The sequence below is a fragment of the Sminthopsis crassicaudata genome, chromosome 1 (genome assembly GCF_048593235.1).
Source record: "Sminthopsis crassicaudata isolate SCR6 chromosome 1, ASM4859323v1, whole genome shotgun sequence".
NCBI classification, from domain to species: domain Eukaryota; kingdom Metazoa; phylum Chordata; class Mammalia; order Dasyuromorphia; family Dasyuridae; genus Sminthopsis; species Sminthopsis crassicaudata.
Genome location: NC_133617.1, coordinates 12,921,074 through 12,982,488, shown reverse-complemented (window position 1 = coordinate 12,982,488; position 61,415 = coordinate 12,921,074). Strand labels below are relative to the sequence as shown.

The following is a 61,415-nucleotide window of genomic DNA, read 5'->3' as shown; positions in this document are numbered from 1 at the left end:
ACTTGTGTGGTTCTGTTATGTCTTGATTATCTTAAGATAAGAATGGAAAAACAGTAACCAGGTGTGGAGGGAAGAGGGAAAGGAAGGCTAGAGAAAATGACCTTACATAATCAGATTGCACAAGTTAACATCTCTATAAAGGAGGAAGGAATGGGAGTAGGAAGTAGCTGACATTTGAACCTTAATCTCATCTGAACTGGTCAAAGAAGAAAAGAATATAAACACAGAGTTGGGTACAGAAATACATTTCACTCAATGTGAAAATAGAAGTGAAAGAGGAGAATGGAAAAAGGAGGAATAAAAGGGAGGGTAGATTAAGGGAATAATTAGTCTCAAGCAAAACAAACTTAAAGCAGCTCTTTTTGTGATGGCAAAGAATTGGAAACTGAGAGAAGTGACCATCACTTGGAGAATGGCTAAACAAGTTATGGCACATGAATATGATAGAATATCATTGTGCTATAAGAAATCTTAAATATGGTAGGCATTTATATTACATTTGTGAAAATGGATGGTCATTTATTTGGTTTCCACAGTTATGAAAATTAAATTGGAGAAATGAAACTTAAATAATAATACTGAAACCCACGAGGACATAAAAGAATAATCAAGGGTAGAGATCATCTTCCTTCAAAAGAATATTAACTCCTTGGGGGTGGGGACTAACTTTTGTAATCAGAGGTGGTGCCCTGAGATTTGAAAATAATCTCTTCTTTGCTCTTAGCCCTCCTCTGTTACCTTCCCCCCTCTAGAATGTAAGCTCTTTTGGGGCAGGGACTGGCTATGTAATATCATGTAATTTCTGTAACATCCGATTAATGGGGAAGGGGGAGGGATTTGTGCTTCAAGATGGAAAAAAAAATGCTGCCTTTGAATTTCAAAGGTATGTCTCCTCACCTAGGCACCCATTTTTGCCTGAACACAAAATAAATCTTTCCTACATGCATCAGTGAGTCAGTGGAGTTCTTGGTAAGATATTTTGTCTCTTACAAATGGGGGCTCATCTGGGATGGCCCCAGTAGAAGCACAGGGAGATGTATCCCATCGAGAGTTGATTTCACTGACCTTATGACTCGGTTCCAGGTCCCCCACTCATAGACTGTCCAAGATCCCGGGATTGTGTTGGTAAGAAAGGCCTCTGATGAATCTAGGAAGTCAGGAGGGGAAATAGGTTTGCAGCAGCCGGGCAAATATGTGCACAGACCAAGGGTAAGACCGAAGACTATCTAGTATTGCCTTTGGTGGGCAGGTCATCTTACAGGACCTGAAGTAGCAGGTAGATTGGTAAAATGGGGAATTTAATGGTGTCAAGGAGTGGGAACCCCTGGGACATACCTCTCATATAGTCCTAGAAGAGATGGGACATCAGGAAATCTAGTTTTAAGTAAATATTAGTGATCTGGGACCACTGGAGTGTGGAGAACTCCACCCTGGAGTGCAAGAAGGGTCTGCACAAGAAATATTTACAAAGAACTCTAGTAAAGAAGTAGGATTCCAAAAGAAAAGAGGTTCTTCCCCAGGAAGTAGGGAAAGAACAACTCTGTACTAGACAGAAAGAAAAGAAATTTTAAAACAGTTTGTATTTGTGTGTGTGTGTGTGTGAATATGTTTAATCTTCTATATTTCTCTCAGTCAACTGAATTACAAAAGAAAAGATTTAAAAGCGTTTGTTCAGTATCTCCATTTTAAGTTTCTGTTTGCACGTTAAGCATCTTGATTCAATCTAATCTGAATTTTTCTTAAAAGTTAAGCTTTCTACCTTCTTTCCCAAGAGGGGACTGAATGACCTGAGCCACTGTGTGGGGACTTATGTCCAGTCCAGTTTTTCCAAAGAACAATAGGCTCTCCCAAAATCCCGTGCTCTGAAATCAGCCCCAGTTCCTCTCTAGATGAGTCCCTATGTCCCCCACTTTAACCCCCAAAGTCCCAAAACTCTTCTTAGGAGGGGATTCTGGATTCTGTAAAAGGGTGTGGTCTCCTTAGATTTTTCTTTGGGTGCAGGTGGCATTTTCTGTCCAAAGATTATTGGTATTGCTTTGGATCACTGAACTACTGAGAAGAACCAAGTCTTTCATAGTTGACCATTGCACATTCTTACTGTTACTGTGTACAGTGTATTCCTGGTTCTGCTTTTTACCTTGGGGGATATTGTGGAAACATCAGTTTCAAACCTGCTTTGCTTGGGAACTGAGTGGACACCTGTGCACTGATCTAATTGGCTATTCCTTTGTTCCTGGCATTCCATAAAGAAAGAAAGACTGCAACAGGAAGGATTCAGTCAAGGATAGTAACTGATGAATTCAAGGCTAGAAATCTAGTTCTGGATTTGGGTCATTCCTACTCTGGTGGGTAAATATTATTGGTTAAATTATACTAGACAAGAAGTGAAGGGAAGAGCAGAGTAGTTAGAGATGCCAGTAACAGAATGACATGGAAAAATAGAGTGATTCTGGATGGATTATTGGCAGGAAAAGAAGGAACATGTGTTACAATTGGAGGCAGTTTTACTCCTAGACAACCCTGTTAAAAGAATTAGAAAAGAATTCTATGTAAGGAGATTTGTGCAGAGTTTAATAGACTTTGATAAAGTGGGATATAAAAAGCATTAGCCAAATTTTAGGGGTTAAAAAAGTATGTAGAAAACTGGGACACTGATACATTGTTGGTGGAACTGTGAACAGATCCAGCCATTCTAGAGAACAATTTGGAACTATGCTCAAAAAGTTATCAAACTGTGCACACCCTTTGATCCAGCAGTGTCTCTACAGTCCTATATCCCAAAGAGATCTTAAAGAAGGGAAAGGGGCCCACATGTGCAAAAATGTTTGTGGCAGCCCTTTTTATAGTGGCCAAAAACTGGAAACTGAGTAGATGCCCATCAACTGGAGAATGGATGAATAAGTTATGGGATATAAATGTGATGGAATATTATGGTTTTGTAAGAAACCATCAGCAGGATGATTTCAGAGAGCCCTGGAGAACTTACAGGAAGTGATGTTAAAAATGAGCAGAACCAGGAGATCATTGTACACAGCAACAACAAGACTATATGATGATCTGATGGACATGGCTCTCTTAAGCAATGAGATAAATTAGACCAGTTCCAATTGTTCAGTGATGAAGAGAGCCATCTACAACCAGAGAGAGGACTGTGGGAACTGAGTGTGGGTCACAACATAGCATTCTCATTTGTTATGAGCCAAAACTCAAAATTTGAAACAAAGGATTCTTACAAGGGGCTAAGTCAGTGGAATTGATAAGAGACAATAGTTGTCTAATTTAGCATGGTTCAGTATGATTGATTTAATCCTACAAAGAATTTGAAACAAGCCACTAAGTGGAAAAGAGGAGACAGTGGTTAAATCTAATTTAGCATTGATTTAATCCTACAACAAATAATGGTTTCCTAGTGATGTAATGATTGGTTTGGACTCAGTGTACAGCATATAAGCAAGAAGCTCTCAAGGGCAGAAAAGACACTAAAGGCAAAAAGGCACTAGAAGCTCTCGGAGGCTGAGACAAATTCATTTCATCATCCACCTTTGTTGTGGCTGGAGGCTGAAGCACAAACCTTTGGATTTGGAGAGATTCAGAGGTCAGAGAAGGAGGCAGGAGCTCAAGCTCATGGAACCAAGGAGAGAGACAGGCCTCTAAGAAAGCTAACCCCAGGAAAGGAGACAAGACTTTGAATGAGACAATAAAGGATTTGGACTTTAACCCCTGGCTCCACTTGTGGTGATTACTGAACTGAAACGAAGGCTGCTCCCAGAGACCCCAAGAAAACCTCAACAGAGAACATTACCTTTTAGAGAGAACAATACACTCACTCAGTTGTTTGTTTGCAATGTGTTTTCTTTCTCAGTTTTTCCTTTTCTTCTTTCTTGATCTGATGTTTTCTTGTGCAAAAAGATAACTGTATAAATATGTATACACATGTTGGATCTAACATGTATTTCAACATATTTAACATGTATCAGACTACCTGCCAGTTTGGGGAGGTGTGGGAAGGAGGGGAAATTTTTCAACAAAAGGTTATGCAAAGGTCAATGTTGACAAAATTACCCATACATATGCTTTGTAAATAAAAAGCTTCAATACAATTTTTTTTTTAAAAAGTGGAAATTTTTTTTTAAAATGTGGAAACCAAATTATTAAAAAAAAAGATAAAAAGGGGAGAAATTGTGAGAAATTGATGGGCATTTATTTGATTTCCACACTTAGGAAAATTAAATTGGAATAATAAAACTTAAATTAGAAAACTGAAGCCCATAAGGACATCAAAGAATAATCAAAAGTGGATATTCCACCTTTCTAGAATATAAACACCTATAAAGCAGGGACTGGCTATGTAATGAGGGGAGGAGATACATGTGATGTAATTTTTATAACATTCAATTAATGGGAAATCAGGGAAGGGACTTGTACTTCAGGACAGGAAATAAAATGCTCCCTTTGGAGTTTCAAAGGCTTGCAAGTATGTAAAATAAATTTTTCCTGCATTCATCAATGAGAATTCTTTGTTTTTGTTTCTTACAGCATCTTAAGGATTGCAGACCATTATAACAGGTATTATCTTATGTGATTTTCATAACAACCTGCAAAGTAGGTATTATTTTTTATCATCACCCTTCTACAGAGGAGGAAACTTAGATAGACAGAAGTGAGATGACTTGGTCAGGATCACATAGTAAGTGACTTAGGTCACATTTGACCTCATCTTCCTGATTCTAGGTTCATGGCATCATTTATTTCATAAGGAGCATGGTTTCAGAGAATCCTAGGAAAACTTGTATGGATTTTTAAAAATGAAGTGAGAACAGAGAGACCAATCTAAGCAATAACAATATTATAAAGATCAACAATTTTGAAAGACTTAGGAACTCCGATCAGTACAATGACCAGAGGCCTGTGATGAAACATGTTACACACCACCTGATAGGTAGGTGAAAGATTGTATCAGACTTTTTGTTTTGGATATGGCCAGTGCAGAAATTTTATTTGTTTAACTAAACATGTTTGTAATGAGGATTTTGTTTTTCTTTCTCAATTGTGTGGGGGAAGGAGGGAGAAAAAACACATTTTGTTGATCAAAAATAACAAAAATTCATTTTAGAAAATAATTAAAAGCTGAGCCTTTATTTGAAGGAGAAAATTGGGGAGAAATCTTTTTTTTTAAATTATTTTTTTATTCATTTTTCCAAATTATCCCCTCCCTCCCTCCACTCCCTCCCCCCGATGGCAGGTAATCCCATACATTTTACATGTGTTACAATATAACCTAGATACAATATATGTGTATAAATACCATTTTCTTGTTGCACATTAATTATTAGCTTCCGAAGGTATAAGTAACCTGGGTAGATAGTCAGTAGTGCTAACAATTTACATTCGCTTCCCAATGTTCCTTCTCTGGGTATAGTTATTTCTGTCCATCATTGATCAACTGGAAGTGAGTTGGATCTTCTCTATGTTGAAGATTTCCACTTCCATCAGAATACATCCTCATACAGTATTGTTGTTGAAGTGTATAGTGATCTTCTGGTTCTGCTCATTTCACTCAGCAACAGTTGATTTAAGTCTCGGGGAAAAATCATTAAAAGAATATTATGGTTTCTTAAAGTTCATTTTTCCTCCCATTCCTGTTCAACTCTGGGTCTGGTTCTTTGTCAACAAGCAGACAGATGTCCATAACCTGCTAGGCCCTTGCTCCTGCAGTGAAGTGAAATCAAATGAAATAAAAGGGGTATAGGGTGTGAAGGATCATAGATCATCTATCAAGACTGATTTGGCAGCTGGTGCCCAAATATGAGCTCCAAAGCACAAGGACCACTGAGCAAATATGCTTGACATTCTTGCCATAAGGCAAACAGAAAAGGGAAAGAAAATAAGGTTAAATAAGTCTCTTTGGAAAGACAAAGAAAAGAATCGATAGAATGAGTATGTCCAAGAAACATCATTTCACAAGCCAAGTGATCATCTTACGTTACAGAGCTTATGTTAATCATTATTTTAATAAATAACATGGAAAAAACATGGGTGTGTGCAAGAGAGAGAGAGACAGAGAATGAAGAGAGAATCATTTGATCATGGTTTCAGAGCCAGGAAGGCGTGGGTTCAAATTTCATCTCTCACACATGTTGACTTTATCATCCTAGATAAATCATTTATCCTCTGATCTCTAGGCAATTCCTGTAGACTGAGTAAAGCCAGAGTTCTCTATTTCAATGAAGTCACAGGTGTGGTGTCTGTCCATAGGCATAATCATAAAAATGATTGCTTCAGTGCATCAGTGCAGCTTATGGAGGGTGGTGAAGGAGTGGGGAAGCTCTATGAAAAACTCCAAGTGAAATCAACATATAAATTTATACTTGGCGACTTCACTGAAAATGAAAAATATGTTGGAATACATGTACCTGGAATAAGGAATGAGAGCAGCCAAAAACTTGTAAAACTACAGAGAAGTCTCACACCTGTAAATTATTACTTTCTTTGATGAAAGAATAAAAGATGCTGAACAGAGGGATCCTGCCCAAAAAATCAGGAAACTGGTTACATTGTAAGTTATAAGACTTAATTCATTACCCATATGACCGCCATTCCCAAATCAGCTGAGTACAATCAGACCATCAACTAGTTGGAACAAAGATCCTTCATATTGTTTGAGTCATAGAAGCCCTTGGCAGTCTAGGAAAGCCTATGGATTCCTTTTTTTTTTTTTTTTTTTTTTATTAATTAATTTATTTTATTACACATTGCTTTATAAATCATATTGGGAGAGAAAAATCCGAACAAAAGGGAAAAAACATGGGAGAGAAAAAATCCTCCAGAAAAAAATAAGTAAACATAGCATGTAATGATTTACACTCAGCCTCCTTAGTTCTTTTTTTGGATGCAGATGGCATTTTCTGTCCGTCTATTGGGACTGCTTTGGATCACTGAACCACTGAGAAGATCCAAATCTTTCATAGTTGATCATCACACATTCTTGCTGTTCTCCTTGTTTCGCTCAGCATCGTTTCGTGTAAATCTTTCCAGATTTTTTTCTAAAATCAGCTTGTTCATCATTTCTTATAGAACAATAATATTCCATTACTTTCATATACCACAATTTGTTCAGCCATATCCCAATTGATGCATACCTACTCATTTTCCAATTCTTTGTTACCACAAAAAGAGTTGCTACAAACATTTTTGCATATGTGGATCCTTTCCCCTCCTTTATGATTTTCTTGGGACATAGACACAGTAATGGTACTAATAGATTCACAGTTTGATACCCCTTCGGGCATAGTTCCAGATTGCTCTCGGGAATGGTTGGGTCATTCCACCAACAATGCATCAGTGTCCCAGTTTTCCCACACTCCCACCAACATTTATCATTATCTTTTCCTGGCATCTTAGCCAATCTAAGAGGTGTGAAATGGTATCTCAGTATTGTTTAATTTACATTTCTCTAATCAACAGGGATTTAGAGCATTTTTTTCATATGAGTATAGATGGCTTTAATCTCATCATCTGAAAATTGTCTCTTCATAACTTTTGACCATTTATCAATTGGGGAATGATTTGTTTTCTTTTAAATTTGACACAGTTCTTTATATATTTTAGAAATGAGGCCTTTATCAGAAACACTGGCTGTAAAGATTTTTTTATACTTCCTTTTCTCTTGACCTTTTGTTTTTCCATATGAACTTTGTTGTTATTTTTTCTAGGTTATTAAAATAGTTTTTGGGAGTCTGATTGGTATAGTGCTAAATAAATAAATTAGTTTAGATAGTATTGTCATCTTTATTATATTTGCTCACCCAATCCAATTGCATTTAATATTTTTCCAATTGGTGAGATCTGACTTTATTTGTGTGGAAAGTGTTTTATAGTTTTGCTCATATAGTTTCTGATTTTCCCTTGGCAGATAGATTCCTAAATATTTTATACTATCAGCAGTTACTTTAAATGGAATTTCTCTTTGTAGCTCTAACAGTTAGATTTTGTTAGCGATATATAAGAATGCTGATGATTTATGTGGGTTTATTTTGTATCCTGCAACTTTGCTAAAGGTGTAGATTATTTCTAATAGCTTTTTAGTAGGATCTCTGGGGTTCTCTAAATATGTCATCATATCATCTGCAAAGAGTGATAGTTTGGTTTCCTTATTACCTATTCTAATTCCTTTAATTTCTTTCTCATATACTTCCTTTTATTCTGGTTTTTGTTGGTTTTGTTTGTCCAAAATCTTTTTAGTTTAATGTAATCACAGTTGTCCCTTTTATATTTCATAATGTTCTCTAGTTCTTCAATCATAAATTCCTCCCTTCTTCAAAGATTTGATAGGTAAATTATCCTTTGCTCTCCTAATTTTTTTATGGCATCATCCTTCATGCCAAAATCATGTACCCATTTTGAGCTTATTTTGATATGGGGTGTGATATGTAGACTTATGCTGAGTTTCTGACATATTATTTTCTAATTTTGTCAAATTTTGTCAAATAGCTCGCTATAACTCGTTCTTATATCAGAAGCTGGAGTTTGGAGGTTTATGAAATATTATAGGCTTTGATTATGTCATGTGCATCTAATCCATTCTATTAATCCACCACTCTATTTCTTTGTCAATACCAAATGGTTTTGATGACTGCTGCTTTATATTTTAGGTTTGGTACTGCTAAGCCACCATCCTTTGTATTTTTTTTTTCATTAATTTCCTTGATATTCTTGACCTTTGTTCTTCCAGATGAATTATGTTGTTTTTTTCTAGCTATATAAAGTAATTTTTTGGCAATTTGATTCATATGGCACTAAACAGGTAGACCAATTTAGGCAGAATTGTCATTTTTGCTATATTAACTCAGCCTATCCATGAGCAACTGATATTTTCCCGATTGTTTAGATCTGACTTTATTTGTGTGAGAAGTGTTTTGTAATTATGCTAATATAGCTCTTGGGTTTGTCTTGGCAGGTAGACAATCAAATATTTTATTTTGTCTATAGTTATTTTAAATAAAATTTTTCTTTATATCTCTTGCTGATTGTCAGTAATGCATAGAAATGCTAACAATTTGTGTGGGATTATTTTATATCCTGCAACTTTACTAATTTAATTGTTTCAAATAGTTTTTGGGATGATTTTTCTAGGATTCTCTAAGTATAATATCAGGTCATCTTCAAAGAGTGATAGCTGTATTTCCTCATTGCCATTCTAATTAATTTCCAACTAATGAATACCCTTTCTCTATTTTATTCATACAATTATTTAAAGATATAAAACTTCCCCTAAGAATTGCATTGGCTGCATCTCATAGGTTTTGGTATGCTATCTCATTATTATCATTCTCTTGGATGAAATTATGGATCATTTCTATAATTTGTTCTTTGACCCATTCATTCTTTAGAAGTAGATTATTTAATTGCAATTTTTTGTCTATCTTTCCCTGATCCTTTACTGAATATAATTTTAGTGCATTGTGGTCTGAAAAAGATATGCCTTTTTGCATTTGATTGTGAAGGTTTATGCCCTAATACATGGTAAATTTTTGTGTAGATGTCACATACTGTTGAGGAAAAGGTATATTTCTTTCTGTCCCTACTCTATCATATCTAGGTTTTCTAGGATCCTATTTTCTAGTTTCTTTCTTATTTATTTTGTTGTTAGATGTATCTGATTCTGAGAAGGAAAGGCTGAGGTCCCCCACTAGTATGGTTTTACTGTCTATTTCTTCCTATAATTGGCTTAATTTCTCTAAGAATTTGGATGCTCTAGCACTTTGTGTATATACATTTAGTATTGATATTACTTCATAGTCTATGATTTTCTTTAACAATATGTAGTTTGCTTCTTTATCTCCTTTAATTAGATCTATTTTTACTTTTGCTTTATCTGAAACCAGAATTATTACCATTGTGTTTTTCCCCTTCAGCTGAAGCATAATAAATTAAATAATAAAGGCTCCTGTCTTTTACCTTACTCTGTATATCTCTCTCTGCTTCAAATGTGTTTCTTATAAACAAATATTGTAGGATTCTGCGTTTTAATCCACTCTGCTATTCATTTTCTTTTATGGGAGAGTTTGGAAAAATATTATCTTTAATTCTTGAGAACTGATAGTGGGGCAGAGTGGGGAATCACATGGATAGAGGGTATGGTTGTGAATGAACTGATGTGATGATATCAAAGATCTGTACGGGAAGAAGTGGAAAGGGGAGGTATAATGGGACAAATTAGATCACATGAAGAGGCAAAGAGATCTATTACAATCAAGGAAAGAAGGGAAGGGGATGAGCTTTGTCTGAAGCTTGATCTCAACTGTTTGGCTCTAAGGGGGAATACCATAATCTTTCAGTTGGATACAGATTTAACTAAACCTGTAAAGAAGTAGGAGGAGAAAAAGAAAAGAAAAGGGAGGGGCTGGATAGAATGGAGGGCAGAAACACTAGGGAAAAAAGGTAAGAGAAGCAGGAGGGATGATAGGAGATAAGGAAGGGTATGGAATGAGTCAAAAACAAAACAAAACAAGACAAAACATTACTAAGGATAAGTTGGAAAGAGACAACAAAAGTATACACAGAACAGAAAATAGAATGGAGGGAAATACAGAGCTGGTAATCATAACTGTGAATATGAATGGATGAATTCTCCCATAAAACAGAAATGAATAGCAGAGTAGTTTGAAAAGCAGAATCCTACAGTATGTTGTTTACAAGAAACACATTTGGCATAGAGATACACATATAGAGTAAAAGATAAAAGGTAGAACAGAATTTATTATGCTTCAGCTAAAATTTAAAAAGCAGAGTTAGCATTTCTGATCTCAGATACAGAAAAGTAAAAATAGATCTAATTAAAAGAGATAAGGAAGGAAAGTACATTCTGTTAAAGGTACCATAGACAATGAAGTGATATCAATACTAAATATATATGCAGCAAGTGGTAGAGCATCCAAATTCTTAGAGAAGAAGTTAAGACAGTAACAAGAAGAAATAGACAGCAAAACTATATTAGTGAGGGACCTCAAACTTCCCCTCTCAGAATCAGATAAATCTAACCACAAAATAAACAAGAAAGAAAATAGGGAGGTTTATAAGATCCTAGAAAATCTAGATATGATAGATCTCTGGAGAAAATTGAATAGAAACAGAAAGGAATACACCTTTTATTTAACAGCACAACCTAATTGAAATGGATGAATATTTGCAAAAATATAAATTGCCCAGATTAACAGGAAATAAATTACTTAATCTCATTTTAGAAAAAGAAATTGAACAAGCCATTAATGAACTGCCTAAGATTCACAAACGAATTCTACCAAACATTTAAAGAACAATTAATTCCAATACTATGTAAACTATTTGGAAAAACAGGTAAGGCTATTTTGCCCCACTATATGGTAACCAATCCAACAATCTAACCAAAAAGCATGAATATTTACAAAAATATAGATTGCCCAGATTAAAAGAAGAAATAAATTATCCAAATAGTCCTATGGCTCTCTTGTTACAATTTGTTGCAAAGTCCACTGGGTTTTGGGACTGCCATGTTGGTTCATATTGGGCTTGTAATCCAACAATACCCTAACAGTTTTGTTTTTGTTTTGTTTTTGTTTTTGTTTTTTTAAACAATCTCTCCATGGAAGAGAAATAGCAGGAATTCAACTCTCCTGCCCCATGAACAGCGCCTGGCCGTCCTTGTACACCAGGGTCTGGGCACTAGAGGGTAGTATTGAGCTGGAAAGGACCCAAGGCCAGGGAATGCAAAATTGTCAGGGCTCCAGAGAGACCTTAAAACTTTATAATGAAGTAGAAAGGAAGAGGGAGAAGGGACTTGCCTCTGGTCATGATAGTAGCAAGAAACAGAACTTGAATTAGACCTCAGTTCTTAAGGCAGGAAGTATAGTCCAATGGAAAAGGTCCAAAGATTTGGGTTCAAAGCTCTGTGATGTAGGGCAAGATATTTTACCTTACAGTCCCTCATTCTTAAAGATGATAGGGTCTGACCAGATGACTACTATGGTTCTTTCTGATTGTAAATCTAGGAACTCAGGAATAACTGTTTCAATCTTCTCTCCCATGAATGCATGAACCCCTAGATCTTCAGCAAGGCAGGACTGGGGGACCAACCCTTGTGGGGAAAAAGGTGAACTACCTCTCTCACCCCCTATCATCACCTCTACAACTGCTGACAAATTCTGGCTGACAGCAAGCAAGCCAAGAGCCTCAGGAATCACAGCCACCCGCAGACCACTGATTGGTGTCTGACCCTCACAACCATCCTCCAGAAAAAGACTCCTTGTGGAGATGTGGAAACTGCTGGAAACTGCTGGAAGCTACTTGGAAACTGTCTTCCCAGAAACCCTAGCTACTGTGTTTTTTAGAAGAAACTCCCCCTTGCTCAAATCTCTGGTCCTATCAGCATCAGAAATGGATATGGTTTTATTGATGGCAATCATACTAAAGGAGACACATTTCCATGTTTTTACTGAAGAACTGCAGAGGTCACTTTCCTTCTGATTCTTTGCTTAAACCACCTATGTGTGTTGTGTCTTAGAATGTGAGAGATTTTTCTTAATGTCTCCTTTCAGTCTTGCCATGCTGCATTCTGGGAGGGTAATTTGCATGGAAGTGGCCAAGGATCACTAACTATATTTAGTATATATAATAACTATAGAGTAATTTGTCTTATTTTTTTTGGTGATGATATTTAATGAAATATATATTATTTTGGCTTGATGTGCCCTCTGGTCTATCTGGTGAGAGGAACATCTCTAGGGGCTCATGAAGGAACTCAGGAATAACTGTTTCAATCTTCCCTCCCACGAATCCAGGTTGAATGGATGTTGACTCAAAGTGTGTTTTAAACCTGAAGTAGCTTTTGGAGGAGCCCAAAGGGAGACCCCCACTCTCAAGACAGGCTCAGAAGATCCCATTAGCTCTACTGCGCTCCAGCCCCCTCAGTCAGAGACCCATTAACAAAAACACAACCAACCAACCCAATTGTTGAGTAGGGGAATGACATGATCAAATCTGGATTTTGGGGAAATCATTTTACAACTGAATGGAGGATGGAAGGACTTCAGGTAGTAACTTCAGGGAGGTCAGTTAGGAGAAGGAGGATGTAGGGCAGAGTCAGATGCTCATAGTTAAAGGGCTTGTCCATTTATCTAGCTAGATATTCACCCTTCATCTTTCCTGTATCTATTCATCTATTTGTCTATCCATGTAAATGTCTGTCTATCCATCCAATCCATTTATCCCTCTATCTATTCATCTGTCCAACTCATCTCTATCTGTCCATTTACCCATCCATCTAAATATCTTTATCCATTTAATTAGCTATCTGGATATCCACTCATTTATCATTTGTCCCTCTATGCTTCTGTTTATCGTTTATTCCTCTATCCATTCATCTATCCATCTATCATATCTCTGTCTGCCCATCCATTAATTTAAATATCCATTCATCCATCTAATTAGCTATCTAGATAGCCATCCATCCATTTATCTGTCCATCCATGTATCCATCCATCCTTTAACTAGCTATTCTGAATATTCATCCATCAGCTTTCCTCGATATATCATTCATCCATCTATTCATCTATCCATTAGCTATCTATATAGGTATCCACCCATCCTTCCCCTATCCAACCATTCCTCTATATATCTATCCATCCATCTACCTATTTAAACATCTATCCATCATCTAAGAACCTATACATCAATCCAATATCTGTCTGTTTATCCATCCATCCAGTTTATCTATCCATTCATCTATCCATCTATCAATATATCATTTTAAATATCCATTCATCCACCTAGTTAGCTATCTGCATATTCACCCATCAGCCTTCCTCCATCTATTTATTCATCCATATATCTATTTATCTATCTCTCTATACATCCAACCATCTATTCATTTAAATATATAGAAAACTATCTGTCTGTTTGTCCAACTATTCATCCATCCTTCTAGCTAGCTAGCTACATATCCATTCATGCATCCTTCCTCCATCCATTGACCCATCTATTTGAATATCTATCCATCTATCTAAATAGCTAAATTAATCTATAAAAATATGTCTATCTATCCATTTATTCCTCTATCCATACATGTATCAACTATCTGTCCATCCATCTAAATATCCATCTATCTACCTAGCTAATTATCTAGATAGCTACCCACCATCCCTCCATCCATTGTCACCTCTGTCTATCCATTTCTCCATCTCTCTATCCATCCACCAAATTTGTTTTTGTTTTTGTTTTTATTAAAGTGTCCTCCTCTGAATATGAACACCAGTCTTTCCTGTTTCCATATGTTTCAATGGTGGGGTTCTTCTTTATTGGTTTATTTTTTTAAATGAGAGGTATCTTGGGGATGGGGGGATGGTGTTTCAAGCTTCCCTTCAGTTCTCCACTTTGACCAGGAACCCCAAACCAAGAGTTCCACCCTCATATAAGTGCCCATAGCCAGAAGCAGCCCTGCCCCACTGCCTCTGCACTCATCAGTTGCTGGTTCCTTTTCCACCCAGGGCTCATTTCAATAGCAACTAATTTCAGTAGTAACTAAGGTAGATATTGATGATGTAGAAATAAATATACATTATATGTAAAAATAGATTTTGCCCAATAGATAAGTGATGATGATGTAATATGATTTTGTAGTTCCCCTGACCTTGGGGGTCTTTTGTTCTGATGGGTCTGTGGTCCTGGGTCTTCTGGCTTTGGAATCTGCCTCAGGAAACTACCCAATCTGTTATCCCTCAGTTTCCCTGCCCAGAATTGTTCTGCCTCTGTCTTCCTGGTGGCAACCTCCTCTTCCTGACCATTGGGGCTAAGATAATTAGGGCTGGGAGCCCTGACCACTCTAGCATTCCAAAGTCATAAAACTCCAGATGGCTTATCTCAAATGTTTGGGCATCTTTCTGGCTCCTAGTTTCTTCACTCCCAACTTATCAGAATATATGATCCTTCCTTCCTTCCTTACCCCCAACCTGTCAGAATTGAATTTATAGTCCTTTCCTGGAACTCCCATCCACCCAATGCTCTGCCCCCTCACCTTGCCTTTGTTTCCCTGATCACTGGAGCCCTATAAGAGAGTCTGGAATCCCTTGCTCATCACGGGATGCTTTGAGACAAGAGTCCCATTCAGCCACATGGCCATGGCTTTCAAACCCTCCACTAATAAAATATTTTAAAAACCTCTCTAATCTCTATCATGCCTCAGTTTCTCCCTCATTACAATCTGATTCTGACCACTCCTTAGCCAGATAGCTTCTGACCTCAGGAAACTCCCACAGATCAAACTTCTGAGACAATAGTGAATAGGACCACTCCTTAATTCATCTTGAAGTTACCATGGTAGACTTCCTAGCCCTTGAGCCATAGAATTAGCCAATGTATTGTAGAAGCTGGATAAAATGGCCCTCCTTGGTTCTGTTTCTTTACTGAATTCCCTTACAATTCAGTCCGCTTAGTAATTGCTTTCTTTTTTTTTCTTTTTTTCCTTTTTATTTTATTTTATTAATTTTATAATTATACATTTTTGACAGTATATATGCATGAGTAATTTTTTTTATAACATTATCCCTTGTATTCATTTTTCCAGATTTTCCCCTCCCTCCCTCTATTCCATCCCCTAGATGACAGGCAGACTTTGGGAGGAGTCCTTTGCTCTTCCCTCCAGTCTTCACAAGGAAGAGGGAGAAGGTTCTGAGGCTGTTGAGGATCCTGTGGAGGTATGAAGACCAAAACTGCTGCCATCTTGGCAGAACAGTGAGTTTCCTGATGATGTAGTTTCCTGGGGGCTCCATAGAAACAATATTCACTGCCTGCCATCTAGGGGAGGGGGTGGAGGAAAGGAGGGGAAAATTTGAAACAGAAGGGAGTGCAAGGGATAATGCTGTAAAAAATTACCCATGCATATGTACTGTCAAAAATGTTATAAAATTAATTTCAAAAAAAGAAACAATATTCACAATTACTGCAACAACATAAATAGAGAAAACAACCACCTCAAAACAAACAAAAAATTACAAGGAAAAATGTTACTTCAACAAAGAGATAGGAGGACGCATTCTGTCTCCTTTGCAGAAGTGGAGGTCCTTAGACAGCCAAGTAGGGAGGTGCAAATGAGCTAAAAGATACAAAGCATTTTGCAAAAATGATTGTTATGATTCCTTGAATCTACTTTCCTTCTGCTGTGCTCAAACATTGTTTGTAGAACAACATGGGTGTGGTGATACACACACATACATATATATATATATATATATATATATATATATATATTTTTTTTTTTTTTGCTGAGGTAATTGAAGTTAAGTGATGTGCCCAGGATCACACATCTAGGAAGTGTCTGAGGCCAGATTTGAACTCAGGTCTCCCTGACTTCAGGGCTGGTGCTCTATCCACTGTACCACCTAGCTGCCCTGATATAGATATATTTAACAACCAGGCTCTCAATAAAAAATGAACAATATGATAAAATTTATTTTGCATTTTTTCACATTAACATTGTTCTTAAGCCTAGGCAATCAACAAAACTATAAATTAGACCCTTATTGGTTAGCAATTGCTGATTTTTGTGGTATAAAATGTCATGACCTCAAACTTTTTCCATTTGAGACATCTTTTTGCCTAACACATTTTTACTTGACCCTGGTTATATAAAACAGGTATACAAATCAAACATTAAATCATAATTTTGCAATCTCCATATTCAGTTACAAGACTCCATGTGGGATGGCAAACAAGTTTTAGAAGTTGGGGGATGTAAATAAAAATTTACTTTAAAAAAATTTAATTTCCCCCACTTAACAGTATTTTTTTTCAATTACATATAAAAATAGTTTTCAAAATTAACTTTTGTAAGATTTTGAGCCCCAGATTTTTCTCCTTCATTCCCTTCTCCCCTCTCCACGTCAACAAGCATTAGGTTATACATGTACAATCATATTAAACATTTCCACATTAGTCATGTTGTGAAAAAAGAATCAGAAGGAAAGACTCTCCAGCAGATCTCCAACATCCCACAGTGTCTCGGTCAAAGGTGGACCTAAGGCACATTCACTTGGTAGAGAAAGCAGGCCAGAGGACAAAAGGCGTCCTAAGTGGGGTCAGTGAGACAAAGCTGGAAGAGCAATAATGGTGGCCCAGCTTGGACTTCCCCTACAGTTTCTGGATCTTCTCTTCAATGGCTTTGTCAGGGAGTAAGACTTCCACTGTGTAGCTGACCTTCTTGGAATGGATCAAGCTGTAGGTGTTGTCAAACCTCAGGACATCTGCAAGGGAAAGAGACATGTTACACCTTCTGAACCTCTCCATTAGGAATTAGTCCTAAACTCCTGACTCTAGCATTCAAGGACCAGCCCAATCTGCCTTCAATCTACCTGCCAAGCTTTATTTCAAGTCCTCCCCTTGAAAGTTTTCATAGAGAAGGTGTTGATCAAGGAACCCCTGAAACATTTCTGAAACAAGAGAATTTCCTCAGACCCATTAGAGGAAGTTACAGGATGAAAGAGGCAGGAGAGGGAGATAGTGAAGGGCTAAGATTCTGCTTCTTTCAGGTGCTGAAGTCTTGCATTCATAGCTTCCAAACTGTATCAAACTTTGAATGGCTCATGCCCCGAAGTATGGTGGTTGTCCTTAGCTCTCAAAGAGAATCAAAATGATTTTAGAATCAAGTTCCCATGTGTTGACTGGGGTTGATCAGACCAATGTGAGCTCAGAATGCTTGGCCACAGGTCAGACACAAAGAGTCCATATGAACATTTTTGTGGGGGGAATTCTCTAATTTTGGGCTGTAGAGCCACTCTCTTCTTGCCATTAGGAAAAAGAGTCCAGGAAAAACCTTGAAGCTCTGGACATCTTCCCATACCATTGTGACACAATGAAGGATAGAAAAGAAAAACGCCATCCAAGTGCTCTCCACTCTGACTCCATTCTTTCCAAAACCACCCTGGGAATAGAATTATCTGTGTGGCAAGTCGCCGGTCCAATGGAGTTTGCTCTCTGCTGCAGGGTAGTTCAGAAAAGAAGCTCAGCATCTGCTGTCTCATCTGCCACGTGAAGTGATTCATGATGCATTTTTATAGTGCACTAATGGCTATTTATGGGTCACAGACCAATGGTGCATCTCAACTACTCAGTGCTAATGATGCTATTGATTAGTGATAGGGACATGATCCTAGAAAGATGGGCCGAACACTTCCATAGTCATCAATCAAGGCTTCAGCTGTTGAGCTTTTACCTCAAGTAACTGAAGTTCCCAGGGAGGAACAGGCTTTGGATACCATTAGGCTACTTTCCTGTGGTAAAGCCCGGGGGCTAATTTGATTACAGCGGTATAGTTCTCTAGTCTCAGACTTTGGAGGGTGGAAAGCTGGGAGTGGCCCATTTGCACCTTGCAAAGGGTTTTCTCCTTGCAGCCTTGAATGAGTCCAATGCAGAGAAGCATTTCTCCTGCTCAGCCATTCTAGAAAGGGTGAAGAAAGTCAAGCTGATTGTGCTATAGGGTGGCCAGTCACTGAAAGATCCGCCATACTGATGGGGCCTTAGAAGGTCCGAACTAGCTCTAAGAAAATTACTTCTCTCAGGTGAAAGGAAAGACGGCTGTGGAGGAAGGTGAGTCCCATAGGTTCCATGGCCGTCTCTATCCCTAATCTAAATATCCAGCCCTATCCTTGTTCCTGACCTCCAGTATCACATCATCAACTTCCCGTCCGGGGTCTCCAGTTGGATATCTCATAGACATCTGAAACTCAGCACATCCCAAACTGAATCCATCATCCTTCCTCATAAGCAAGACCTTCCCTCTCTCAGCCCTTGGCATTCCCTGGTTGTTCTTCATGTCTGGAAAGCTCTTTCTCCTCACATCCCTGTCTTGGCTGCCCTGACTTCCAAGTCTCAGCTAAATTTGCATCTTCTCCAAGAAGCCTTTGCCCATCCTCTTGATCTGATTTCCCTCTTTCTATTGATTATCTCTATTGATTCTGTCTGGAGCTTGTTTGCATATATTAAATTGTGAGCTCCTTAAGGACAAGGGCTATCTTGGACCTTTCTTTGTCTTCAGTGTTTATCCCAGGGCCAGGAACACTGGTAGGTGCTTAATAGATGTTGTTTGATTGATGGACTAGTTTAGTATCTTGCCAAAAAGGCAGCTCTAGTAGTCCAGGATGCCATGATGGCTTCCATGTTCCTTTCTAGATATTCATTAACCATACCTTTCTTTCTTTCTTTCTTTCTTTCTTTCTTTCTTTCTTTCTTTCTTTCTTTCTTTCTTTCTTTCTTTCTTTCTTTCTTTCTTTCTTTCTCTTTCTTTCTTTCTCTCTTTCTTTCTTTCTTTCTTTCTTTCTTTCTTTCTTTCTTTCTTTCTTTTCTTTCTTTCTTTCTTTCTTTCTTTCTTTCTTTCTTTCTTTCTTTCTTTCTTTCTTTCTTTCTTTTCTTTCTTTCTTTCTTTCTTTCTTTCTTTCTTTCTTTCTTTCTTTCTTTCTTTCTTTCTTTCTTTCTTTCTTTCTTCATTCATTCGTTTGCTTGTTTGTATTTATTTGTTTGTTTATTTATTTACCTTTTTTCCTGAGGCAATTGGGGTTAAGTGACTTACCCAGAGTCACACAGCTAGGAAGTGTTAAGTCTCTGAATCAAATTTGAACTCAGGTCCTCCTGACTTTAGGGCTGCTGCTCTATCCACTGTGCCACCCAGCTGCCCCACCAATCATATCTTTAATGATCCTCTCAGGGATTTCTCCAAGAGCTGAAGGCAAGCTCACTGCTCAGGGTTTGCAAACTGTCCACTTCCCTTTTAACAGATCAAGAAAAAATTTCCCTCCTCCTTCTTCAAGATATCTTTCCCATTTCCATGATCTTTCAAATAAGTCACTCACAGACTCCTTGTTCAGCACAGGTGAGGGTCCCATCCTCAGGGACCAGGGGAGAGCTGAACTTCTGGCTGGGCACCACCTCGACCATCTCCTTTGCTCTCTGTCGCTCCCCCATCTTAGTCTTCAGGTAAATCCCGACACCAATGTCTGGCCCATCCAACAGGAACTGCCATCTGCAGTGGGAGAAACATTGTTTTTTCTTGACAAGTGATCTGCCCTTGCAGGATTCCACCCCCAGCCTCCTGCCCACATGTACCCACAGCTCTCTTGGAAGGGGAAGGAGAATCCTGGCAGAACCCTACCTCAAGACGCAGCCAGGAAAGAGGATCTCAATCTCCACCTGGTGGGAGGAGCCCCGATTGATAGACACTGTATGCTCATATTGCATTTTCATCTGGTTCTGCAGGTAATATTTCTTGGGGACCACACCCCCATATCGAATCTGCCAGAAGAGGATGTGATGACCTTTGGCCTGATGGATCTGCCCTCAAGATCTATTCCACTCAGGCCCCCGGGAGTTCCTTACCTTGGTCAGATATTTGGGGTTCCCATCAGGGTCTGTTAGGGTTCCCCCATACTCTGCAGGCAACTGGTCAGGGTCTATGAGCTTCTGCAAATCCTCCTTCCAGTTTGCTTGTGGGAAAGAAAGAAGATTGTCGGATGAGAGGGGGAATAAATTCCCCAAAGAGATGAGTAACAGGACACTGGCCCTTATGAGTGTGCATGCAAAAACCTGTTCTCTCTATGGACAACTGAGCTTCATTCAAGAGTTCATATCTCCGAGTGTTGGGGAAATGGAGGTTCTTGCTATAACTTCTTTGTAAAAATTAATTGAATTTAATTGGGGGGGCAACTAGATGGCGCAGTAAAGCACGTGGTCAGATATCAGGAGGACCTGAGTTCAAATGTGACCTCAGACACTTAACACTATCTGTGTGACCCTGGGCAAGTCACTTAACCCCAATTACTTCACCATTAAAAAAAAAAAAAAAAAAAAAAAAAAAAAAGCTGTCTCAGATGGGACAGCAATGTATGAACCCTAGTCTCTTTTGGCCAGATTCTGCAAGTGTCCAAAAAAAAAAAAAAAAAAAAGGAAGATCACATCAGGTTGGATTTTCATCAACAGCTCCCCCTTGTGTCGGCATCCAAATTCTTTGAGCTTGAGGTAAGTCTCTTCAGACCTGGACTTGGGCTCTCTTATTGCAGATGGCAGACTTTTAATGTCCACAGTCATACCCTTGATCTTGCCATGACCCACAAATGAATCACATCCATTTTCAAGAACCAGAAAATTCTCTTATTGTATTACTCACAAATAAGCTACTTGCATTTTTAAGAACTAGGAAATCTCTTATCTGACCAAATCTTTAGGAATTCTAACCCTAATTTCATTTCCTTCTACTTCTTCCTCTGCCTTGCAATCCCAAACTCTATCTTTCAACCTACTCTGACTTCCAAGCCCCACTTCCACCCCCACTATTGCTCAGTTCTTTCCCAAGCCATCAACTCTACGTTGCCGATTTTCCTTTCCCATACTAATTCTTTGGTGATAATTCAGCACAACTCAGTCCTCTTCTCTCAAGTCCCTTGTCCCTTTATATTATCACCGATCTTGTCCTGCCAAACTTCTGCCTTAAAATCATTCTCACCATTTTCTGCTACACAAAGTTGAAGAAAAAGGTTATAAAACTGTGTGGACTCGTTCCACCATAAATTTATGTTGCATAACCTCAACTGAGCTCTCACTGCTGAAAGGCAATCTTTTTATAACTCCTTAATTAGCTTACTGTTTATTCATGAAAGTGACTCTTCTAAACATTGCCATCCCTCTTTAAATGTCCTGTGACATTCTGGCCATCATTCCTTTCAATTAGGAATTTTGCCTCCCATTTTACTAAAAAAAATTTAAGGCCATTTACCGAAAGTTCCCTCTTCTCTACTTTTAATGTCACATCACTCAAGTACCTTCCCCCACTCTCTTCTCCTTCACCCCTGTCTCACTGGGAGAAGTGATCCTTCTCCTTGCAAGGCAAGCCCCTCTATATGTACAACTGATCCCATTCCATCCCATCTTTTCCAGCAAATTGACCTTTCTGTCACCCTACTTCCTCACTGATCTTCAGGCTCCTTTTCCTCTGGCTGCTTCCTTATTGCCCACAAACATGTCGTGTCTCCTCCATGAATCCCTGCTAGTTCTCATCCCACATCTTTCCTCCCTTTTTTGGCTAAACTCCTTGAGAAGGTCATCTACAATAAGTGTCTCCACTTCCTTCCCTCTTACTCTCTTCTTAACTTTCTTCAGCCTGGCTTTTGACCTCATCACTCAATTTAAACTGTTCTCCTCTTAATCTCCATCCTCCCTGACCTCTTTTCAGTCTCTTACTACAACATCCATAATTCTCTTAATATTCTCTTCATTCTAGTTTTTTGGGATATTTCTCTTTCCTGAATCTCTTCCAACTTATGTGTCCATTCCTTCTCAGTCTCCTTTTCTGGATCTTCATCCAAGTCATGTCCCCTAACTTTGGGTATCATCCTCTTCTCTTTCCCCTCTATATTATTTCACTTGGTGATCTCATCACCTCTAATAGATTCAGTTATTATCTTTGTACTGATCATTCTCATTTTTGAGCTCTAACTTCTCTACTGACCACTCTCATATCTCCAGTTGCCAATTAGACATCTTAAACTTCACGTCCCATAGACATCTTAAACTCAAGATGGCCATATACTTTTCAGAGTTCTATTTTTAGAAATTTATATTCCTTGTAAAGTCTTTCCCATGTCTCAATTTGTCTGGGGGAACATTGGGTGATTTAAAATTAGATAAGAAATGAAGCAAAGGATAACAAGAAAGATAGAGAAAGAGAGAGGGATAGAGGGAGGGAAGGAGGGAGGAAGGAATTTGGGAGAGGAAGAACCTTAGGCTTTTGGGCTAGAACAGATAATTGTTCTGACCCTCAGTCTGAGCCATCAATACCCAAATAAGGACCAAAAGGAAGCTTGGACTGGGACTTATTATAGACCAATGAGAGCCAGAGTGATTTAGGTTTAAGACATAGTCAAGTACCTTCATTTGAATCCTAAGCCTGATTTTCCAGAGCCCAGGTTCAAGAAAGTTATACTCCTTTGGGCAAAATATCCATATATAAGTGTATAATTCCCAAAATGGAGGAGAAAAGGAAGGAAGGAAAGAAGTAGGAAGGAACAAAAGAAGGAAGGGAAGAAGGAAGGAAGGAAGGAAGGAAGGAAGGAAGGAAGGAAGGAAGGAAGGAAGGAAGGAAGGAAGGAAGGAAGAAAGGAAGGAAGGAAAGAAGGAAGGAAGAGAAGGAAAATAGCTAAACAAGTCATATATGATTTTGATGGAATATCATTGTTCTGTAAGAAATAACAAGAAGGATGGTTTCTGAAAAACCTGGGAATACTTGTATAAACTATGAAAATTGAAATGCGCAAAACCAGAAAAACAATGTATACCCAAATAACAACATTATATATGATCAGCTATGAAAGACTTAGCTATTCAGATTAGTAAAATGAGCCAAGATAATTCTAAAGGGTATATTATGAAAATGCTATTTACTTTCAGAGAGAAAAGTATTTTAAATTTTTTTCTTTATTTTTCTCATTTTTGTCTGTTTTCTTTTTCAACATGGCTAATTTGGAACTACATTTTGCCATGATTTCACACATATAATTGATATCAAATTGCTTGCTTTCTCAAGGAGGGAGGAAGATAATTTAGAACTCAAATTTTTAAAAAATGAATGTTAAAAAGTTTTACATGTAATTGTGAAATATTTAACCAAATAAATATAATATAGTTTTAAAAAGACTTTATACTTGGGTGGGATATGGAAGAACTTCAGTTTTGTCCTTCTATCCTGCAGAGCTTGAAAATTGAACATCAGGGGATGGAATCACAAAGAAGAATAAGACAAATCCATCCAGGCTGAATGACACCTAAGCTTTCTTCTCTAATTCTTAACTGAACTTTTCCAAGTCTGACTTGATCCATTATTATTTTATCTACTGAGAAATAAGCTAAATGGTGAACTCTAATTTACAATCGTCATCTGTTCAATAACAACCCCCTTGAAAAAAAAAAAAGCTGGGAGAGTCAGGACTCACCTCCCAGAACAACAATCTTTTTGCGTGTTTCCTCTGAAATGAAGGCTTTGACCAAGTTGTAGGCTACAGGGAACAGTTTAGGAGCTGAAAAAGATGGAGATAACTCGAGATTATGGTCAGAAAGAGAAGATAATTCTGAATAAGTTCAGGGAAGCCCTGGCTGAGCATGAAAGCTACTGGCACCAGCTATGGGGTATAAGTATCTCATATCACCTGCAGTTACCCTGTAAATTCAATCATCCCGTCCTGGTGTTTTGAGTTTCCTTGAAAGGGGTAAATCTAAAATAAGATCTTTAGGGGTTTTGATGTCAAATTTAATAGGAGTGTGTTCCCATTATTTGCTGAGGCCTGGCAAAGTCCAGTAGGTGCCACCTTGCATCTGTCCCATGCCCTGCTTGCCCTCTTGCCCATACCATTCCAACCCTTGTTACTGCTGGCTTACCTTTCACAACAATAAGATTCTTGACGGTCTCAGGAAAATTGTTGTCAAGTATGGAGAAAAACTGCAAAGTCAAGATAAGCCTTCTTATGGCATTCCTTATATCAACTAGTGTCCACTTCCCAGAGACCTCTGGGAGAGAATCAAGATTCCCCTCCCCAAGAGTCTTCAGAGCTCCCATTGAGAACCCAAGTTATCCTACAGTACCCTACTGTGTTGGGCCTGGATTGTCAGTCGGGACATCGCTCCCTAGTCTACCGCTGCCCCAGCTTCCAATGCTGAGAAGAGTTCTGTAATTTCCCAGGAATTAGAAGTAGGAAAGCCCTTAGAGACCAAAATTCTATTTTTATGGATGATAGAAAAAAAGCTTGGCCAAAAAGGATCGGAAATCAAGGGGGATGCTCATCAATTGGGGAATAATTGAACAAGTTGTGGTATATGAAGGAAATAGTATACTATCTTACTATAAGAAATGATGAGTTCCATGAACTGATGCTGAGTGAAGTGAGCAGAACCAGGGAAACATTGTACACAGTAACAGCAACATTGTGTGATGATCAACTTTGATAGACTTTGCTCTTCTCAGCAATACAATGATCTAAATGTATTCTAAAAGACTCATTATGGAAAATGCCATCCACATCCAGAAAAAGAACTATAGAATCTGAATGCTGATCGAGGCACACTATTTTCACTTTTTTTGTTGGCTTTTTTTTTCTTTCTTGTGATTTCTCCCCATTGTTCTGATTCTTTTTTCATAACGTGAGTAATGTGTAAATCTGCTTTATATGTTTGTACACCTTTAAAATATATCAGATTGATTGCCATGTTGGGTAGGGGTAAGGGAAGGGAGAAAAAGATGGAAATCAAAGTAAATAAAATAAATAAAGGAAATAACAGGAAATATAAAAAACAAATTTAATAATGAAAAAAGACTTGACCAAGGCCATTTAGAATCAGTTTGACAAGTGAGTTTCCCAGATGACATCACATCAAAGGCCTTTCCTGTGTCCAATCAAGAATCCCCTTTATAACATTCTTGACAAGTGATCATCTGGCTTCTGCTGGATGGAGAACTCACTACCTGCTAAGCATCCCTCTCCACCTTTGGACAGCTCTCGTTGTCAGTAAGTTTTCTCTGATATCAAGGCTAAGTTTTTTGTTTTGTCTTGTCTTTGTTACAATTTTCAATAATGAAGAGAGCAAAGATAGATCTGGAATGTTTGCTGTAAGCTACCAATCCAGCATTCTCTCTTCCTCATCTTGTGACAGATCATTAGATCCCAAAAGAAGCACCCTTAGAGACTTCGAGATTACAGGGTTTAGAACTGGAAGACACTGTTTCCTTTATTTTACAGATCCGTAAACTGAGGCCCAGAGATGTTAAGTAGGTGATTTACTTGAATTCTGGGTTATGAATTCAGGTACTTTAAGCCCTAGATTGGTGTTCTTTCTGCTAAACCAGAGCACTTCTGCCCTCTCATTTAGTCCCCCCAAAAACTTCAACATGATTTTCCCTGATGTAGAATTGTTTTTGAGTCAAAGTCCTCACTATGCTGTGAGTTCAGAACCCTGGTCCCCAGCTTCACCCCAGTGTGCTTTAGGATCCTGGCTCTCCCCAGCTGAGCTGACATCGACTCTCTCCTCCCCCCGAGTGCCCTTTCCCTCCTCACCTCCTGGTAGACTTCTGTAGCTGGCTTCCAAAAGTGTTTCAGGCCTAGATTCTCCAGGTCAAATATTATAATGAACGTTTCAATCTTCTTTCCCAGCTGTGCAGACAGAAGGAAGAAGACAGGGCCATTAATCTGCCAGGGGCAGCCAACTGGGGACATTATTGGAGACATTACTAGGGAACTGTTAGCGTCCATCCAGGTTACCCACATTCAGAGAGTCAGAGCTGGGAGGGCCTGTGGAAGACCTCCAGAAAGAGGGTCAACCCTCCATCAAGTTAGCTTTGGAAGGGACAGTAAAGAGCTTCTTATTCAGTTTCCTTATTTGGGGACAGGGAATCTGGGGCCTGGTGAGCTTAAGGGTAGCCACGTGTCCCAGTAGATAGATGAACCTCATTGGCACTAAGTGATTTCAACTCACTTTGTTCTTTGGACTTCATGACTAAAAAGAGGCAGTTAGACTCAGAGGTCCCTTTCACATCTAAGCTGACTTGCCTGGTGGAGTTCATAAAGCCCATAATGCACATGGCCATGAGCAACAAGTTACCGAGTCCTGCGAGTTTGGGTCCTGACTGAGGTGATGAAGCTTTTGTTCGTTCTCTCTAGTCATGTCTTCATAACCACACTTTGAGAGTTTTTTTGGCAGAGATACTGGAGTGATTGGCCATTTCCTTCTCCAGCCCATTTTACATAAGAGGAAACTGAGGCAAATTGGGTGAAGTGACTTGCTCACAGTTACACAGACACTAAATGTTTGAAGCCAAATTTGAACTCATGGAGATGAGTCTTTTTGGTTCCAAGCTCAATGCTCTATCCATTAGTTAATAATATGCTTTTGGTGGGTAACTGGAGCACCACCTGGTGGCCTACATGTACATTACATCCCTTTCAGTTGTCTAGATGCTCTCCCTGGAGAGAAGGGACTAAGATGGTCAAGGAGAGCATCTTTTAGCACTGAGCCAATTCCAGCAATTAAGAAAGGTATTTAGGAAGCAGTCACTGCGGGGGGTCCGTGCTAGGAGCTGTAGGGATTATAAAGCCCAGATCCCGCTCTCCCAGAGATCAGACTGACACTGCCCTGCTCAATAACCCTCCAGGGCTCCCTGCTGTCTCCTGGATTAAAAAACAAAACTCTGGTATTCAAGGTCTCCCAGAATCTGGCTCTAACCTTTGCATCCTCAGCCCTGCTATTCTGTTCCAAACAAGCAGGACCATCCTCCTCCTGCTGCCTGTCTGTCCCTTCCCAGTCTCCCCACCCAGCCTTAGGGGTAGATTTTGGGTCCTTTTCTCTGATCTTTCCCTAGTAACGTCTCCAGTAATGTCCCCCAGCTCTCAGGGACTGAGCTGTTCTTTCTCTCCGTTACATGTGAGCTCCCCAGGACAGGAAGGGTGGCAAGTTTGCATCTCTGTGTGTCCCTCTAACCGGCCTGGCCCAGGCCAGCTTTTTAGAAGAGCTCGCTGGCTCTTGGTCTCCCAGACTTGCTGCCGGGGTCACCCAGCCAGAAAGCTGCACGGCCTGGATGGATCCCAGCCGTTCTATGCTGTTGTTTCCCACCTGATCCTGCTTGGGAAGAATTGATCCTGCTTTGTAATTGACTAAGTCGTGATTACGCATTAATTTCGTCCTGTAACTGCCCAAGTTTCTGAACTGAACCCAGAAGCTGAACCGGCTGAGGAGTGAACATGAAACTGCTCTCTGGGTAATTGCAGTTCTATTCTTGGGCCAAGGACACTTGTAGGAGGCAGGTGGGCCCCGGAGAATCCTGTCCGGGCACCTTGCAGCACCGAGTCAGCCTTCAGAGGTGTCTGGCTTGCTCTCTGACCTTGCAGGGGCAGCTGGACTCCAACAGGGAATGTTTCTTAGGGGAAAGGGGGGGGAGGGTTTGTGGCTCCCAATTCCCAGTTTCCATTGAGTCCTATTTTCTTCCATCTCGGATGCTAGCCTTCCTATTTTCTGTACTTCCCAAAGATGCTGTTAATTCCATAATCGGGCCCTAACTTTGCTGAGAAACTCAGATTCTATTTATTGGTAAATTCACCTTTAGGACTGTGGAACACAAGATGGGAATTCTGAAGGATTCAGCATGAAAATGCTCTCTACCTCCAGACTTTTGTTCCTTCATCTTTCTTGCCTTTTTCCCCCTTTTGCAGCCTGGCTAATATGGAAACATGCTTTGCATTCTTTCCCATGTATAATTGATATTATCTTGCTTGCCTTCTTAATCAGTGGATAAATTGATTGTGCTGGAAGTTTCTGCCTCAGTCTACCTTCATTTTTTATGAGCCTAGATCTCCTGTCTCTACACCCAGGATTCTTCCAGCTGATGCTTTCCCTGCCATATAAGGATCATGGAAGGAAAAAGGGTTTAAAGACAGGCCCTTTGAGTTGTCACCTTTTAATCATTTAAGAGCCCCTGTGTGACTCAGGGCCTGAGAGGGTACAGTGAGGGTCTACAGCCCTAGAATTAACGGGCTGAGGCAGCAGGATCTCCTTCCCTCTCCGTCCCTTTAGGATCTTTCCCTGTTCCCTGAGCCAACCCCGGCCTCTCCCAGGGGGCTTTCTCTCACCCTTTCACTCTGTAGCTCACATTCCCGAAGGAGGATCATCAAGGTCTGGGTGCGTTTCCTGATCATATTTGATTTGCCATTGGAAAGAATCAGGCCTTTGGGATCCAAGGAGCCGGTGACGTCAAGCCACACGGGGCAGCCCTCCCGGTCATACCCGCTCAAGCCGCCTGTGTCGTATAACTGGAGGACCTGCGCACAGAAGAAGCGGCCGCCATTACCCTCAAGGTCAAGACTGGCTCAAGAGAGCCAGGTGGGGCTGGGGATCTGGGCATGGGGTTAACCCAAGCTCACCTCAGCGGCCTTCCAGTCCAAGATGTTGTCCAGGTCCTCTTGCTTCCGGAATACCATGTGCTACCAAGAGAAATAAGATGATCCCAACCAGGGCTTCCTGGGCAGCCCCAGGGTGGGATCTAATGGGCAGAGCTCAGAAGGACACAGAGTCAGAGCTGGGAGGACCCTGACACAGGAGATGGCAGACCTGAGAAGAATCCTCACAAAGGGCTTTAGGACCTGGGATGTCGGAGCTAGCCAAGGCTCTCGAAAAGGACTGTAGAACGTAAGATGTCAGTTCTAAAGGACTCAACGTGAAAATGCTCTCTACCTCTGAGAGAGAGCTGGTGAATCTGAGTGAAAATTCTTACTTTATTTTTCTTGCCTTTTTTTTTCTTTTTGCAGCATGGCTAATATGGAAACATGTTTTGCATTATTTCCCATGTACAACTGGTATTATATTGCCTGCCTTCTTAATGATTGAGAGAAGGACTAGAGAGAGAATTGAAACTCACAATTTTAAAAAATGAATGTTAAAAATAAATCATGAAATTTTTTTTTTCAGAGGATATAAGATGTCAGAGTGGAGGAAAACCTTTGAATCTAGAATATCAGAGCTGGAAGGCAGCTGATTCAACACCTTCCTCATACAGTTGGGAAAACTGAGGCCCTTAAAAGGAAATTGACTGTCCCAAAGTCACATGGCTGGGAAACAGCAGAGCAATCATTCTAACCTTAAGTCCTCTTTCCAATGCATGGGGATCATTTAGTCCAACTCCCTCATATTAGCCATCTGAGATATGTAGCCAAGGTCAAAAAAACTGGGTTGGCAGCAGATTTGAACCTGGAGTTCTTTCAGTCAATGGCTCCTTTCCTCACTTCCCTCCCCTTGGCAAGCCTGGGCCTAGGCTACTTAGAACATCCCCTGACTGTTGCTCGGGAACAGGAGGTAATACTCAAGTGTCTTTGGAAGGTCCCTAGTGGTACAACAATTTTGGCCGAGGCTGGAAGGGAAGGAGGGATGGAGGAAAAGGAAAAACTCAGCAGGGGGTGGGCAAGGTACACTCGATCGATCCGCTACCCTGGCCTGGAGTCCAAGAGGGCGAAGGGCTGGGGGCTCACCTTCCGGAGCATGTCCTCAGATTTCTGCAGGTCAAAACTTCGAGCTGCAAAAGAGACAGGATCAGGCTGGGGGATGGGGCAGGGAGACCCGGGGGACCCAGACTTCTGGGTCCCTCAGCATATCCCAGACCTCACCCTATGAAGCCTGTGAATGAAAGTCTTTAGGGAATACTGAGAGCCCTGGAGCAAGAGACATTGGGGGCCCAAGCAAGTCTAGATTTCTGTGAGTTAGAGTGAGGCTGGAGCAAAGTCTGCTGGGTTTCCCCAAAGGAAGAGAGCCTTCTATGGGTCTCAAAGATTGGTTTTAAAGCCAATGATGATGGAGGGGATGGCGAATAGGTGGTGCAGTGGATAGGGCACCAGCCCCTGAAGTCAGGAGGACCTGAGTTCAAATCTGGCTCAGACACTTAGCTCTTACTAGCTGTGTGACCTTGGTCAGGTCACTTAACAATAATTGCCTCAGCAAAAAAAGAGAAAAAAAATCAGAATAATTTTAGGCTGGTGAGAAATGCTAAGGACAAGGGCTCATAATGACTTCATATCTCCCAGCATAGACGGCAGCGTCCTCCGATATCAGAAGAATGGGCATCTGAGGCTGCAGGGCCACAGTTAGTGATCCCAGGGAGCATTTGTGCTCATCTGTGCCCAAGATGAGCCATTCCGGGAACAAGGAGACGCTCCCTCCACACTCAGTCCACACTGGAAGTGGTGTGCCATAACCTGGGAGGCACAGCTTGGGAAAACATCAATGAACTAGAGGGAGGGTGTCCATGGGTCTGGCTTACAGGGCTCATTGAAGGAGTTGGGCAAGCTTACCCTGGAAAAGAGATTTGTGGGTGGGGAGAACACCATCACTGCTCATATATGGGAAGGATTGTTGTGGAAGAAATTAGATTTGTTCTGTTTGGCTCCAGAGGACAGAAGCCAATAAACATTAAATGCCTACTGTATACATGCAAAGGCTATGAAGGAAAGCAAAAGAGAGCCCCTAGTTTGATGAAGGAGACAACCCACAAACACCCACAAACAAGCCATATAAACAGAGGGAGGGCGCCGGAATGAAGGGGGCTTGGGAAAGGCGCAGGGGGGGGTCTCTTAGCAACGAGTGGGAGATGCAAAGAGAGCCACAGAACTGCTGTCAGGAACACAGTCCAGCAATTCCCACTGCCCCCAAGTGGGACACCAGCTTTCCCGAGAGGTGGGGGGCTCCCCCTCACCAGAGGGCCTCAGACAGAGGCCAGAGGAGCCTTTCCAGGTGCACTGTAGGGGGTCTTCTTGGCTGGGCCTGAGTCGGACTAGATGGCTACTGATGTGATCCCAGGCAGGTTTCAGACACAGACCCCAAGTCTGTGAGATAGAGAACTAGGACCACCTGAGGGAGCCTAGATCACGCAGGTGTTCAGGGCCGGATTGTGACTGGGTGGGATTACTGCTACTTCCCTCTCTAATACTAATGAGATCCTGGGCTCCATGGAAATCCAGCTTTGAGCCTCAGTTTTCTCATCTGTAAAATGAGTTTTTGCCTGCACTCCCTGCCTCCAGGAACTGAGCTTTGCAAACATTAAAAGATGGCAGAAATAAAGGCCTTGGTAGATTTTTATCTGGCTCTAGGATCTCAAACAGTGGCCAGGAGCTCCCAGCTGGAAATCCCCTTCACCAGTGCAGCTGGGCAGCTCCTCCTTAACTCCTAATAATAGAAAGTCGGCTGAGGCGTTAATGCAACAGTAATAATAGCAAGTGTTTATATGGTATTTTACAAATTCTAGCTCATTTGATCCTCACAGCAACCTTGGGAGGTAGGTGCTGTTGTAGTTCTCATTTTATTGCTCCTACTCCTATTACTTCTATTCCTACTGACTACTCCACCACTCCTGATACTATTAAATACTACTAATATTACTAATACTCCTGTCCTACTGAATACTACTGCTGCTGATTACTGTTACTTACTGTTTTATTACTACTCCTACTGACTACTCCTAATACTACTGAATACTACTACTCTTATTACTGATTACTATTATTATTCCTATTTCTACTATTTCTATTACTCCTGCTAATCCTGCTACTACTGAATATTATTATCACTGAATGATTACATTATAACTATTGAATAATATTACTATTGACTACTGTTACTACTGTTGCTACTATTACTACTCCTACTATTATAACTGCTACTCTTCCTGCTGCTACTATTCCACTACTGACTACTCCACTACTCTTGATACTACTAAATATTACTAATATTAATATTACTCCTGCTCCCACTGAATACTCCTGCTACTGATTAGTTACTTACTATTTTATTACTACTCCTACTGACTACTCTGACTACTCCTGACACTACTGAATACTACTACTATTACCACTGATTACTACTACTGACTATTACTCCTATTTCTACTGAGTATTTCTATTACTCCTGCTAATCCTGCTACTACTGACTACTGTTACTACTTATGGTGACTATTATTACTCCTGCTATTATGATTATTACTACTGCTGCTGCTGCTACTACTGTATCCTACTACTACTGACTACTACTATTACTGACTACTTTTACTCCTACTACTGAGTATTACTCCTACTACTACTGACTATTGCTACTCCTATTGACTACCATTACTAATGTTACTATTATTCTTACTCCTACTAATGACTAATTACTGCTGCTGTAACTGCTGCTACTGAATACCACTACTACTAATTACTATTACTAGGACCACTTACTATTAATAATACTTTTACTGAATGCTGACACTGAATACTATTACTGAATACTAATAATACTTACTACTATTACAATTACTACAACTACTCCTGCTGCTGTTGTTGCTACTACTACTACTACTATTACTACTACTACTACTACTACTACTACTACTACTACTACTACTACAGACTATTATTCCTATCCCTACTTATGACTACTACTGCTGTTAGTGCTGTTACCATTGCTATTGCTACTATTGAATATTTCTACAACTGATTACTATTACTACTAGTAGTGATTATTGCAACAACTTCTGCTTCTTCTGCAGCTGGAAATGCAACGCCTCCTCCTCCTCAATACTACTATTAATAATATTAATACTATGGCTATTACTCCTAGTGACCATTATTAGTACTAATGCTACAACTACTGCTACTAGTATTATTGATTATTATTACTATTACTAGTGATTACTGACTACTAGTATCATATCAAGGTATTAGGAGAGTATTTTCCAAAGTTAAGGCCTAGCAAGCAGCTGCCTCAGTTTTCCCATCTCCAAAAAATAGAATAATTCTATTGACTCTCCCCTCCTACTGACCTCTCAGGGAAGTTGCGAACACCAAAGGGATGATTTCCTTTATGAAAATAATCACAAGAGCCCCCATTTCTGCTTTATTTTAATATTTTATTATTTATAATATATAATTATATTATGATATTTAATATCTATAATATTATTTATGATCTGTAATATATTATAATATTATATATGAATATAAAATTTATAATTATATATAATATAATATAATTTTTATATAATATTTAATTTAATATTCTCCAAAAGCCCTTTGGGAAGTAGGTGAGTAGGGGACAATTCAGATCTTATTGTTACTCTACACCCAATGGAGATATGTCCTCAGTCCCCCCCATCATCTCACCTCGGAGCCAGCGAAGGAGGAAATAGTCATCAGGGTTGGGCAGGTCAGGCAGCACATCCTGGACATTTTTTCGGAACTGTGGAGAGGCAACTGGGTCAAGATCACTGAACCAGATCCCTAGGCCTGGATTCCTGCCTTGGGACCATCAATTCGATGGTGAAGGGTCTTGAAGTCTTGCCACAAGAACAGTGAAGGAACTGGTGATATTTAGCCCAGGGCAAGGGAGATTGGGAGGGAAGAATGATGGCTGTCTTCCCTCACTTGAATGGTTCTGTCATATAGAAGAAGAATTAGCCTGGTTCTGCTCAGCACCAGAAGACAGGAAGGACAAGGAGTAATAGGGGAAGGTTCACAGAGGCTGATTTTGACTCAGTCCCTTCAGGCTAAGACTGAGTCACCACTTGGATGGCACCCTGTGTATGTATTTTCTAGGCACTTTTTAATGTATACGTTGTCCCTTAAAAGGACGTGAGCCATTGTCATGCCCTAGATTTAGAGATCTTATAGACACCATCAAGTGCAGACTTTCATTTTTACAAATGAGGAAACTGAGGCACCCTCCCAGGACCACACAGTTAGGAAGTATCTAAGCAGAATCGGAAGCCCCATATTCCTGAGCTCAAGCTGGCTGCCACAGATCCTTAATAAAGGTTGCTGAATAAAGGTTGACGGACGTTATCAAGGGGATTCTCTGGAGGTCTCTGGTCCCCTCTGACAATAAAATTCTGTGACTTGCCCCAGACCACTCAGCTAGTAAGTGGCAAAGCTGGGGCTGGAATCCTGATCTTCGGACTCCACTCGTGGCCAGTGTGTGATGCTCTAGCCCTTCATGTATGTTAATTGACTTAAAAACATAAGTAAGGAGACATGACATCAAATGACCCCTATGAAGTGATTCTTTCCTTCCTGAAGATTTGGGAAATATTGAAGCTTAGTCGCTCAGCTCATGGGGCCCACTAGGACCACCCACTTGGGCTAAGCCAGAAAACTGAGGTCTGGGAAGACAGGCTAGGGACACTTGAGGAGCTCAGCCATGTTTCCATGTCAGTATCTGACTCCTTCCTCCATCTCATCCCTCATACACATCCTGGGGACGGTCGTCACTAATAGCCTTCAGAAATAATCAACAGGGTCCCTGAGGTCAGAGCTACTATTTTATAGACTGGAAAACTGAGGCCCTGAAAGCTAGCGTTCTGAAGGAGTAAAGAACCAGGAGGAGCAAGGTTAATTGTCTTCCTTAAGGTCATGTAGCTGAGCTGGGGTGCACATCAGGTCCCTTCTCCTCCAAGTCCCAGAGTTCTTTCTACCAGATCTCTCTATTACGTGATTGCAGAAACTCAGATAAGGGATGACAAGTGGGCCCGAGAAGGCGGAAGAAGGAATGGGGTGATGTAAGAGCTACAGTGGGGGAAGGTTCGTCTGGCCCTCTGGGGAGGCTCCTGTCACGTTGAGACACTTCTGAGCAGCCTTTAGTCGGCCTCTGGCCTGTGCTCCGAGCCTCAGAATTGGTGTTCCACCATCAGGGACACTGAGGGCCAAGGAATCCTCTAAGCCATGGTTAGGGATCTAAGGAAAACTCTGACTAAAAACTAATTAATTTGTTCTAGACCTCTGTACTCCAGTGCTATCCAAGCAAGGTTGGGCTACTCATGGACGGACTCCCACTGGAAGTTTTCTGGAGAATAGATTTACTTCTAGAAGCCAATGAGTCCAAACTCCTCCTCTTCCTCTTGAATCCCTCACCCAGGTTTTGGGCAGGGGCATGGACTGCCCCGCCCCAGCTCATGGGAAGACATAAGGTCCCATGGTCTTTGGGCCCCTAGGGGAAAGGCTAACCCAGGCCTAGGAGTATGAGGTAAGGGGTCAATCCAAAAGGCAGTAAGAAAGCAACGGTCCTGAAGTCAGCGGACTGCTGGACACTGCCTGAGGGCCTTTGGGCATTGTCACTTAGTCTCCTGGGCAGCAGTTTTCTCAGTAGAACACAAAGTGGACTCTGGGGTCCCTTTGAGATCTGGGAGACTATGGACAAAGGAAGGGAGTAGGAGCCTTAAATTCCAGCTGGAAAGGGTCTTGAACCACTTCTAGACTTCTAGATGAACCCTCTCTTTTAGCAGAGGGGGAAACTGAGGCCCAGAGAGGGGAAGGGGCCCCACAGAAGCAAAGGCAGGTTTCAAACCCAGCTCCCCAGACCCTTCCTTCAGTATTCTCTGCCCTGTGTAGGCTGGAGGCAGGGAAGGAAGGTAGGGGTGAAGGAAAGATGGGGACACTGTCCTGCTTCAGAGGGGGATGTCGGGGTGGGGGCTTACCTGGGCCAGAGCCTCCTCCTGCTGAGGGCTCAGGTCCCCAACCCGGCCACTCATGGTGCTGGTTGTAGCTGCCGCTCCTCTGGGCCAGGGCGGCCTTTTCTCTGGGTCAGAAGTAGGGGAGTTATCTCCCTCCTCCCCATCCCAGAGCCCAAATAGAATTGGATTTGGGGTGTGGCTTAAGGGGCAGGGAGATACAAGGAAGCCCTTGGGCCATCCTGGATTGGCACCTGCTGGTGCCAGCTGCGCCGCCTTTGTTCCCAACCAGCTCCTTAGTGCCTCCACCCAACTCTTGAGTCAGGCAGGTACATACTCAAGTGTCTTTAACTATTTACAGGCTCTGCAGCTTGTTCCCTTCAGATCAAAAGGCACAGAGCTGTCTCCAGCAGCCTCAGTTTCCTCATCTGTAAAATAGAGATTGATAATAACCATTTTTTAAAAAAATTACTATCAGACCTATAGTAGACGGGAGTCCTGAACCTAGAACCTGGGCTGGAACTTGACTTTTATAATCTGTGTGGTCCTGATCCCGTCACTGATCCACTCCCAGTTTTAGTGCTATCAGCTGTAAAATGGGAATATTATCAGCACTCGCCTCTCAGGCTTGTGAGCTAACATATGTGAAGTGCTGTGCAAACTTATAGGTGCCATGGAAAGTTAACTAGTAGATAATCCAATAAAAATGAAAAGTCATTAAAATGAGAAAGCTAAATAAATTAGGTTACCTCTCTGGTCCAACTTTAATGCCCAGAAGTCCTTTCCCAGAACCACAGGAACCGAAGGGACCTCGACAATTATTAATCAGTCCAGCTGGGACGTGAACAAGAATCTCAATGGAAGAGGCTCAGTGTATTTAAGCGTATTCCAGCTATGGGCGATACAACTTTCCCAACTTAAAATGGGGGTGTTATCATTGCACTGCCTAATTGCCAGGGTGGTTGTGAAGAAAACCCTTGGTAAGACTGGTCATTCCTGAGATATTGTTGTTATTATCGAGATAGGACCCTTACTTATGATTTCATTGATAAAGGGAGTTCCTGAATAAGCACCCTCCTCATGGATGGTTGTGAAGGAAGGAAGGTAATGTCCAGCACTTCATAAATATTATCTCATTTGATCCTTTACAAAGACTCTGGGAGGTGATTGCTACTGTTATCTACATTTTACAGTGGAGGGAACTGAGGCAGGCAGAAGTTAAGTGACATGCACAGGATCACACAGCCAGTAAATATGTGAGCCTGGATTTGAACTCAGCAGCTTTAGCTGGGAGTAATGTATCTGTTGTTGTCCTTTGCTCTCAAAAAGGACCACATGACACCACTGTGTTAGAGTTCAGTTAGAGGGGGTCTGAGGGTGGTTGATCGGACCAATGTGGGCTCCCAGTGCTCTGCCATTGGCTGGACACCAACAGTCCCTTTGGGGTCCGCACCTTTGGGATGTAGGGTCTAGCTGAACATCTCGCGGTTCTTTGGGGCTAATTCGGTTCTGCTTTGCTCATAGAGCCCTTTTTCCGACAAAGGCCCGCCATGCTGTGTGGTCCTGGGCCAGTGTCTCCTGTGCCATACAATCAATTCTAAAGTTCTTAAGAGAGACCTTGAGAGTGTCCTCATATCGCTTTTTCTGACCCCCAAGGGAAGCAGAGGGAGATGCTGCAGTTTGTTGAGTAGGGGGATGATATGCTGAAATCTGGATTTGGGGGAAATCACTTCAGCAACCAAGTAGAGGATGGAGGGACTTGAGGCAGGGAGGTCAGTTAGGAGAAGGAGGATGTGGGACAGAATCCGATGCTCATGATTAAAGAGCTTGTGAAACATGATGATCTACTGCAGGACCATGAGAAGAAGACAAACCCAAGGGGAAGCTGATCCAAATGGCACCATCACATCCTCATGGCCCAGGTGAGTTTTGTCCTCACACTGCTGACCAGGGCAGTCTGGGGGGGAGGGAAGGAGGGCAATTATCTGAAAGAAAAACAAAAATTGGGGTAGCCAACCCACCACAAATTCTCAGCAGAGATATACTGATCAAAGAAAACAGTGGGAGGATGCTGGAATTCATGGTCAGGATCTTCCAGAAGGAGCTGGATTTCTTCCAAGAAATGTTGACGCACAAGGAACACAAAGATGGCGGACCACTGGGAAGCATTGCAGACTGAGGGGAGGAAAGTTAGCGCCTTCGATGATCCCCCTGTAATATAAAGGTTATGCATGGACTAGATGGCCACGAATGCCCCTTCCAGCTCAGAGAATCAAGGCCAGAGTTGGAAAGACCAACCCTAGAGACCTAGGAAACCTTATTCAGATGGAGCCTTCACAACAGCCTGCTTCATGGCCTCCAGTGTGGGGAGTCTGCCCAAGGTATTCCATTCTACTGGCGGGCAGCTCCTCTGGGTAGGAAGATTAGATGAGGCTGGAATCAGGAAATGAGATAAAATCTGACCTCAGACACTCCCTAGCTGTATGACTCTGGACAAGTCACTTAACCTGTTTATCTCAGTTTCCTTCTCTGTAAAATAGACTGAGAAGGAAACAGCAAACTCCTTCAGTATCTTTGCCAAGAAAACCCCCAATGGGGTCACAAAGTGTGATGTAACTGAAAAAGAGCCAATTAACAACAACAAAACCATCCCCCTCTGCTCCTCCTTCTGCTTTCTGGGGACAAACACAGCGATTCTCGAACATTCACACCAGTCTGGGTCGTCTCCTCTCATTCCTTCCCCTTGTTCCTTCTCTAACAGGGACTGAGTCAAGTCCCTTTCTCACCCTGGCTGCCCTCTTCTGGACTCACTCCAGATTGTCAGCATCCTTCCTCAACTGGAGTGCCCAGAAAGGAACCCGAACCTCCAGGGGGTAGAGCCAGGACAGCAAAGAGTGAGATGACAGCCTCCTTCCTAGCCCTGGTCACGGCCCCTCTCCATGTAACTTCAGACATTCTCTGTGTCATTAGCAGACATAGAAGCCTTATTCCAAATGAGCTTGTGGTTCCCTAAAAAAACCCAGTTTATTCTCAGAAAGGTCATTACTAAGTGCTGGCAAATCCCAGGCCTGGCCTCCAATCTGTGATCCCTGACCCAGGAGTAAAGCTTCCCCTGTGGGTGGAGGCCCTCCTCCTCAGCTTTCTTTTCTCCTACTTTCGGCAGGAGGAAGAAACATCCTGGAGAGAAAGGTCATCCCTTGTTGTGGAGATGTCCCACTTCTACAAACCAAAACATTCTGGGGCAGAAGTGCATAACCTGATTGGCCTTCCATGGCCAGGAGAGATAACTGAGGAGTGGCTCTTCTCTGGAGACATTTGACAGCCAAGAAGATAGAATATTAGAAAGGACATTAGACAACTCTGATGTACCACTTTACATCTCTCAGATTGGCTAAGATGACAGGAAAAGATAATGAAGAATTTGGAAGGGGATGTGGGAAAACTGGCACACTGATACATTGTTGGTGGAGTTGTGAACTGATCCAACCATTCTGGAAAGCAATTTGGAGCGATGCCCAAAGGACCATCAAATTGTGCATACCCTTTGATCCTTGGGGCAGTATCTACTGGGTCTGTAGCCCAAAGAGATCATAAAAAAGGGAAAAGAATCCATATGTGCAAAAATATTTGTGGCAGCCCTTTTTGTAATATCAAGGACAGAAAAGTGAGTGGATGCCAATATGTGGGGAATGGCTGAATAAGTTATGGTTTGTGAAAGTAATGGAATGTTTTTGAATATTCAGTAATTAGTATATGATATATGAATGTAATGGAATATTATAGAAATAAACGACCCACAGAATGATTTCATAAAGACTTAGAAAGACTTACATGAACTGATGCTTTAGGAAGTGAGCAGATCACTTGTACACAGCAACAACAAGATTATACAATGATCAATTTTGATGGGCATGGCTCCTTCCAACAATGAAATGATTCAAACCAGTTCCAATTGTTTGGTGATAAAGAGAGTCATCCACACCCAGAGTGAGGACTGTGGGAACCGAGTGTGAATCACAACATAGCATTCTCACTCTTTTTGTTGTTGTTTGCTTGAATTTTGTTTTCATTCTCATTTTTCCTTTTTGATTGGATTTTTCTCATACAGCATGATAATTGTGGAAATATGTATTGAAAAATTGCACATGTTTAACAAATATTGAATTACTTACTATCTAGGGGAAAAGTGGGGGAAGAGAGGAAGAAAAAATTGGAACACAAAGTTTTATAAGGTGAAGTTTAAAAATTATCTAATGTATGTGTTTGAAAATAAAAAGCTTTAATAAAAAAGAAAAAAAGGTTGTTATGAGAATAAAATTAAATAACAGAAGTAAAGAGTTTTATAAATCTTTTTTTTTAAGGGTCATTAGAATGTGGAATAGCTGAAGGGACCTTAGAATCTTAGAACAGGAAATAGCAGATTTGAGAGAAGTCTTAGAACAGGGGATGTCAGAATGTTGGTTGCTTCTTTTGAGAAATTTCCAACTTGTTAATCTTGTTACCCATACATTACTCATTTTCTTACTTCATACTCTTGACTCAAAAATGATAAAGAACTTTTGCTCTAATCAGTTGAAAGTTAGAGTGTAGCCAGATAACATGGAATAGAACATAGCACTTAGAATGTTAGAACTGAAAAAAATCCAAATTGGTAAGTATCACAGCTATCCCAGCATCCTCACTCTATTCATCACATCACATCCACCATATTTCTTGCCTATATTCCTTTTCTTTTCTTACACAACCAGTGTCCAGATTCGTGTCCTTATCCTCTTGCATATGAATAGCAACAATAGCCTCTAACTGTTCTCCTTGCTCGTAACCTTTTCCCTCTGTGATCCATTTTCCACACAGCTATCAAAATCATCTTCTCAAGGCAGAGATCAAGAGAGGTCATGTGATAGAATGATCAAGGTTCAGCTCGGAATTGGTGACTCAAGGAAAGTTTTCTAACATATTAATGCCTCAAGGTTGTCAATAATTTTTTTTTTTAAAAAAAAGGTCCCCATACATATTCCAGCCTTTTTAATGGTAGGAAAATCAATGTCCATTGATTTGGGAATGGTTAAAGAAATGGTGGTACAACAGGGCAATAGAGCAGAGGCATCAAACTTATGGCCCTTATGTAGGCAGAATATGGCCAGAACTAAATTGAAATATAATTGAAAAAAATTTAACAAGACAAATACCAATAAAAATATATCATAGATAATATTAATTTGTGGTTTTCTAAGTTAATATGCATCCTGTAGGCATCGATTTGTATTTGAGTTTGACATTACTACAATCGGGTATTTCTGATGTCAAAACCAATAACTACAATGAATACAGAAAAGCAGAGGAAAATTCATTTGAACTGATTTAAACTGAAGTAAGCAAAACAAGGAAAACAATATACACGATTATTTCAATACAAATGGAAAGACTACAAAACATTTGTAAGCAAAACTTCAAAGTAAAACACAGCTTGGACACAAATTTAACTAGAATTATTTGTTAAAGAGATAAAGCAAGAGTTATTTTTCAATAGTTTAAAGTGTAATTTTGAAAAACAATACAAATGAAATGAGAAAAATTGAATGAAGGAATAGAGAACTATGAGAGGAAGAATTAGAAATAGCATTAACAGCTTAGTACAGGATGCACAAAAATTTACCCAAGCAACAAACACCCTAAAAATCAGATTGGATCAAATGAAAGCTAATGACTCCATGATACAGTAAAAAAATGTTAAAGTCAAAAAACTGAAAGAAAAAAAAAAAGAGAGAATTTAAGACATTTCATATAAGAAACAAATTACCTGGAAAAAAGATGGAAGAGGGATCATTTAAGAATTATTGGACTTTTTGAATGCCATTACCAAGAAAAAAAAAGCCTCAAGAAATCTTAAAACTGCTCAGATCTCTTAGAACTAGAAGGCAAAATAAAATAGAAATAATCTCTTAGTCACTTTCTGAGAGAAATTCCAAAATTTCATATAAAAACCAAAATCCAGAGCTTCCAGGTCAAAAAGTATTACAAACAGTCAGAAACAAAAAATTCAAGCACCGAGGAGCCCACAATCAAGAAAACATATGATTTAGCAGCAACTGCTATGAAGTAACAGAAAGCTTGGAAACTTATTCAACAAAACTGAATATAATCCTACAGGAGAAAAATAAATCTCTCATGAAATCGAGGTCTTACAAACTTTCCTGATGAAAACTCAGAGCTTGGTAGAAAGAGCAAAGAAAGAAGTTATAAAGGAAACAATTCTAATGGGCTAAACAAGGATAAATTGCTTGCAATTTATTGTATATATCCCCTCGGAACTCTATCATCATCAGGAGTCATAGATGGAGTCTAATCCTACTTGCTTGTGCATTCTTGCTTGTGGTTCTGTTATGGTTCCATTCTTAAGATAAGAATGGAAAAGCAGTGGCCAGGTGTGGAGGGAAGAGGGAAGAGAAGGCTAGAGAAAATGACCTTACATAATTGTGTTTTACAAGTAAACATCTCTACAAAAGAGAAAAGAATGGGGGCGGGAAGTAGCTGACATTTGAACCTTATTCTCATCTGACTTGTTCAAAGAAGGGAAGAATCTAAACACAGTTGGGTACAGAAATACATTTCACTCAATATGGAAATAGAAGAGAAAGGAGAGAATGGAAAAAGAAGGAATAAAAGGGAGGGTATAGTAAGGGAATTATTAGTCTCAAGCAAAACAAACTCTATAGATTTATAAAAATATTTATAGCAGTTCTTTTCATGTGGCAAAAAATTGGAAAATGAGGAAACCACTTGGAGAGTGGTTGAGCTAGTTATAGCATAAGAATGTGATAGATTATTGGGCTATAAGAAATCATAATTAGCATTTACATAACATCTTAAGGGTTGCAAATCATTGTAACAAATATTATCTTATTTGACCCTCATAACAATCATGGAAGGGAAGTATTATTTTTTATCATCACCATTCTACAGATGAGGAAACTGAGATAGACAAAAGTGAAATGACTTGATCAGGATCATATAGTGACTTAGGTCACATTTGATCTTATCTTCCTGATTCCAGACCCAGTGCTGTATCCATGACACCATTTATCTCATAAGGAGGATGGTTTCAGAGAACCCTGGGAGAAAACTTGTAGGAAGTGGAAAAGAATGAAGTGAGGAGAACAGAGAGAACAATATAAGCAATAACAATATTATACAGATCAAAAATTTTGAAAGACTTAAGAATTCTGAGTAGGACAAAGACCTATGATGAAACATGTTACTCACCTCCTGATAGGTAGGTGAAAGATTGAATGAAACTGTTTTGGATATGGCCAATGCAGAAATTTTATTTAAACAAATTTGTAACAATTTTGACTTTCTTTTTCAATAGTGTGGAGAAAGGAGGGGAAAAGGCACATTTTTATTGGTTAAAAAATAACAGAATCCATTTTGGAAAATAATTAAAGCTGAGTCTTTATTTGAAGGAGAAAATTGGGGAGAGATCATTAAAAGAATATTATGGTTTCTTAAAGTTCATCCTCCCCTCCCATTCCCGGGTCTGGTTCTTTGTCAACAAGCAGACAGATGTCCATAACCTGCTAGGCTCTTGCTCCTGCAGTGGTAGTGATTGAGTGAAATAAAAGGGGTATAGGGTGTGAAGGATCATAGTTTTGAGATCACCTATCAAGACTGACTTGGCAGTTGGTGCCCAAATATGAGCTCCAAAGCACAATGACCACTGAGCAAACATGCTTGACATTCTTGTCATAAGGCAAACAGAAAAGGGAAAGAAAATAAGCTTAAATAAGTCTCCTTGGAAAGACAAAGAAAAAAATTTATAGAATGAGTATGTCCAAAGAAAACAAGAAACGTCATTTTATAAGCCAAGTGGTCGTCTTATGTTGCAGAGCTTATGTTAATCACTATTTTATTAAATAACATGGAAAAACACTTTCAGTGTGTGTGTGTGTGTGTGTGTGAGAGAGAGAGAGAGAGAGACAGACAGACAGACAGACAGAGACAGAGACAGACAGAGAGAGACAGAGACAGAGAGAGACAGAGACAGAGACAGAGACAGTCTCTAGAATCATTTGATCTTTAAAGAGATGGTTTCAGAGCCAGGAAAGAAATTTCGTCTCTCACACATACTTACTGTGTCATCCTAGATAAATCATTTATTCTCTGACCTCCAGGCAATTCTTGAGGACTGTAGGTAAAATCAATCTGAATTGTGGTGTTTACTTACCTTGGAGTTCTCTATTTCAATAAAGTCACATCCCTAGTAATTCAAAAAGTCACCATAAAAGTAATTGCTTCAGTGCATTAATGTATCTCATGGAAGATGAAGAAGTAAGGAAGCTCTATGAAAAACTCCAAATGAAATATATATATATATATGTATATATGCATATAAATGTATATGTGTATATGTATGTATGTATATATACATACATATATATGTGTATATATATGCATACACACACACACACACACACACACACATATATATATATTTGGTGACTTCACTGCAAAGATGGGAATAGAAAAAGATCAGTAAAAAAATATGTTGGAACACATGTACCTGGAATAAGGAATGAGAGAGGCTCAAAACTTGTAAAACTACAGAGAAGTCTCACGCCTGTAAATTATTACCTTTCTTTGGTGAAAGAATAAAAGATGCTGACCACAGGGATTTTTAAAAATCTTTTCTTTCTTTCTTTTTTTTTTTTTTTTCCTGAGGCTGGGGTTAAGTGACTTGCCCAGGGTCACACAACTAGGAAGTCTTAAGTGTCTGAGACCAGATTTGAACTTGGGTCCTCCTGAATTCAAGGCTGGTGCTCTATCCACTGCCCCACCTAGCTGCCCCTATTTTAAAAAATCAAGAAACTGGTTATATTTTAAGTTACAAGACATGACTCATTACCTATATGACAATCATTCCTAAATCAGCTGAGTACAATCAGACCATCAACTGGTTAGAACAAAGATCCTTGACATTTTTGGAGTCATAGATCCCCTTGGCAGGATAGGAAAACCTGTGGATTCCTTTTAAGAATCATGTTTTAAATGCATAAAATAAAGTATGTAAGTGTACAAAGGAAACCCAATTTTTTAAAAGAATTATAAAAATAAACATTTTAAATGAAGTTTCCGAATCCCAGGTTTAGAATTATTGAATAGAACAAAGATCAAAATTAGGACCAAAAAATGGAACAAATACTTATTAAATAGCTACTATGTGAAAGACACTGCGCTAAATATACAAATATTATCTCATTTGATCATCAAAACAACCATTGGAGGTAAGGAGCTGTTATTATTCTTATTTTGACAGTTGAGGAAAGTGAGGCAGATTTAGGTTTAAGTGATTTGTCCAGTGTCACACAACCAGTAAGTATCTAAGGTCATTGTTCCATTGTTATTTTAAAAATAAAAAATAATAAGGTGAAAAATAAAAGGAGAAGGGCAAGAGAATAAAGGTATTGTGTTCAGATATTTAACTGAGTAAAAAAGGAGAAGATTTAGATAATTAAATAAATGGAAAAAATAAAAAGGAACTAATAATTTAAGGAACTCTCCAAAAGTAGAGAAAAGGATTAACAAAGGAGAGTAGTTTCTGGGTGAGTGGAAGACAGCTGGGAGGGAATAGGGTTGTTTCAAGTAGATTAAGCTAAAATAAATAAAGAGACAAAGTACTGTCTTTAAAGAGAAAAAAGGGGGATCCTAATTTGGATTTTTAAAACAATATTAAAAACAAATGGAAGAAAATATAAACCTAATTCTCACTGATTTAAATGTGAATGGATTTAACAATCCAATAAAAATGAAAAAGAGAGAAAACTTGGATAACCCCCCCCAAAAAATGCTACAATCTGTTGCCCACAAGCAACACTTGTAAAACAACTGTTGTTTGTTTAAATTTTATTTTGTTTCTCTTTTTTTCCTGTTTTGACTTGATTTTACTTGTGTGGCAAGATAATTGTAATAAATATTTATGCATATATTGGATTTAACATATATTTCTACCCAATTTAATATATATATATATGACTATTTGCCATCTAAGGGAGGGGGTGAGGGAAGAGAGGGAAAAATTGGAACACAAAGTTTTGCAAGGGCTAATGTTGAAGAACTATCCATGCATATGTTTTGAAAAATAAAAAGCTTTAAAAGAAGAAGAAGAAGAAGAAGAAGAAGAAGAAGAAGAAGAAGAAGAAGAAGAAGAAGAAGAAGAAGAAGAAGAAGAAGAAGAAGAAGAAGAAGAAGAAGAAGAAGAAGAAGAAGAAGAAGAAGAAGAAGAAGAAGAATTGCACATGTTAAACATATTGGATTACTTGCAGTCGGGGAGAGGCTGGAGGGAAGGGATGGCAAAAAATTTGGAATGCAAGGTGTCGCAAGGGTGAATGTTGAAAACTATTTTTGCATATATTTTGAAAATAAAAAAAAACCTTAAAAATACATTATAAATAAAAGAACAACAACAAAGACATATGCAGAATAAAAATGAGGGACTGGAAAAGTTTTTGTTTCTTTTTTTACTATGCATCAAGTAAAGCCAAAAAGAGCTTACAATCATGACAAAGCAAAATCATTCACAATATAAAAAGAGATAAACATGAAAATTATTGATGTAGACTATTGAGCATGGTTAGTCTATTAATGCTCTACAAGCCTGAAGCATAAGAATTTCCCCCCTTTTTGTGCATGCCTTGGTCACATGTTTTCTGTGCCTCTCCACGTGTGAACCCGATGCATCCATCCTTCCCTCTGATGCTCTGGGGAAGCGTGCACTCCAAGTTTACTGTGGAGAGGTTTTGTTATCTTACTATACCTTTTCAGCAATACTTTTGCCTTGAGCTTCTTGTGCCCTATGACTGGCTCACTGTAAGATAAAGACACCAGTAGGCATCAGGAGCGACATTTTTAAGAGTGAACCTGGGGAATCCTTTCCACTTAGAATGATCTTCTGCCCGAGTTGAGAGGAGCACACCATTGAATGTGATTCCATTGAGGCATGGGTTTTCATATGATACTTCTTCCCTCCACTTCTTGGAATCCCTCAAGGCTCAGCTCGGGGGCCGTTTCATACAGGAAGCATTTCCTTTTCCTCATGGATAATCATACCTCATGCAATCATAGACATTTATAGTTGGAGGGTACCTCAATGGCCATCGGGTCAACCCCATACATAAAGGAATCCTCAAAATAACAATTAACCTTAACTGTGGAGCACTTTCTCCTCTTGGATCTCTGAATGTTTGTGACCTTGATCTACCCTCTTGGTAGATCTATCAGATAGGTCTATCAGACCACTTTTTCTCAGGTTCCTCTGTCTGATCTTCATTTAGATCATAACAACTCTTGCTTGTGGCTGTCCCCCAAGTCTCTGTCTGGAGCCAGCTTGTTTTTTCTTCTATACTCTCTCCTTTGGATCTCAGCAACTCCCATGAATGCGTATTTATATGGAACTAGAGACGGAGGGGGCAAAGGCTGGATTTGCAGCCTGGAAGATCTGAGCCACGTCTAGACCCAAACACTTCCTAGCTGTATAACTCTGTGCAAGTTACATAACCTCATTTGCCTTGGTTGCTTCAACTTTAAAACGAAGATAAGAAAAACACCCCCCTTGCAGGGTTGCTGTGAGGGTCAAATGCTTTTTTAAATATAGTACCTGGCACATAGTAGGTACTCTCCCTCCCCATCTACATAGCCAATCCCAGGCGACCTCTTGATCTTTTGTCTCACATCTCCAACTGCTTATTGAATACTTCAGATTGGTTCTCCTGCAGAAATTTCAAACATAACATGACCAGGACAGAATTTGTCCCCTTTCTCCTAAAATCTTTCACTCGTTTGAACTGCCACTGAGGGGTTGTGGTTTTTCTTAATGATTACATATCTCTTTACAATTACATGTAAAAAGAATTTTAACATTTGTCTTTTAAAATCTTGAGTTTCAAATTCTCTCCCTCTTTCCCTCCTTTCCCTTCTCCTTAAGAAGGCAAGCAGTTTGATATCGATTATACATGTGCACTCCCGCAAAACATTTGTTGTGATAGAAAACACAGATTAGGGGCAGCTAGATGGCACAGTGGATAGAGCACTGGCTCTGGAGTCAGGAGGAGCCGAGTTCAAAACTGGCCTCACTTAACATTCACTAGCTGTGTGGCCGGGGCGAGTCATTTAACCCCAATTGCCTCACAGGAAAAAAAAAAAAAACCAAAGACCCCCCCCCAAAAAAAAAGAAAAAAGAAAGAAAAAGTAAAAGTAAAGTATTCTTTGATTTGTACTCAGACTCCATCATTATTTCTCTGGAGGTGGAGAATATTTTTCATTATAAATCCTTTGGAGCTGTCCTGGGTCTTTAATTTGTTGAGAAGAGCTGTCTTTCTTCATCGCATACAGAGAGTGTACAATGTTCTCCTGGTTCTGCTCATTCCGCACCACCCTGCTCAGACTAGAGATCCTGATCTCATCCGTAACTCCTCAAATTCACTCCACAATCCAATCTGTTGTAAAACGGGCCATTTCTGCTTCTAAAGCATCTCTTGTCTGCATCCTTCTCCATCCCCAGTCATCGCTCTGGCTCAGACCTTCCTTTTCCACCTGGACCACTGCGAGCCGCATCTCGTATGCTTCGGCTCCCTGTTCGAGTCCCTCCTTCACTTCGTTGCCAAAGTGATTTTCCTTCAGTCTAGATGTAACCTGGTCTCCCCTCTATTCGATAAACTTCACTGGCTCCCTGTTACCTCCCAGATCAAGCCCATCCTAGCTGCCTCGCTGTAACCTCCCCCAGTTTAGGTTTTCTTCCCAAAATGTGAACCCAGAAAGGCGGCCGGTGCTCCAGATGGGGCCTGACCAGACGAAGCATGGCAGGGGCCGCTTTATTCCGGGAAGCTCCGGCTCTCTGGTGGCAACTTCCGATTCCACCGGGCTTTGGGGCTGCCCTGTTGGCTCACGTTGGGCTTGTAGTCCAACAATACCCCAAATTGTTTTGTTTTGTTTTTTTTAAGCAATCTCACCATGGAGGAGAAATAGCAGGAAGTCTATACTCGCCTGCCCCATGGACAGCGCCTGGCCGTCCGTTGCACCAGCGACTGGGCACTAGGGGGTAGTACTGAGCTGGAAGGGACCCAAGGCCGGGGCTCCAGTCCTTAAAACTTTATACTTTTTTTTTTCCCTGAGGCTGGGGTAAAGTGACTCGCCCAGGGTCACACAGCCAGGAAGGGTTAAGTGTCTGAGACCAGATTTGAACTCGGGTCCTCCTGACTTCAGGACTGGTGCTCTATCCACTGCGCCCCCTAGCGGCCCTCTTAAAACTCATACTGAGGCAGAAAGGAAGCGGGAGAAGGGACTTGCCCGTGGTCAGGTAAGTAGCAAGAAGCAGAACTTGAGTGAGACCTCAGGCCTCAAGGCAGGAGGTTTAGTCCGATGGAAAAGTCCAGAGACTTGGGTTCTGAGTCTGTGCCGTAGGGCGAGCTACTTCCCCTTCCTGTCCCCCAGTTTTCTGAGAGATGACTGCTATGGGGCTTTCTGACCCTAAATCTAGGAACTCGGGAATAACTGTTTCACTCTTCCCTCCCGCGAACCCGCGATCTCCAGCCAGTAGGACTGGGGGCCCAGCCCTCGTGGGGGAAAGGTGAGCTTCCCTCCCCCCATCATCACCTGCACCACTGCTGACAGGCTCTGGCTGACGCCACCGCAGACCACTGGTTGACTCTGACCCCCGCGGCCCTCATTCAGGGAGGGACCCCTTGTGGCCTGGAAACTGCTCGGGCTACTCCCGAGTCTCCGGCAGCGCCAGCGACTCAGGACGGGAAGAAACTCCCCCCCTCAAGGCCCTGATCCTGTATCAGAACCGGAGATGGCTTTACAATCACACTAAAGGAGACTCGCTTCCATGCTTTACTGCAGAACCCGAGGCCAGTTTCCATCTGACTCCCGCTTAAACCCCCTTGTGCTGCCTGTTAGAATGAGAGAGACTTGTTAATCCCTCCTTTCGGTCTTGTGATGCTGCATTCTGGGAGGGTAATTTGCATGGAAGTGGCCAAGGGTATAATGGGAGTTAAAAGGATTTTTTTCATTCTAACTCAAAAAATAGTTTGAAATCAAGTAGGTATAAAGAAAGGTGATGGCTGGGGCCCCCTTCTTCTGAGGACTTCTCGCCGTGGAGGCCCCCCACCCTGGGGACCCCCCTCCTCTCATTGAAGATCCTTCCAGAACTTCTGAGGAAGCTGAGCTGAGCCATCCCTCACTCTTAGCTCCACCCCTTATGTGTTTTCCTTCGTAAGAGCGGGAGCTCCCTGGGGGCCGGAACTAACACTTAGCCTGTGCCTGACACAGAGTGGTGCTTAATAAATGCTCGGTGACTAGCGGCTTCTGGGGAGCACTGGTTACAGCCGTGTTCCTAACTCAAGGGGTTTTCCCCACGTTAGAGGCTGCCCGGGGGTGAGCCGCAGGACGTCAGCAGAGGATGACGCAGCGGAGAACGGCCCGTGGCGGGGGCGGGGGACCTCCGGCCTGGCGGCGGCTTGGGGAGCAGCGGCCGTCCGCGGCTGGCACAGGGCGGGGTCTGACGGCGGGGAGCAGCGAGCTCCTGTCTGTCAGGTGCTGTTTTCTGTAACTCCTCGCACCGGGGTTAGCCGTGGTTATTATTACCCGCCGGGCACGTGTGTTCTCCGCCAGGCCTCTGCTTCTCCTACACGTGCAGCTCAACACGCAGGCGCCCTCTCTCGGGGAGCTGTGAAAGCCTAAGGGGGAGGAGGGGCGCCCCTAACTATGATCTGATTTTCCTGGTCAGTTCTGGCTCGATGGGGCCCCTGGTCTCTCGCTGGGGGCTCGTGAACCGTCAGGCTGAAAGGATGCTGACTCAAAGCGCGAGCCAACTTTCGGAGGGGCCGGAGCCAGAGCCGCGCCCTCGGACGAGCCGGGGGTCCCATCAGCACCTGCGCCCCAACCCCAGCCCTCATCGGAGCCCCGATAACGAACGCCACCAACCCATTCCCGCCGCTCCGGAAGTTGCCCCTGCAGGGAGGGCGGGGGGGGGGGGGGGGGAATAGAGAACATTCCTTTTTTTTTTTTTTTTCTTTTTTTCTTTTATCTTTTTCAATACAAAATTTACAATTAGTCAAAGGCTACTCTGGGTTAAAGTCCTGCCGCGGCTGGGGGAGGGGAAGGGGGAGGTGCGGGCCGGCTCGGAGGGGGAGGGTCCGGTCCCGCTAGGCTGCTCCCTGAGAGGAAAGGCCGGGCCCGGGCAGCGCAGGGGGCCGGCGGCCCGGTCACCAGCGGAGGAACTCGCGGACGTACTTGAGCAGCCGCACGACCCACAGGTTGACCCCCAGGTCGATGAGGTACTGGATCTCGGGGGTCAGCATCTTGCGGCACAGCTGCTGGTGCCGCCGGCTGATGCGCTTCTTCAGGTTGTAGCCCAGGATGGTCTTGGTGCCCAGCGGCTGCCAGGGCTGCATGGACGCCTCCTGGATGGCCTCGGCGTCCACCGCGCGGCCCCCGTCGATGCAGATGCTGCGCATGCGCTCGTTCTCCCCGCCGCAGGGAGGCCACCTCGCGCGCCATGCGCTCGCGCCCGAAGGCCTCCACCTTGCGCCAGAAGCTGGCGTTGAAGTGGCGGTAGAGCAGCGCGTCGAGCTGGTTCCAGGCGGTGGCGCGCCGGTAGAGCTCCCCGGTGAGCTGCGGCACGGCCGAGGCCCGGCGCGCGTTCAGCTTGAAGTACACGATGTCCTCGAGCTCCCAGCACAGCAGCTCCTTGAGCAGCACCAGAGACTCGTCGAAGTACTCCTGCAGCATGACCAGGTGGAACCGCTGCTCCACCTCCAGGATGTGCTCGGCCACCTGCGGGCTGCGCGGGTCCAGCCCGCTGTCGTAGCCCAGGTCGAAGAAGAGCAGGTTGCGCAGGTAGTGCGCGTTGAAGCCCTGCGGGTTGTAGTAGCGGTCGGGGTCCTGCAGGAACTTGGCCAGCTTGTCGCGGCCCGTGAGCCGCCACGTGAAGGGCACCACCATCCCGAAGTAGTGGAAGGACGACTCGAAGAGGTGGGCGGGGTCGCGCAGCACCGTGATGAACGTGGCGTTGGGCGCCACCAGGCCGCGCACCTCGGGGGTAGCGGAAGCGCATGTGGTTGCAGATGATGTTGAAGCAGTCCCCGGGCTGGTAGTTGTGCACCAGGCTGCGCTTGAAGAAGGACGGGTAGTTGAAGTCGTTGTAGCCGCTGGGGAAGGCGAACTTGAGCCGGTGCTTCTGGCCGAAGCGGAACAGGATGTTGAGCAGCGTGCTGCTGGCCGTCTTGTGCGTCTTCATGAACACGATGTCCCTCTTGGGCCGGCAGGAGCCCTCCGGGCTGCTGTTGAGGGGCGGCGCGGGCGGAGAGCAGGAGCTTCCGTCCGGGGGCCTGCGAGGGGAGAGGACGGGACGTGAGCCACAGACAGGGCCTGAGCCTCGGGCTCCCCACGGGCTCTCCCTGCGCCCCCCACCCCTCCCCTCCAGCCCCCCCAGGCGCTCTCTTCTCCCAGTCACGCGTAAAGGCTCCGGGGGCTCGCACTTGCTTAGCGCGGAGCCCAGAGTGAGCAAGCTCCTCAGATGCTGCTTTCTCATGTGTCCATTTATCTGTCTAACCCGCCAGAGTCTGTCTGTCAGTCATCCATGTGGGTGACCGGGCAGACAGAGAGATGATAGACGGGCGGATGAATGGATAGAGGGATAAAGAGATGGAAGAGTAGATAGACAGTGGAGGAATGGATGGAGGAAGGAGGATGAATGAATACCCAGATAGCGAGATAGATGGAGGGATGATGATGCATCTATCCATCCATTTATCTAACTATCCAGATATTCACCCATCATCCTTCCTCCATCTAGTCATCTATCCATTCACCCAATCACCTGTCCATGGATCTAAATGTGTATACATATAATCTGTTTATCCATGCATTTATCCCTCTATCCATTCATCCATCTACTTAGCTGTATGCATATCTATCCACTCATCTTTCTATCCATCCATCCATCAATCCACTTATTTAGCTACCATCCTTCCTCCACTTACTCATTCATCAATCCATTCATCTATCTGTCTATCCATCCATTCTACCAAGATATTATTCTAGATATTCACCCATCACCCATCCACCTATCTATCTATCTAGATATCCACCCACCCATCCTTCCTCCATCCACTGACCTAAATATTACTCTATCTATTGATATATCTACCTATCTAAATATCTCTCTATCCATGTATGCCTCCATCCACTCATCCATCCAGACGATTTGTCCGTGCATGTTAGGTTTCTATTAAGTGCTGAGTCGGTACCGACTTAGCACTTAGTAAGAACCTAACACATGCATCTAGATAAGCATCCATCCATCTAGCTAGCTATCTACCTGTCCATCCTTCCTCCATCCATTTATTCATCCATTCCTCCATCTAGCTGTCCTTTATCCATCTAGCCAACTTTTTGTCAGTCTTACTATTTAAATATCTTCTGTTCATTCGCCCATGCACAATCAATACCCCTACCCACCCATCTACCTATCCATCCATCATCTTTCTATTTTTCTATCCCTCTAATCATCTATCTAAAAACATCTGTCTATCCATGCATCTATTATATGTGTCCCTCTCTCTCCATCTAGATAACTATGTCTAACATTTACTAACACTATGGCAAAGGGCAAGTGGCTTAACTTCTCTGAGCCTGTTTTTTCATCTATAAAGTGAGATGCGAGTGGCTGCAGCACTGACTTCATATAGTGGCAGTGAGGCTCCAGTGAGACAGGGTATGTGAAACAGGAAGCCAGAGGCCAGTTCTGCCTGTTGGTGTTCCTTTGCTTGGTCTTTGGGGAACTGCCCTGACCCTGTGACAAACTAAAGTCAGATTTGGTGAATAGAGCAGCCCCTGCTATCCCGAGGAAGCTGCCTCAGCCCAGTACACCTCGTTATGATTGGTTTTATCACATGCCATCAGCTAAGGACATTATTCCATTGTTTGTACCAGACAGAAACACCCGTTGAGGCAAGGCCGCAGTTTTTTATTTCATAGCAGAAAGGTGCTAGTCTACTAAGCTGGGGAAAGTTTCTCAACCTTGGAAGCTTGGCTTCCTCGGGGAATCCATAGCGTTATGGCGTGGTTCTCAAAAACTGGTCCACAGGTCCCTGGAGATCTTTCTAGGTCGGCCAGCAGGGGAGAACTATTTTCATAATGACGCTGATGTTAATTGCCTATTAAATTATTTTGTCTCCCTTTTCCAACTATTTACCTGTGGAAAGTCAGGTTTTTCCCTATAATTCAACCAAAACAACAGATTACACCAGACTAAATAAAAAAGCAGACAGGAGAATATAGCTATTCTCCATTAAGATATATTAAAATATTTGCAAAAATATTAAAACAGTCCCATTTTTCTAACTAATATTTTTGTTTGGGGAAAATATACTTTTCACTAAAATGTTATTTATATTAACATCTAACTGTTATTTTGAATGAATAAATAAATATTTTAAGTGTTATATTTTAATTTCTAATGTGGTAACAATAGATAGACAGCAGCTAAGTGGTGCAGTGGATAGAACACTAGGCTTGGGACCAGTAAGCCTCATCTTCCTAAATTCAAACACAGCTTCAAATATATATTAGCTAGGTGATCCTGGGCAAGTCAGTTTACCCTGTTTTGCCTCAGTTTCCTCATCTGTTAAATGAGCTGAAGAAGAAAATGGACAACACTTCAGTGTCTTTGCCAAGAAAACCTCAAATAGGATCATGAAGAGTCAGATGATATTGGAAGATGGCTGATAATTGAAATATGGATAGATATTAATTACCCTCATAAAAAAAAACCTTCTTGGAGTTCTTAGTGATTTTCTACTTAGATGTACAAACAACTAGGCTGGATTTCCTCAGGGCAAGTATTCTACCTACTGTGCCACCTGGCTGCCCCATATCCTCAACGATATTTAATATCATGAAGAGATCCTTAGACCAAAACATTTGAGAACTGCTGTATTGTGGGTTTCTGACCTAGAAAGAAGGAGTAAGTTGATGGAGACTCTCCAAAGGACCAGCTTTGGGGCCAATAAGGGGTCTAAGAGCTGACAGGCCTGCTTAATGACACATTAGATTTGTCTGCAAAAACCTGATAATCATTTCGATGAGAGTGAACTTCTGAACAAAACTTCCACTCGGAAAAGTCAAGGAACAAGGAATAAGACAATGTCATTTGGACCCATGGATGCCCACCAGCCTAAGGCCCCAGGATGGCCAGATGGCATCAATCACAGGAAAGGGATGTGCTTGGAAGGAAACGGTGGCTTTTGTTCCACAAAATCCAAAGTCTTTCTAGGACTAGCACTGAGAAAAGGAGACAGGGGAAGCAGAAGCATGATTTCATCATCAGCCCCTCAGGGAAGGAGACAGGGGGAAGTAGAAGCATGATTTCATCATTAGTTCCTCAGAGCACACCAGACCACAAATGAGGCTGGAGGCTGGGGGCTGCACTGCCATCCTGGAACTCCCAAGAAGGCCTGCTCCAGTTTCTTTCTAAGACACACAGGAGGAAAAGACATTTATAGCCTTCCAAAGTGTTTGGATAGATGGAAGCAAGGAAATAGCAGACAGGATGATAACAATGATGAAACTGGAAATCACAAAGTATTTGTAATCTGCAAAATTACAAAAAAAAAAAAAAAACAAAGCTGATCCCCCCAAAGAGATATAAGATGCCTCCCTTCCCCTCCTCCCTCTCTGGTTCTTTGTAGTGCTAGAGGATCCCCAGATACAGACATCGCAGGTGCTGTCAGATTTTTTCCTGAAATAATGGCTGGTTTACTACATTTTTTTCTTCTTTGTATTTGTTTAATTTTTTCCTTTATTGGAAAAAATAATTCTTTAGCCATGAAGGCCTGAACTCATATCTAATTCTCAGATATGCACTAGATGTTTAAGCTTGGGCAAGTAATTTCATCTCTGTCTGTCTCAGTTTTCTTATCTGGAAAACGGGGATAATAATAGTACATACCTTGTAGAATCCTAATAAGATAATAATTGTAATTTAATAAGATTCTATCTCATATAAAATTATCTTGTAAGACAATCTAATATAATAATTGTAAAATTCTTAGCACAATGCCTAGCATATAGTAAATACTATAGAGATATTATTGTTATTATTATTATTATTATTATTATTATTATTATTATTATTATTATTATTATTATTATTATTATAAGTCAGTAATCAATTGACTGTCTGAGTATACCAAATCCAGCCTGGAGGATTTTGGAGAAGTTAAGTTCCAGTAGTCACCCTATTGTAGAGATGATGGCTAGAGCTGGAGCTTGGCAACTAAATAAATAACCAGGTGGTCACTAATACCATACAACATGTATGAAGCACTCAGCACAGTGCCTGACACATAGTAGGTGCTTAATGTTTGTTCCCTTCCTCTCTACCCAGGGTACCAGGAAGTATGACCCACAGCATGTTGCTCATCACTATAAAAGTTATTCATAATGACTTTGAACAGAGGTCAATAGTCCATCAGTCCCAAAGCACTTATTAAGCCCCTACTATGTGCCAGGCATTGGGCTAAATGCTGGAGAAACAAAGAAAGGCAACAAATAGTGCCTACCCTCAAGGAGTGTCTATTCTACTGAGGGAGAAAACAAGCTAGAGACCAGAGAAGTGGGCAATAATTTGTAAAGGGAAGATTTTAGCTCTGAGGGATGGGGTGGTATCAGGAAAGGCTCCTTAGAGAAGGTGGGATGTTAGTGGACTTGAAGGAAGCTTCAAGACAGATGTGAAGAGAGAGAGTTTCAGGCAAGGTGGTCAGGAGATGGAATGCCATTTGACCAAGCAGAGAGGAGATCAGTATCCCTGGAGTGTGTGAAGGGGAGAAAGGCGTAAAAAGCTGGAGGGATACCAAAGGCTTTAAAGTACAGAGACTTTTATCCTGGAAGGAACAGGGAACATTTGGAGTTTATGGAACATGAGGGGGATGAAGTTGGATCTTTGCTTAGGAAGATCAATGAGAGCAGCTGATTGGCAGATGGACTGGTGTGGGAAGAGACTTGAGGAAGAGAGATCAACCAGCAACTCTGGCAAAGATCCAAGGGCAAAATGAGGGTCCAAGGATATGAATAAGAAGTTTTTAAAGGAAGGCGGGCTATCAATGAAAAAGTCTAGTGAATCACTAATTGTCAGAAATCACTACTAATCCCTAAATAACTAATCACTAAATCACTACTAATCACCAAATTACTACTTATCACTAAATCACTACTAATCAGAAATCACTAAATCACTACTAATCACCAAAATACTAATCACCAAATCATTACTAATCAGAAATCACTAAATCACTACTAATCACCAAATTATTACTAATCAAAAAATCACTACTAATCAGAAATCAACAAATCACTACTTATCACTAAATCACTCTCATCACCAAATCACTACTAATCAGAAAGTGCAAATTAAAGCAATGTTGAGATTCCACCTCATATCATCAGAGTGGCAAAGGAAACAAACAGAAAATCAAACAGGAAAACATCAGACAGGGGAGAGGCTGGTGTGTTGTGGTAGAACAGGGAACTGGTCCACTCCTCGAAAACAGTTTGAGACATGTCCAAAAAGTGACTGAACTGAACACTCCCTTTGACCTAAACTTTCACCTCAAAGCAATCAAAGAAAGAGAAAAGGTATCTTGAGATACAAAAGCATAATAGCAGTTCTGTTTGTAGTGGCCGGGATTGGAAGCCAAGGGGCTATTCTCCTATTGGAAAATGGCTGAAGAAGCTATAGTATAGGAATGCGATACAATATTATTGTCATAACAAATGATGAAATGGATGGTTTCAGAGGAAATTGGGAACCAGAGCTTCCTGAGCTGATGCAGAGGGAAGTGAACAGAATGGGGAAGACAGAGAAAAACAGTTTTGAAAGATTTTAGAATTCTAATCAATGCAAAGATAGACCAGGAATCCTGACAGAGCAGCCAGGAACATAAAATGCAGAGACAGAGTTTCAGGTATGGCAAAAGTGAGAATTTGTTTAGCTGGCCTTTGCATGCTTATGAAGAGTCTTAACTCTTTGTCTCTCTCTCCTTTCCATATTTCTATTTTCCCTTCTTCCCTTTCCCTTCTTCCTTCCTTCCTCCCTCCTTCTTCCCCATCTTTTCTCCTTCCTTTATTCCTTCCTCCTTCCTTCCTTCCTCCTTTGCTTCCTTCCTTCCTCCCTCCCTCCCTCCCTCCTTCCTTCCTTCCTTCCTTCCTTCCTTCCTTCCTTCCTTCCTTCCTTCCTTCCTTCCTTCCTTCCTTCCTTCCTTCCTTCCTTCCTTCCTTTCTTTCTTTCTTTCTTTCTTTCTTTCCTTTTCTTTTCTTCTTTCTTTCTTTCTCTTTCTTTCTTTCTTTCTTTCTTTCTTTCTTTCTTTCTTTCTTTCTTTCTTTCTTTCTTTCTTTCTTTCTTTCTTTCTTTCTTTCTTTTTTCCTTCCTTCCTTCTCCCCTTCCTTCCTTCTCCCCTTCCTTCCTTCCTTCCTTCCTTCCTTCCTTCCTTCCTTCCTTCCTTCCTTCCTTCCTTCCTCTTTTTAATAAAGGAGAGAGATTAGAAGGGGCAGCTTATAAAAGCATATAAAAATAAAGAAGGTAGTTGGGTTGTTTTGTTTTGTTTTGTTTTGTTTTAAAGAATACCAAGTAATGGGGCAGCTAGGTAGTGCAGTGGATAGAGCACCAACCCTGAAGCCAGGAGGACCTGAGTTCAAATTTGACCTCAGACAACACTTCCTGGCTGTGTGAGCCTAGGCAATTCACTTAGCCTCAATTGCCTCAGCAAGAAAAAAGAAAAGAGTACCAGGTAACAGCAACATTGTTCGGGGATCAATTATGACAGACTTAGCTCTTCTTAGCAATACAATTATCAAAGGCAATTCAAAATTACTCCTGATGGAGAATGCTATCCACATCCAAAAAAAAGAACTATAGATTCCAAATGCCTTCAAAGCATACCGTTTTCACTTTGTTTGTTGCTTTTTCTCTCATGGTTTTCCCCTTTTATTCTACTTTTTCTTGTCAACATGACTGTACATGTAAAGCCTGTATCAGACTGCTCACTTTCTTGGGAAGGGGGGAAGGGAAGAAAGGAGGAAAATTTCAAACTCAAAAATTTCATAAAAGTGAATATTGAAAACTTTCTTTACAAGTAAATTGGAAAAATATAATACTATTAAATGGGAAGAAATGAATTTTTTAAAAAAGGGTACCAAGTACTGAAAAACAAGCCGGTAAAAAGAAGCTGTCCTTTTCTGCTCTTCCAAGTTAATTCCATGAGAATGGATGAGCAGAATCACCTTTCCTTTCCCCCAAACACATATATACACTTACACACACACACACACACTCTCTCACACACACACACACACACACTCACACTCACACACACACACACACACACACACACACACACACACACACATACACTCACACTCACAGGCTCCAAGACAGAATTGGGCAAACACGGTCAGAGAATGAACGCATTTAAATTTGCTTCAAATAGGGACGCTTCCTCTGGCAGAGAGAAAAGCTGAAAGACCCTAAGACTTTGCCTCACAAAAGTCCTGACAGAAACAAGCTGGTGTGAAGTTCATTGGCAAGGCCTTCAGTGAGGAGCCCGAATCAGGCCGAGGTGTTTAGGGGACCCACAAGCTACCAACCCCCAGAAAGCCGCTCCATAGCTAGCTGTGCAGAGATTGGGCAAATGGCCCACTTGGAACCCATTCAAAGACAATTCACTGAAGCCACTTACTGCTTATATATAGGTCGGACATCAGTCAATCACTTATTATGCTTCTACTGTGTGTTAGGAACTGTGCTCCTTTACTCCTCACAACCACTCTGGGAAGTAGATACTATTGTTATCCCCATTTTACAGATGAGGAAACTGAGGCAGAAACAGGTAAGTGACTTGCCCAGGATCTCAGGAATGGATGAGACTACTCAGCTCTTACTGACTCAATTTTTTAATAATTATTTTGTATATATTAAGGCAGTGGTCCTCAAACTTTTTAAATAGGGGGCTAGTTCACTGTCCCTCAGACTGTTGGAGGGCCGGACTATAGTAAAAACAAAAGTTCACGCTCTGTCTCCGCCCCTCAGCCCATTTGCCATAACCCGGTGGCCGCACAAACATCCTCAGCTGGCCGCATCTGGCCCACGTAGTTTGAGAACCCCTGTATTAGGGGATCAGTGGCCCCCAAAGCTCAAGCCTTCTGTGGGATGTCTAAATCACAGAGTAGTACTGAATCTCAGGGGAATGGCATGGGACTCTCCAGGAAGAGGGATTCAGCCTTGGTGGCAAGATCAAGCTGTCTTCTGGAAGGAGCAGATGGAATATTGGAGAGCTTCACATGTGTTTTTCATTTCCCAAGAGTCCTTTGCATTTTATGTATTTTCTGTGGAGTGGAAGAAAGGCTTCTCATCCTCTGCTATGCATGTGCTACACTGAGGGCAGGTACAAATAAATTAATGAAGTGAAAAAGTAGGAGGAAATTACATATGGGCAAGAAATGGTTGGGGACGGATATTTTGATCTGGAAAGTTTGGGGATAATAAGAGGGAGACAACTTAATCATAGCAACCAAAGGTTGACTGTTCAGTGCTGGACGAGGAAAGTGAAACTGCCAAGAGATTCAGCTGTGAGAACTGTGGGTGATCCGTGACCTCCAAAACAGAGCTTCAGTTCTATAGAGCTGATACCATTCGATCCAGTGGCAGGATTAAAAAAATATATTTTTATGGAGAGCTAAAGGGATATATTTATATGTACTTACAAACATCTATATAGATCTATATCCATAGCTATCTAAGTATAAATATATGCATATATTTATATACATGTGTGTATACACATACATACACACACACACACACACACATATATATATATATATATATATATATATATATATATATATATGTTCTTTTTCAAGGGATTTTTGTTTTTTTGTCGGATTTCCATGCCCTTCCACTTTCTAAAAATTCCTTTAAGAGAGGCTCTCTGGGAGTCTGAAGAAGAGGGAAATCTACAGTGGAAATACGGTAATATAAAATAAAAGATATCAACAAGAGATATTATTTAATCGTGTCTATGTTTAAATGTCTCTAAAAAAATACCAATGAAAAATTGGTTAAGACACACAGCTACGTCTCAGTGTATTCAAACTCCCATAATTTTAAGTTATAATTATGTAAAATAAGGTAACTGGTTTCAGTCTAATGGGAATACTGCCAACGAGCTAATTGGGACCTTATCATATCCATAACACACATACTCATAGCACAAGACCCGACTTCTTTTCCCTTTCTCCCAGATGATGCTGAAATCAGTCATTGATCCAAGGCCGCCTGGCTAAGGGAAGGCTGCAGGAG

At 41.3% G+C, this 61,415-nt stretch overlaps 2 protein-coding genes across 2 annotated transcripts in view; both read right to left on the bottom strand.

Moving 5' to 3' along the window:
• Positions 1-16,453: 16,453 nt before the first annotated feature.
• LOC141551736 (SEC14-like protein 4) lies at positions 16,454-36,175 on the bottom strand. The gene is made up of 12 exons (XM_074283711.1): positions 36,032-36,175; positions 33,726-33,801; positions 30,069-30,112; positions 28,968-29,027; positions 28,677-28,865; positions 26,112-26,207; positions 24,442-24,502; positions 24,000-24,083; positions 20,395-20,501; positions 20,171-20,310; positions 19,872-20,041; positions 16,454-17,270 (listed from the first exon to the last, which is right to left on the bottom strand). The coding sequence occupies exons 1-12, from the start codon at positions 36,083-36,085 to the stop codon at positions 17,158-17,160; spliced, it is 1,194 nt and encodes a 397-aa protein (XP_074139812.1). The 5' UTR covers positions 36,086-36,175; the 3' UTR covers positions 16,454-17,157.
• Positions 36,176-51,153: 14,978 nt separating this feature from the next.
• LOC141557775 (galactosylceramide sulfotransferase-like) overlaps positions 51,154-61,415 on the bottom strand; it is a 28,897-nt gene continuing 18,635 nt past the window's right edge. The window contains 3 exon segments of the mRNA XM_074293983.1: positions 51,154-51,522; positions 51,524-52,096; positions 52,098-52,386. Of these exon segments, the coding sequence (XP_074150084.1) occupies positions 51,262-51,522; positions 51,524-52,096; positions 52,098-52,386 (1,123 nt within the window). The 3' untranslated portion in view covers positions 51,154-51,261.

What these genes read in the sequence shown, in the direction of transcription:
- LOC141551736 (XM_074283711.1), bottom strand. Translation starts at nt 36,085, where the DNA reads ATGAGTGGCCGGGTTGGGGACCTGAGCCCTCAGCAGGAGGAGGCTCTG. An exon ending in AGGAGGAGGCTCTGGCCCAG is followed by an intron (nt 33,802 to 36,031) that starts GTAAGCCCCCAC and finishes GCCTCTCCACAG; the next exon opens with TTCCGAAAAAATGTCCAGGA. An exon ending in TTTCCTGGCTGCGTCTTGAG is followed by an intron (nt 20,042 to 20,170) that starts GTAGGGTTCTGC and finishes CTCCCACTGCAG; the next exon opens with ATGGCAGTTCCTGTTGGATG.